General features: G+C 50.1%; 1 protein-coding gene and 1 long non-coding RNA gene across 2 annotated transcripts; both read left to right on the plus strand.

Annotated features, from left to right (window-relative positions):
• Window positions 1-16,074: 16,074 nt before the first annotated feature.
• KAZALD1 (Kazal type serine peptidase inhibitor domain 1) lies at window positions 16,075-18,694 on the plus strand. The gene is given in 5 exon segments (XM_065920076.1): window positions 16,075-16,101; window positions 16,103-16,619; window positions 17,747-17,907; window positions 17,988-18,135; window positions 18,318-18,694. Coding segments are annotated over 5 exon segments (948 nt in total). The 3' UTR covers window positions 18,413-18,694.
• Window positions 18,695-20,990: 2,296 nt separating this feature from the next.
• LOC136160067 (uncharacterized) lies at window positions 20,991-33,170 on the plus strand. The gene is made up of 3 exons (XR_010661554.1): window positions 20,991-21,303; window positions 21,661-21,747; window positions 32,739-33,170. It is a non-coding gene; the product is annotated as an uncharacterized lncRNA (long non-coding RNA).
• The last annotated feature ends 37,993 nt before the right edge of the window (window positions 33,171-71,163 follow it).

Genomic DNA, 71,163 nt, shown 5'->3' on the forward strand with positions numbered 1-71,163 from the left:
GACTACGCCAAAGCCTTCGACTGTGTGGATCACAATAAACTGTGGAAAATTCTGAAGGAGATGGGAATACCAGACCACCTGACCTGCCTCTTGAGAAACCTGTATGCAGGTCAGGAAGCAACAGTTAGAACTGGACATGGAACAACAGACTGGTTCCAAATAGGAAAAGGAGTACATCAAGGCTGTAAATTGTCACCCTGCTTATTTAACTTGTATGCAGAGTACATCATGAGAAATGCTGGGCTGGAAGAAGCACAAGCTGGAATCAAGATTGCCAGGAGAAATATCAATAACCTGAGATATGCAGATGACACCACACTTATGGAAGAAAGTGAAGAGGAACTAAAAAGCCTCTTGATGAAAGTAAAAGAGGAGAGTGAAAAAGTTGGCTTAAAGCTTAACATTCAGAAAACTAAGATCATGTCATCTGGTCCCATCACCTCATGGGAAATAGATGGGGAGACAGTGGAAACAGTGTCAGACTTTATTTTTTTGGGCTCCAAAATCACTGCAGATGGTGATTGCAGCCTTGAAATTAAAAGACGCTTACCCCTTGGAAGGAAAGTTATGACCAACCTAGATACATATTAAAAAGCAGAGATATTACTTTGCCAACAAAGGTCCATCTGGTCAAGGCTATGGTTTTTCCAGTGGTTTTGTATGGATGTGAGAGTTGGACTGTGAAGAAAGCTGAGCACCGAAAAATTGATGCTTTTGAACTGTGGTGCTGGAGAAGACTCTTGAGAGTCCCTTGGACTGCAAGGAGATCCAACCAGTCCATCCTAAAAGAGATCAGTCCTGGGTGTTCATTGGAAGGATGCTGAAGCTGAAACTTCAATGCTTTGGCCACCTCATGCGAAGAATTGACTCATTGGAAAAGACCCTGATGCTGGGAGGGATTGAGGGCAGGAGGAGGAGGGGACGACAGAGGATGAGATGGCTGGATGGCATCACCGACTTGATGGGCATGAGTTTGAGCAAACTTCGGGAGTTGGTGATGGACAGGGAGGCCTGGCGTGCTGCGATTCGTGGGGTCGCAAAGAGTTGGACATGACTGAGCGACTGAACTGAACCTTACTTTCAAAGATGTCTTTGCAAAACTGGGTTTTTGATGGTTGCTATGACAAAAAACAAGAACTACACAAAAGTCATTGTGGAACAGGAAATGATGGCAGTATCCAAACTGATTCCAAGGTTTGAGAAGGTATGCAGAGCCCAACAGGCACACACTTTCCATTCATTGGTAAATAATCAGACTTAAGAATAATGTAAAACCATTCTATTTTTCTTCCAGTTTATGTGTGTTAGGTTTTCAAACAGCTGCACAAAGAAGTTAGGATGTAAATATTAAGTTGTTGTGGAACTAAGTATTTAAAGGGAATTGTTAGATATTTCTTTTGGCCTAGAGTACTGTGAAAAAAATTCCTGAAAAACTAAGGGCTCTATTAACATAGAAAATTTGGTAACTCCTGCCCTAGTTGAATGAAGGAAGAAATGAAGGAATATCACTGGGTTGCATTTGGGTCTCAGACTTGCCCTCTCTAAGCTCCCTACGTACTGTGCCTTTGTGGGAAAATTTTCTCTTATTGAATTCCTTTTTAAAAATTAATTTAATTTTTTAAATTTATTTTTTAATAGTAAAGCTTTTTTTTTTTTTTTTTTTTTTTAAGTCTTGTGTGGACTTTCTCTGGTCGTGGCAAGTGGTGGCTACTCTCTAGTGGCAGTGCACGGGCATCTCATTGCAGTGGCTTCTCTTGTTGCAGAGCACAGATTCTAGGCCTGCAGGCTTTAGTAGCTGGTGTGGAGCTTAGCTGACCAAGACATGTAGAATCTTCCCAGACCAAGGATCGAACCCATGTCCCCTGAACTAGCAAGCCGACTCCCAACCACTGGACCACTAGGGAAGTCCTCTTACTAAATTCTTAATAATTCCTTCTGGGGAGTTCTAACCTTGTTTCAGTGATCCAGTGGTTCACACTGATCAGAGGGTTGTAGAGTGTCCCTAGGGACTGGGGATGGTGCTGCTAAAGTTGGAAGCCAGAGTGTGTTGATGGGGTCAGCTCAGATCAGAAGCAAAGGAGAGAAGGGAGGCTGAAGACAGCAGGGAGCCCTCCTTGCCTGGCTCTGCTCTGTACCTTCAGCTGAGCTGCATCAGGTAGCCCAGCCTCCTTGGTAAAATCCCCAGAGACCTGCCCCACACTAAGCCCCCTGGAGGCCACGCTGGGTCTGTTGGAAGAATGGACGCGCTATCTCGCGGTCACTCGAAATCTGCTGGCCTTTAATCCGCCACTATCCCTGGGGAGGGGGCGGGTGGATGCTGGTGAGGCCCAGTGCTGGATTACTCTTCTTTCTCCTCCCCTGCCCGCGTCCTTAGGTGACTGGTGGGCGCCTTTCCGGCGCGAAGACTGCAGAACCCGCGGGTCCCTAACTCCCGGCTCATACATTAAAGATGCGGAGGCACCGGGACTGCGGTGCCACAAACATGAAGACAAATTTTTAATCCCGAGCAAGAAGATGCCGGGAGATGGGGGGCGCAGGAGAAAAATGAATTAGGTTTTTATTATGTGTTTTATTATGCTGTAATTGAACAGGATTAGGTGAGAATACAATATATTTCTGATGCGGCTGGAAGAGGGAGGGGGCGGGAAAGAGGCTGACGGCGAGTGAGAGACAGCGAATCCCGCGGAGAAGCGCGGCAGGCCCCTGCGGAGGGCGGAGGAGAGGCGCCCACCCGGTTGCGTGGGGGACACCTCCCCCTCCACCCCGCCCCGCTTCTCTTCCTCGGGCAGTTTGGACCAGGATGGGGGCGGGGGTGAGGAGGGCTGCATTGGAAGGATTGGGTTAGAGACAGATCCCGCTAGCAGGTGCTGGTGGAAGAGAGGGGCTTGAGAGCTGGAGGACTGAGAGCTTACCAACCCTCCCCAGAAGGGAAAGTGAGTCTCCGAGGGGGAAGGAACACAACTATGAAAAGACCAGGAGCTCCAGAGTCATGGAGTCCCAGAGGCCCGCGAATTCACACTTGCTCCTAACATCTACTTACCCGCACACGTAGGGCCCAGGCCTCCTAGGTCAACACACATCAGAGTGCCCACTTCGTGCCCAGCCGTTGCTTATGGTAGAGGGGCTTGGGCTTTCAGACACTCCTCCTCCCCGTGTATATCCTACCCAACTCCTGTCACCTCTGAAAAGATTCCTATCTGCGCAAGGCTAACCCAGCACCTTCACCCCCAACACTGAGCCCCCAGGAGGTCTCCTCAGACAATGTGTGCCCAGGTGAGCCTCGGAGCTGGGTTGCCGGGCGGGAATGGGCGACCTCTTCTCTCACCCCCGGAACCACCTCCCTCCCCGGCTCCCTCGCGGTCCCGCCGCCGCTCCCGCAGCTTCATTAAGGGTCGCTGCCAGCCCCGCGTCTCACCTGCTGAAGCGCCCTTCGCTCTCCACCAGGGACTCGCTCCTGGCGGTGATGAAGAGGCCCATTAGCTGCTTCTACCTTTAGGGCGGACTGGGCCGCTCTCCCCACCTACCAATTAGGACATTAGAAACCGTCAACCAAGATTAATAGTTGCCGGGCTCCGGGGCAGGGAGATGAGCCCAGACATCGCTGCAGCGCCGCTCGCTCTGCGCTGGCCAACCTGGTGCCTGCCGCACCACCCGCCGCCATCCCTCTTCACCTCCTTTCCATCAGGTGAGCCCCACAAGAGGGTAAGGAGTGCCAGAGACCGCAATTCTATTCCCTTCTCCATCTCCGACCTGGGCAAAGGTCTGAGGCTAGGCCAATAGGGGAGGAAGGTGAGCCCTCTCCCTTCCTCCCGTGGGTTTGATTGAAGGGCTTTTGATTTTAAATTATGGACTGATCTTTGCTTCCTCAGAGAGGTTCCCTTGACCCCCCTCTTCCAAGTAAATTCCTTTTCTTATTCTCACTCATATCCCCATGTCATATTTTTCAGTATAGGGACCATGTGTGTACTTTTACCTTTATCTGTTTATTATGTCATTGTCTCCTTCTCCTACTTGAAGCTGGCCTCCAGGTGGAAGGGACCACCGCTTTACTCACCATGGGCTCTGGAGCCTCAGCCTTTTGGCTAAGATCAAGTGTGGAGCACTTCAGTAATTTTGTGGTCAGTGGATGAGTGGGCAACAGGCTTGTTCCCTCTGTGTGTGTGTGTGTGTGTGTGTGTGTGTAATGGAAATGTGTTTCCTATGTAAATTCCACCACCCTCTTCTTAAACACCCTCACAGCATCTGTACTCTTCTAATTCATAATTGTGAATTACAATTTCTGTGATTATCAGTTTGATATCTTCTCTCCATTGAGGTCATAGCTTGTGGAGTGAGGGCAGAAGCTGGGCACTCAGCTGCCTCCCTAGTGTCTACCTGTGAGTTCTTGTTGTTTAGTCACTGTCATGTCCAACTCTACTGTGACCGCATGAACTGTAGCCCACCAGGCTTCTCGGTCCATGGGATTTCCAAGGCAAGAATACTGGAGTGGTTGCCATGTCTTCTAGGGGGGATCTTCCCCACTCAGGGATTGAACCTGAATCTCCTGCATTGGCAAGTAGATTATTTACCACTGAGTCACCTGGGAAGCCCCTACCAGGCAGGAGCTCAGCAGTTCGTTGGTCAGATTATGGTGTCTGAGGACTCAAGAGCCATAGAGCTCTTTCGATTCCATTCTTTAGAGGATTCTGTGGCCTGAAGAGGCAAAGTGACTTGTCCAAGATCACACAACCAAACTAGAAGCAAAGCTAGGATGAAAAAAATTCTTGTCTCCAAAACACTGTGATTTTTCTCCAAATGTCACATCATCTGGGATCCTAAGGAAATGTCTTCTGAATTCTGAGGTTTCTAAGCATTGGAAAATCTGTGGGGTGGTCCCAGGTGTCTCTGCCTTTGGCGATGGTGGTCAACCAGAACGAAGCCTTTCCCCCTCCCTCCAGGGGCTTGGGGCCTGGAGGTGCCCTGTACGCTGTGTCAGCTGGGGCAAATTCTTTCCATGAAGTCTCAACTCTAGTTTCTCTTCCTTAGATGTAAAACTAGGGGAGTCTCATCTCTCCAGGCCTGGAGGGTTGTGACTTACCTCTGACCTTCCTCTCCCATCCCCACACCTACAGCCACGCCCTGGCCAGCACCAGGGTGTGAAATTATTTGGGAGCAGGAAAGGAAGGCAACTACAGAGAACGAGCTAGGACAGAGAGAGTTGGGGGCCGAGTTCTTCCTCCACCTTTTCACACCCCTAGTGTCACCTTTTAGAACCCTCATTCTAGGGGAAAGGGGTGGGACTGGGTTTGGGACCAGATCGATACTTCACTAGGTGTTGATGACCGCAGGCTTTCACCTTGCAGATAATGGGGTGAGCCGCTGTAAACTCTCGCCCGACAGACAGGGCTCCCCCGGCCTTAATGAGATAATCAATACTTGTTCTCGGCTTAATTTCCATCTAATTGCTCTTTAACGACGCCGGATAATGGGCCGCCTCCTGTGAGGAGAGAGCTGGCTGGGAATCCGACCCGCTCGGACTCCCGCGCCTCCTCCCGCGGGCTAGGTGCCCTTACACAGGTGGGACGCGGACGCACCCGGCTCCTCAGCGGGGCTGGAGAGCTGCCTCCGTCGGCCTCCTCGCCCGGCGCTGCCACCTGCCTGCGGCGTTCTCGGCTCTCGCAGGGGCCGCTCCGGGTCTCGCATGTGGGACCTCAGCCAAGCCGCGGGGCTCAGGGCTCCGGGTCACCCGCGGAACCGCTTGGTGCCCTCACCCCCAGACAGCGCCTCTTCCTGCCTGCTCCCCGCCAGGTGTGTGGCGTCCCAGCCCCCGGGCCGAGCCAGGCGCCTCCGGACGTGACCTTTCCTCCCTTCCCCTCCCACTTCCATGTATTATTGCACCTGGCCGTGGTCTGGAGGCCTTGGGTAAATTGCTGTGCTTCTGCACCTAAGGAGGGCTCCAATGCTATTTTTTCTCTTGTGAGGTAGCTGGGCTGCCTCCTGCAAAGGAGCCTCCTGGTCACCACAGACCAACCACTCAAGCAAGGAGGGTAGAGAGGCCCTGAAGCCCCATGGCTCTGAGGCTCACACTGCCCCCCAGCTCAGGAAACCACCTCATTCCCACTCACCAGGACCTCCAGCCCAACCACATATACCCAGGATGGTTCCTGCCAACACCAGCAGCTCAGGTATCAGCCATCTGTAAATGCTCTCATCTCCCACTGCCTTTCCCAGCACTAGGAGCAGCTGGGGGTTCTCTCCAAGGCCTCTAACAGGGGACTAGCCTGCCTTCCCCCTATTGCCTCCCCAGAAACCCAAGCTCATCTCTCTTGTCTTCTCTCTTTTGAAAAAAAATATTTTATTTGACTGTGCTGAGTTTTAGTTGCAACATGTGGGACCTTAATTTGCTGCATATGGGATCTAGTTGCCTGACCAGGGATTGAACCTGGCCCCCAGCACTGGGAGCAGGGAGTCCAAAACACTGCCCCCGGGAAGTTCCCCCTCTTGATGCCAGCTCTGAAGCACTTTGGTCTCAGGTGACCAGATGCTGTGACCAACGAGGTTCCCCATCATCTCCCCATCTCCTGACCTGCTGTCTGGGCACACACTCACCTGCATTTCTACAGCTTGGCTCCTGAATATGGGGTATTTAAACGATAAGACACCAGCTGCAGTTCCAGCTCCAGCTGCACTGGAGTGAGGCTGACAAAGATGTAGTGATAATGTCAGGATAATGTGGTGGTTAGAATCAGGCCTTGGATGTTGTTAGCCCTAGGTTCTAATCTTGGCTCTGTTGCTTACTGGTCAGTGTGATAGTGGGCAAATTTACTTCCAGGTCTGTACCTCAGTCCTCTCATTTAAAAAGTAAGGTTAATAATACCACCTTTGTAAGTCTGAAACTAGCCGATGTATGTATATTGCTTGCCACAGTGCCTGAAACACTGGAATGGTGTGATAAGCGGTAACTATTGCCATTGTTATTACCGCATGTTAGAGCTGAAGGAACCATTTAGTTCGAGGATCATAAACTCAAAAGCCAGATGGACCAGCAGGAATCTTAAGTGAGGGAGGTAAGCCTGGTCAGGACTGTGGTGAGCTGGGTAGGGCCAGCCCCACTGCAGCAGCAGCCAATGCTCATCTTCAGTGGTTGCAGGGTGGACCAGATTCCCTGGGTTTTCTTCTCTTTCCAAAAAATCTGGCAGCATTCAGAGCTTAGACACTAGGTCCAACTTTTCTCACTTCCTAATCTCAGCATTAGGAACAGCACTAGGAACTCTCCCTTAGGCCTCTCTGAACATCCTGGCCCCTAAATTTATACAAAATTTCTCATTATTTAAATATTGGCAATTAAGAAGAAAACCCACTATGCCAAATACAACATGTTTGAAGGCTGAATTCCTTGTTTCTTAGAATAAACTGAGGTTCAGATGGGTCACAGCTGCTGGCCAAGCTGACTGAAAGCCTGAATTCTATGGTAAAATAAGAACTTCTCAGAGGCCCTTCCTAGATTATGGAGCCTTTTAAGCTGCCTCCCACTGCAGCTGCTGCCTGCTTTGCAGACAGCACCCAGCAGCTGGGAGCTTGACAGTTCCCAAAGCACAAGACTGATATACAGCAGCCTTCTCTCTTGTGATAAATCTAGACTCTAGATTCTTTTAAAATGTTGTAGAAGGGGCTTCCCTGGTGATTCAGTGGTAAAGAATCTGCTTGTCAATGCAGGGGGACATGGGTTCGATCTGTGGTCAGGTAAGATCTCACATGCCGCAGAGCAACTCAGCCCATGCACCACAGCTAGAGCCCACGAGCCTACAGCCCGTGCCCTGCAGCAAGAGACCACTGCAATGAGAAGCCTGGCCACGGCAACTAGAAAGTAGTCCTGGCTTGCCACAACTCGAAGGCCCTCGCACAGCAACGAAGACCCTACATAACCATTAAAAAATAAATAAATCTTTAAAAAAAAATGTTGTAGAGGGCAGTGTGGCAGCAAATCAAGTCCCAGGGCCCCTAAGATCTCAGTTCCTTAATTTAAAGCGCCGTATTTCTACACAATTCTTGAGCTCAACTTCAGTGTGAATCTACTCAACAAATTCCCCCTGAGGTGTCCCCCAGTTAGGGCACAGAATCAGCAGAAGGTTTGTGAGGCAGAGTTTGCCTGATTGTCATCTTTAGGTGCCACTCTTCCTGTATTTTATGCCTGGGGAGAATGGTGGAAAATACACTAAGGGATTGGGGATTTGTAGGGCTGTTTCACATTGACATGTAAGGTTTATGGAACTTTTTTTTTTATGGTTTATGGACTCATGAACATGCTCTAAGGTTTATGCTGACCCTCATGTTTTGTCTTTCTAGCCCATGTTCTAACATGTTTGTTCTGTTAGTAGCAAACTGTCCACACTGAACAGAGGTGGCAATTGTTCTCTGCTCAGCATTATATATACCATATTGTGATGCTCTCTGAGCCCAGGATTCTCTGTGATTTGGTTACCTAAAAGCCAAGTAGTTCCTGGCTTACTGTTAGGTCCTCTCCATTTTCCATCAGCCCGTGAAAAAGCCTCCCACCAGTTTTTCCTTGGAGTTCTAGCATACATTTCTCAGCTTCTTCCTTGGCTTCAGGGAAACAACCAGCTCAGGAGAATCTTGGATACTAACCTATTGTCTAACTTGCCACAGAAGCCAATGCTAAGGTCTATTTGAAAGTGGGACAGAAGCAAGGCTATTGCCACTAACAGATGTAGTTTGGAGTCCAAGAACCTTTCCTGGCCCATATGGTCTTGATGGGACTGTTCAGTTGGCCTCCTCCCTCTACAGAACCTATCTTAATTTTGATTCCTCAGAAAGCAGAACCTGACCTAAGAGGTTATCCACAAAAACAATGAGGGAAAGAGGAAGTGAGAGAAGTGAGGGAAAGCAAATAAAGGGTGCATCAGTGAGGGAGAACCCTTCTACATGCCTGGACAGAATACAGCACAGAATTATCCCACTGAAAGGAAAGGAAGCAGGGGTATTTATCCTCCAACTCTTGGCTTCACTGGCTACAGCTTGCTCCTGAGTTAACTCTGGCATTTTTAGCTTGCCCTGCTAGCTGAGCTCAGTCTAAGGGCCAGAGGACTCAACAGGTAGAGAAACCCATGAGATGGTACAGGAACCATCTCCAGGTAATCTCTGGGGTGGTCAGTGGTAAATGAGTGGGGCATCGACTGCCCCTGATGCAGGGGAAACAAGCTCCAGGCTGGTCAGGCCTTGGCCATGTGATTAATTCCTTTTGAGCACATCACTCCAGCAGAGTCAAGAACATAGTTCCCTGCAATTTGATGTTGTTGTCGTTCAGTCTCTCAGTCGTGTCTGACTCTTTGCGACCCCATGGACCACAGCACGCCAGGCTTCCCTGTCCTTCACCATCTCCCGGAGCTTGCTCAAACTCATGTCCATTGAGTCTGTGATGCCATCCAACCATCTTGTCCTCTGTCGTCCCCATCTCTTCCTGCCTCAATCTTTTCCAGCACCAGGGCCTTTTCTAATGAGCCAGCTCTTCACATCGGGTGGCCAAAGTATTAGAGCAATTTGATGTACTAATGCTTTTTCTGGGGGCCATAAGTATAATGTAGGCTGGCACTGCTTATGGCCTTCTTCCTTGGCTGCTTGAAAGAAAATATGAGAAATAGATTCATCAGTTTGGATATACTGGTGTGACTTTCAGTATAAAGGTATGTACTAGAGATCATTTGGTAATCATTTGGATGTTATATAAAATAAAGGTGGGAGAAATGAGGGATCACTGTAGAGGTGTCAGCAGGAAGGTGTCTCACTGGCCTCACACAAAATCAAGTAAAAAGTCAGGCAGGACTGAAGAGCCTGCTACTTTGGAGAACATCATTTTGTCATCACCAGATCTTCTGTTCTGAGTGTGCCATAACAACAAGTAGTCTTCAGTTAGTGAACCTGGGACTCATCCCAGCAGGTAGATGTGGACTGTGAAATGTGTGAGTGTCTAGCTTTCCTGACAATTAGCCTCCCTTCCCTTCAATGACTCTGGGTAATAATTGGAAAAGCAACTTACATATTAAAGGACATTTTGTCTGGTATTGCAGATTCTACTGGCTTTTCCCTTAGCATGAACTTTACCTCTCAAACACCAGAAGGCCCATTAACTCACCTTAAATTTTTAATTATATACACACACACCTACATGAATATATGTAAAAACAGGTAAAATCTGAATTAAGGCCCATAGTTTATAGTATTGTAGCAATGTCAATGTCCTGGTTCTGATAATTATATCATGGTCATATAAGATTTATCATTGGGACAGGGTGAGTGAAAGGTACATGGATGGGAACCTTTTGTGCTATTTTTGTAATTTCTATGCAAATCTAAACATTTCTCAAAATAAAGGGAAGGAAATCCTTGTGAACTGGCCATCTTAGAATCATAATCTCTAATTTATTTAATGGCTAAAATGAAAAAGACTGATGACACCAAGTATTGGCAAGGATGTGGCACAATGGGAAGAAATTTTGGAAAAATAGTTTGGTAGTTAACTACAGTTGAATGTAAGCATATCACATGAAGCAGTGATTCTATTCCTAGGTGTGTCCTGGTTTATATAAAAGTCGAAACCAGGTAAAATTGAAATATAGAGTTTAGAAGTGGTTATCTAGGAGGAAAAGGGGGGACTAATCATGATGGGAGCTTCTGGGCATGTAAACAATGTTGTATTTCTTGACCTGGAAGATGATCATGTGAGTGTTCATTTTGTATTAATTGAACTCTACTTTGTGCACTTTTCCTCTTGTATGTTATACTTTGAAGTAAAATAAAAAGGTTAAAAACAAAGTGAACAGAAATGTAGAAAGATTCAATGATTTTAACATCTTTTCTAAGTTTACTAATACAAAAACATGGCCAAATTATTAGGTTAGATGGAACTATGATTTCCATCTCAACGGTGCATGGGAAAATGGGAACCTGGAGGGAGGAGTTGCCTCCCCTGACATAAGAAAAGTAAACTGAAGAAAAATTTCACCTGATTTCTTTCTGCATGTCTTAAAGCTCATTCAACTTGCCTTAATGCTTCTGTTTTCCAGATAGCTAGTCTCCTGGATAGCAGCTTTCATTTGGTACCATTTTTTGCAGCTAACTTATAATGCCTACCTTCTTATCTGGTTATCCCAACGTTTTACACTTATCTTACCATCCTAATTTACCTATAAAAACAGTTTCTACTTTATTATAAAAAATAATTTTACAAAATAAAGGATTGTAAGCATTACACTCAACCATATGCCTCATTCTGAATTCCCTTAGGGTGTTCGTTGATGATATGTGTAATAAATATTTATACAGCTGTAATCAGTATTCATACACTTCTTCTTTTCACTTAACCCTATTTTCCTACACAAATTTTTTATTTTGACTGAGTTCACCTATTCGTCATAGTAGGTAGCTACAAGGTGTATGCATGCGTGCTAAGTCACTTCAGTCATGTCCGACTCTTTGCGACCCTATGAACTGTAGCCCACCACGCTCTTCTGTCCAAGAGATTCTCCATGCGAGAATACTGAAGTGGGCTGCCATGCCCTCCTCCAAGGAATCTTCCCAACCCAGGGACTGAACCCATGTCTCTACATCTCCTGCATTAGCAGGCAGGTTCTTTACCACTAGGTGCCACCTGGGAAGACCCAGCTAGCTACAAGGTATTCTATCTTAATTATCTATGCTGAGCCTTTTTTGACTTAACTGATTCTAATGTTCAGGGGAAGCACAATTCCTCTGTATCCATCTCTAATGGGTCAGTCTGGACCAATTGTTTCACTTCTGCTTTTTCCTCAAAGTTGCAACCCTATTATTTTCACCAGTCATATCAAAACAGGGTTCAAGAAGTGACAGGTTAGAATGTGTGAGTCCTCCCAAGTATCTTATCAAGAAATTTTTTACCTCATTGATCCTTTATGCCTTGCTTCATCTTATGTTGCTCATCGGTCTAGGACCCATTTCATACTGTCATTATATTTAAAAATTATCTCATGGGTCAGGGACTGAAAGAAAGTAAAGGTATGATAACCTGTGAACTCCAGGCTATGATTCACAGTGGAAAGCCCACTATATTCTATACCTCATTTCTTCTTCAGTACAAGCATCTACAGGAAAAAGTGAGGAGGGGTAAGAGGCGGGATTATCTGTACTTCAACAAATTTTAACTTAACCCTCCTCTTCTGAACTAGTCTCCCTCATGCTGATGCAAAAGGATGCTGTCACCCAGCATCCTTTGCTGTAGCTACATCATCTGAATTAAGACAATCCTTCCAGAAAGACAAACATCACATAATAACACATATATATGGAATCTAGAAAGATGGTACTGATCATCCTACTTGCAGGGCAGCAAAAGAGATGCAGGCATAAAGAACAGACTTTTGGTCACAGTGGGGGAGGGAGAGAGTGAGACGACTTGAGAGAGTAGTATGGAAACATATACACTATCATACGTAAAATAGATAGCCAGTGGGAATTTGCTGTATGATGCCCGGAACCCAAAGCTCTGTGACAACCTAGAGGGGTGGGATGGGGAGGGAGGTTTAAGAAGGAGGGGACAGTTGTATGCCTGTGGCTGATTCATGCTGATGTATGGCAGAAACCATCACAATATTGTAAAATAATTATCTTCCAGTTAAAAAAAAAAAGAACCCTTTTCTTGTGGCTCAGCAGTTTTGCATGGTCTGGTCAAACTGAGTCAACATTTTCAAAGTATGAGTATGCACATTTTTTTTTTTTGCTATTTCTTTACTATTTATGATGCAAATAAATGTTACTGAATGTGTTTTGGAGCCTTAGTGGACAAAGTGTCAGATGATAAGGAAATGGAGAAGAATCTAAACTTTCAAATTGTGTCTTAAGCAAAAAATTTCCTTCTGAAAGGACTTTTACAATATGTGGAGTTTTCCTGGAACAAATCTCTCCTTAATAAAATCAGATCTCCTGGGAATTCCCTGGTAGTCCAGTAGTTAGTACTCAGCGCTTTGGGGGCAGGGGGCGGGGTTCCATCCCTGGTCACCTGGTCCCATAACTAGGATCCCACAGGTTGTGCGGTGTGGAGGCCAAAAAGAAAAAAGAAATAATGAAGTTGTCCACTTTGACCCCTCTTCCGATTTAAATCAGGTCCCCTTTATAACCTTAAAAAAAATAGATAAAAGCAGATCTGTAGAGTCAACACTCTTGCCTGGAAAATCCCATGGACGGAGAAGCCTGGTAGGCTGCAGTCCATGGGGTCGCGAAGAGTCGGCCATGACTGAGCGACTTCACTTTCACTTTTCACTTTTATGCATTGGAGAAGGAAATGGCAACCCACTCCAGTGTTCTTGCCTGGAGAATCCCAGGGATGGGGTCGTACAGAGTCGGACACGACTGAAGTGACTTAGCAGCAGAGTCAACATTTTTGATGCTTACTGTATTCACGGTCATGTTCTAGTCACCAACCACAAGACCACCAGAGGGCGCTCCTTCCCTGTCGATCCAGCCTTTGTCAGCAACTGAAAATTCACGGTAAACTTGACTTTTACACTCTGGAAAATTTTTACATTTAATCCATAAATATTTACCTCGAATTTATTGTGCTGCCAGGAGAAGGGCTAGGTTCCCAAGATCAGAATTGTGTTAGTCACAATTCCTAAAACCAGACGCTAAGAGCATAGCAAAGGCTGAAAGTAAATAGCCGGCAACAAGGTGGGATAAGTGAAGTTTCTAGATCTGTGGAGTTTGCTATTTAAATACTGGCTCCTGGTTTTAGAAGCCAGGGGCTTCCCAGGTGGCTCAGTCGTAAAGAATCCGCTTGCCAAAGCAGGAGACGCGGCTTCCACTCCTGGGTCCGGAAAATCCCCCGGAGAAGGAAATGGTAATCCACACCAGTATTCTTGCCTAGAAAATCCCATGGGCAGAGGAGCCTGGCGGCTACAATTCATTGGTTTGCAAGAGTAAGACACGACTTAACAGACAACAACAATTCATTAAGAGATCCCAGATTGCTCGCGCTCTGTAACCAAGACATCGATCTCCGCCCTCAAGGTACTTTGTAAACCACAGCCAGAGACCTGTCCTTAGGTGGCTCCAACAGTTGGCCCCGCAATTTCAAGTCCCCCATCCTCTCCTTTTTTTCAGGGCTTCCCGCAGTTCTCTTACAGTTCGCTTCTGCTCCAGATCAACACTTCAGTTGCCCCCAGGCCCAAGGACAAAGAATTACCCTGCCAGCCACACCTGGCTCCGCCCATTCTTTTCCAATTTAAAACCCGCGGGCTTTTCCTGTTCGGCATTCCTAGACTTCCTGTTTTGATTCTCGCGACAGTTAGGAGGCATCGCGTGAAGTTTGCTTCGCGACCCCTTCTGCGTTTTATAGACCTGCATGACTGTGTGTCTGCCTACCCCCACCTCATGAGAGTTCCTCTAGTCAGGCGTGGCGTCTACGCGGCTAAGGAACCCCTGAATGAAAGGGCTTGGCTGCGTTGAGAGTTACCGACCGCTTCCGAGAACTCGACTTCACAAGCCCTCGGTGCGCATGCGGATCCTGTTCCTCTGGGCGGTCCAGAGGCCCAGGCGGAGGCCCGGCCCCCAACCTCGGGGTTGATGAAGAGGCCAGCCCAAGCCGCTCTATCTCGGGCCAGCTCCTTCTGGACCGAGCCTGACTGAACAACGTCCCCTCCCTGGCTGAAGAGCTCAGTTTCCGACTCTACACACTGTACTGCCGCGCAGCTTCTGTAGGCTGCTGGGGGCAGGCCGGGGCGGGGTCTGGCAGACCCCGGGTACCGCGGGCAAGCCTCCAGGAATGTTCTCTCCCCCGCCCCCAGCCCAAAGTGCCACGTTGGCGCTAGTGGCGGCTTCGAGACCGAATGCCTCCGGCGCTGCCTGCCTCGCAAGCATAACCTGTAATTCCGACCCGGAGCACTGCCCATTGGGGTGTTGCCCCGCCCACCTCTCCCTGCGGCCGCTAGTCAGCTGGGACTTCTAATCACCCGGCTCCTGGGGTTGAAGCACCTGCCGGATGTGGGGAGGGAGGAGGCGGCCACATGTGAGGAGGCAGAATTAAGCGCCGAGTCTCTTGGCGACTTGGCAGAAAAGTGGAGTGGACAGGCCTGCAATTGCCCCTGGGCAGCGGGGAGACGTTAGTTGGTTTTGCCCTGCAGAAGCGCTCGACTTGGCACCAGAATTCCTACTGCTTTGCCATTATGCAGCTCTTCTAGCGGATGGGACTGTAAAGTCAGATGCTACAGGGCCTAGCTTTTCAACCAACTCTAGCTTCTCAACTACCCTCCTCTCCCATCCTACCCCCTAGCCCCTACGTCCATCCCAGCCCACCCCACCCCAACTCTAGTCCTTTCCAGCTTGGGTGTCCGGTTACTGCTCTTCTGTTCTGTGACTTTGGCCCAGGCTAGGGGGAAGTGGCCCAGGAGGGTCCCGTGCGGCTGCATAAAATTGGCAGCTTCAGAACTAGGGGAGGGGGTGGGGTGTGCGACGTCGAGGGGGCGGGGAGAGGGGGCGGAGGAGCTGATCTCCGAGTGCAAGTCCGTGGGCTCTGTCCCAGATTCTCAAGTCGGAGCAGAGGTGGCTGACGGGCCCTTTCCACTGCCTGCTTTTTTGGACAGGAGTCACGGCTGCTCTGAGGGGCATAGTCCCGGACACTAGGTGAGCTGCTCATCACCCCCCGCAACACACACGCACGCGCGAGCACACACACACACACTCCTCCGCCCTACTCCCTTTCCACCCTTGTTAGCAACTCCTTTTCCTGGGACCATCCGTCCGCATCCACCTCTGGGGCAGGAAGCTTCAGAGTTAGATGGGTGGTGGTGGTGATTTCTGTGTGTGCTTGAGCTTTACCACTCCCCTCCTCTCATCTCTCCCCAACCCTTAAGAACAGCCCAATCAATTCCCACCCAGCATAACTGATGACCCCTTCAGGGTCACTCTGCCTCCGTGTCCAGGGTCTGCTTGATTCCGTGGTAGCAGGGGAGGGGGCAGTGCTAGGGTTCAAGTTCGTAAGAGGAACAGGGAGGTTGCTTCTGACCTTCCTGACTTGGCTTTCCTTCCCGGCAGGGTGCCACTCACGCGCTGATGCCCCAAGTGCTCTCAGGGCTTCCAGCTAATCATGCCACAGCCTCCCGCCGCTGCCTTGGCGCTGCCCCTGCTACTGCTGCTGTTACTGCTGGTGGTGCGGACACCGCCTCCGACTGGCGCGCGGCCACCCCCAGGTCCTGATTACCTGCGGCGCGGCTGGCTGCGGCTGCTGGCGGAGGGCGAGGGCTGCGCTCCCTGCCGGCAAGAAGAGTGCGCCGCGCCGCGGGGCTGCCTGGCCGGCCGGGTGCGCGACGCGTGCGGCTGTTGTTGGGAATGCGCCAACCTCGAGGGCCAGCTCTGCGACCTGGACCCCAGCGCCCATTTCTACGGGCGCTGCGGCGAGCAGCTTGAGTGCCGGTTGGACGCAGGTGGCGACCTGAGTCGCGGAGAGGTGCCGGAGCCGTTGTGTGTCTGCCGCTCGCAGCGCCCGCTCTGCGGTTCCGACGGCCGCACCTACGCCCAGATTTGCCGCCTACACGAGGCGGCCCGTGCTCGCCCGGACTCCAACCTCACTGTGGCGCACCCCGGGCCCTGCGAATCCGGTACGCACGGCCCAGGGCCCCGACCCCCGGCACTTGGGGCTTCTTCTGGCGTTGCCCCTGGGTCCCAGACGGCATGGATGTCTGGCCAGTGGAGTGAAAAAGATGAGGCCAGGGAGGCCTCGAGTCCATTATGAGCTTACTCTCGGGGTTGGTCCGCGGAGGCCGCCGCCTGAAGGTGGGGGTCCGGAGCTTGTCAGCAAGCGGCGTGCGCTGGGGTGCGTGCAAGCTCCAGAGCCGCCTGGCAGAGACCAACCCTCTGAGAGAGCAGGCACATAGTTAATGCTTGGCCTCAACTTTGAGCGAGTGAAGGGATACTGTCAGACTGCCCAGTCCTCTGGAATCCAGGCAGGGAGATGGGTTCCTGTGAGATGCAATCAAGTTTCCTTTGAGCAGCTTCCTAAAGACAGTGCTTAGTTAACCTAGGCGCCGAGCCTCTCGTTTAGGGATTAGTGAGGGAGGGGGGCTCTCCCAGCTTCTCCTCCCCCATCCCAGGGGGCTGAGGGCCATTCAAGCCTCAAGTTTTCTTTGGCTGCTTTAGTAACCTTCACTTCCTGAGCCCCCCTGAGGGGTCTGGTTTGGCTGGGGCTGCTGGGAAAACAAACGCTCTGCGGGAGCTTCCCCCCACAACTCTAGGCTTTCTGCCTGCTGCCCAGTTTGGTTTCAGTGTCTTTGCCTTTGCCATGTGGCTGCCCCACCTCCCCAGGGTGGGGTGGGGAAAGAGCTGCTTCTCTGGCCTTTGGCAGCTGGCACCTGGTAGGAGAAGCGGGAGGATGTAGGGGAGGGAGGTGTTGGTTATGAACACATTAGGATAGGGGCCTGGAGGGTAGAATGAGGACAGGGGAGCAATCAGGGGCAGCCTGTGGCGGCCAAGCTGAGGTGTGGGTCTCTGTGCTTGTTCATGCATCCTGTCTGCCTGTCCATTTCCATCTCTGCATTCCTACCCTTGTGTGTATCTGCAGCTACATTTGTATGTACTACTTGTGTGTACTTGTCGTGTTTATGCATGTGTATTTACCTCAGCATATATTGTGTTCCTTCACAAACACATTCAAAATGGTTTGTTATATGGGGTCCTTGCTGGGCTGGGTGTGCCATTCTATTCTCAGGCCTCCCATCTCTACCTCCAGCACCCCAGATCCTGTTGCACCCATATGACGTTTGGAATGTGACAGGGCAGGATGTGATCTTTGGCTGTGAAGTGTTTGCCTACCCCATGGCTTCCATAGAGTGGAGAAAGGACGGCTTGGACATTCAGCTGCCAGGGGACGACCCCCACATCTCGGTGCAGGTAGGGGCAGGGAGCAGAGGCCTCCCCAGGGCAGCCCAGAGTCCTCCTAGAAGAATACTGCTGACTCCTCCTGGCTCCAGTTTAGGGGTGGACCGCAGAGGTTTGAGGTGACGGGCTGGCTACAGATCCAGGCTGTGCGTCCCAGTGATGAGGGCACCTACCGCTGCCTGGCCCGCAATGCCCTAGGCCAGGTTGAGGCCCCAGCTAGCCTGACAGTCCTCACACCAGGTAAGGGAAAGCCCTGAGCTCTGGGGGCTGGGAGAAGGTGGTAGATTCAGGCCCTTGACTGTGTCCAGGTGTGATGTGCATGTGGGTACACACACAGGCATGGCTTTCGCACAGACTGGGATACGTGGGCACTGACAGCACCTCTCTCCTGTTCTCTCCCCTTTGTCCATATGTGTTTGCAGACCAGCTGAACTCCACAGGCATCCCCCAGCTCTCATCTCTGCACCTGGCTCCTGAGGAGGAGGCTGAGAGTGAAGAGGGTGAAGATTACTACTAGGTGCAGAGCTGTGGCACGTGGGGGTGGGTGAGTGGGGGTAGTTTTCATTCCTGCTCTTGAAAAGATCTGGAAAGGCAGAGCAGGGCCCCTTCACAGATTGATTTAATGCCTTTAGTGGGAGAGATGTGATGGTGATGGGAGAGACAAAGATTGGAGGAGAGTAAGAAGAGAGCCAGAGTCTAAGGGAGGTGGGATGCAAAGGGGCCCATTCAGGAGATGCTCTGGCCAGAACAGTCTCTTCTGTGAACTGACTAGGCAGAATGTAACAGTTACCTGCTGATTTGTAGGCTAGGTGAGTGGGTGGGTGGGTGGGTGGCTGGCTGGCTGGCTGGCTGGGGAGGAGCAGAGCTGAGACAAAGGCTTGCAAACACCAGGATCCTCCACTTCTTTTTAGCAGCCCTCCCTCCAACCCTGCTCAATCAGTCTTCTGACTGCTCTTCTGCATAGATCCTGCTCTTATTCTAGAGCTCAGTCTTTGCCTAACCTGTTTACCCTTCCTCAAAACTCACCTTCTACAAAATTTCCCTCTCATAAATCCCAGTTCACTTACTAAGTGTTTGGTGTTTGCCATCTGCTGTCCAGGAGAGCCTGATAGAGCATAGTTTATTTAGCTCAGTGCAGTAAGATGGGCATTTGGTCATGTCTAATTTTTCTGTCATTCTAGAAACTCTGTGAAGGCAGCACTATATCTTATACCACTTTGTACTGGACAGTGCCTAGCACAGAACTAGGCACAGTAGGCATAAAATAAAGACTTATGAAACAAACTGAGCCACATAGATGGTTCATGCAGATTTGCACACAGAGACCACATTTCTTTAGGAGGCCTTCCAGGGTACTAGGAATCTGGCTTCCAGAAGTTGTAGGTCCTGCTCTCTAAGCACGTGCCTGCCAGATGTAGAGGAAGTCTGAGCTGCACACCCCCTCACCCTCCTCCATGGGCAGGACTGCTGGAGCCATCAGATTGGGAGGGAGGGTATCCTCCCAGTCTGCTCTCCACTGGGGCTGACCTAGAGACAGATTGCCTGTGCCTCTGTCTTCTCCCCAGGCAGTGTGGGGAACCAGATCTATGTGGGTAGGACCGAATATGAAAGCATAAATTGGATGGAGGAGGGGAGAAGTTTGGTCACTTGTATGAGCCGCACCCTAGGTTTTCCCTACGAATCCGCCCATTTTCCAGCTGAACGCAGACAAAGTCATGTTAAGTCTGTATTCTCATCTGCCCCAACTGACATGTCCCCTCTCTGGAGGTCCCTCACAAAGCCGTACTCTTTCGCTCCCGAAAGCTCTCTCCACCCTTTCTTACCTAGCCCAGGGACACTGGTGAGGCGCAGTGTTTATTGACTGGTTGAAGGAGAAAATGAAAGCTTAAGTTCGAGAGGCCGAGACCCTGTGTGTGGATGTCAAGGGCCTCCTACGCGCCTGGGCTCCGCCCGAAGCCTGGCGCCACAACGGAAGAAGTCGTGGTTGGCTCGGTGTCTGAGCTTGTCCTCTGAGGCCCAAAGCAGGGAGCCCGGCCTTTTGGGACGGGTGTGGCCCAGACCCCAACCCAAGGGCTTGGCCTCACCTCCCGTGGAAGCTCACTGCCGAGTCCTGGCTGGAGTCCGGCGTTTCGTGGAGCTGTGCTCAGCAGCTCGAGCGGGTTGAATGCATACTTGGGGCAAATTCTAACTCGACAGCGAAATCAGGAATAGGGATGTGAGCGGTGTGGCGGCGATTGGGGGGAGGAGCAGACCATTAAGAGTCTGGACCAGAAGGAGGTCTGCTCTGCGCTGGAAGAGGGGACGGAGGTCTGGGTCCCCGGAATCCGCCTGGGAATCCGCCCCTGACTTGTTCTTCGCCACGACTCCAGGCCAGTTGGGCACAAAGACGCCCCCTGGCGGGCCCATCTATCCTACTGCGCTCTCTTGGAGAGCAGAGGCTCTACTAGATTCTAGAGGGTCACACGCGTCCCCAGAACCTGTACTCCCTGACCGGTTTTGCAGACTTTACAGGACGTTCAGGTGCAGCCTCCTTCTAGCCTCAGTTTTTCCCTCCGCGGCGCTGCAGGTTCAGGCCCCACAGCCTTGACTAGGAGTAACCCCTCCTGCCTCCCCCTCCCCCAAACTCCTTCCCCCGCCTCTGCTCCAGCGGACCGGCTTTAATAACGTCGCTGGAAAGTGACACGCGATTTATTATTAAAGTAATGCGGGGACGGGAAAGGTTTAATAAACGCGCTGCAATGCCGAGGATTATTTTCCGCAAATAAATGAGAGCGCGCGAGGCGTTTTAATAAATAATTTCCCGCCGCTCCCAGGGGAGAAGAGAGAAGGGGGAGGGGGAAGGGGAAGCCGAGTTGCTGCCAGAACTCCCGGCTTCGCTTCCCCCACGGGTTTCCAAGCTTTTCTCGCGGCTTTCGTCCTAGGTTGCTCACACCCGACATGTGAGGTTCCAGGAGAGCTGACTCTTAGTGGTCTGGGACTGAGGCGGGAGAGGCTCTGTCCGCCCCCCCCCCCCCCCCCCGCCCCCGGGATTTTAATTAGTTTGCCTGAGGTGTGGAATGCCCTTGTATCCAGCCCTCAGCCAGAGGTCTGGAGTCAAGACTGGACCAGAGCAGGAAGGGTTAAACCGAGACCCGCCCCTCCCTCGCGGAGGGTACTAAGTCTCAGGGCCTGGCCACTCCCCTCCCGGCTTTCGGCTGACCCGGCTGGGCGTCCACGCAGGATTTGGCAGTAACCTGTGGAAGGGAGTTGTGTGTACAGGTGTGTAGGTGCTACACGTGTTCAAATGACCCTGGCTCACTCCTCAGACCATTTGGGGAATAGAGCCACTGAAACTAGTTGCTGTTTGTTAGCTCAGAGGCTTCAAGGAAATGTCCTTGAGCTGATCTGGTCTGAACAGAGGGAGTCCAGGTAAAGCCCAACTCTTAGCTCTTTGGTGAACTCGTGTGTGTGTGTGTGTGTGTGTGTGTGTGTGTGTGTGTGTGTGTGTGTGTGTATGAGGGAGTCCAGGTAAAGCCCAACTCTTAGCTCTTTGGTGAACTCGTGTGTGTGTGTGTGTGTGTGTGTGTGTGTGTGTGTGTGTGTGTACTCGAGGGTTGAGCACAATTGGAGCCCCAAGGGGGAATCCACTTCTCCAACAGTCCAACTCTTAGCTCTTTGGTGAACTCGTGTGTGTGTGTGTGTGTGTGTGTGTGTGTGTGTGTGTGTGTGTGTACTCGAGGGTTGAGCACAATTGGAGCCCCAAGGGGGAATCCACTTCTCCAACAGAAGCCTGGAGGCCCGAGAGGATGAATCTGATTTCAAAAAGGACCAAGACTGCAGACCTTGGAGACCAAGGACAAGTCCTTGGCGTTGGTAGGTAGGGGACAACTGCTCGGCAAGTTCTGTGCCTCTTGGAGAGACTTCTCTGGCGACACCTCTGGCAACCCCGGCGGGGGCGGGGGAGGGGGGAGGGGGCGGGGAGGTGGGGGGGACGATGGGTACAGGAAGTAGTGAAAGAGTGCCATCTGGTGGTTATTTCTGGTTGCGGCAGCCAAACCTGGGTATAGGGTCTTGAGAGTTAATTTGGAAAAATTTGAGTAAAAAGGTGCTTGGATTTGTGTTTATATATATATGTGAAGGTACACAGGTATATGTTCTATATATATGATATATATATAATATGTTTGTAGTAGTTATGTGTGTATATGTGTCTACATGCACTGTATACATTTTATATACACATGTATGTATGTACGGGCTTCCTTTCGTGGCTCAGCTGGTAAAGAATCCACCTGCAGTGTGGGAGACCTGGTTTTGATCCCCGGGTTGGGAAGATCCCCTGGAGAAGGGAAAGGCTACCCACTCCAGTATTCTGGCCTGGAGAATTCCATGGACTGTATAGTCCATGGGGTTGCAAAGAGTCGGGCACGACAGAGCAAGTTTCACTTTCATACTTTCATATGTGTGTATATCACAGTATGTTATGTATTTAGATTATATAAAGACATATGTATGTATGTAGATAACCATGTAGGTGCATATATGTATATCTGTATATAAGCACTGTGTATATGGATGTGCTATTATTTGTGTTTTTGTTGTTTTTTAGTTGCTAAGTCATGTCTGACTCTTTTTGTGACCCCATAGACTGTAGCCTGCCAGGCTCCTCTGTCCATGGAGTTTCCTAGGAAAGAATACTGGAGTGGATTGCCATTTTGTCCTCCAGGGGACCTTCCCAACCCAGGAATCAAACTTCTGCATTGGCAGGCAGATTCTTTACCACTGAGCCACCTGAGAAACCTCTTGTTATGTGTATATAGCTGTATACATATATGTGTTTGCAAATACATATTCCATTATATGCCATTCTTTCACCAAATATTTATGTGCCAACACTGTTCTTGGGGCTGGAGATACACCACAAAAAAGCACATTGTCTTTGCCCTCATGGAACTTAACATTCTATTCTAAGATGTTCATGTAAATTAATTACATACATGTATGTTTACAGGATTGCATGTGCATGTTGTGTAGCTCTGGTTACATATATATGTGTGAGGAATAGACGGGCTTAAATACTCTGGTGGTCTTGGAGATTCGCTGTTTTTTTGCTTAAACATTCAGGTCCCATTGCCTAGGATTCTTAAGTATGTAGGCAGTTGAAGGCAAAGGGAAAGAGGCTGGAGACATAGGATGATAACCTTCTAGGATAAGTTTTGGATATTTCCTCTGAATGACTAGGTTCTTTTAAACAGGGAACAGCTATGTAAGTTAACTTAGAGTGATGGAGTGTCAATGAAGATCAAGTCTCACCTTTACTCAAAGCAGAGCAACTTAGGAGGAAGGATGATGGGTTGGGGGAGTAGGGGTGGGAATGGAGTCTGGGAGACTGGAGGTAGGAATAGGATCTTGGAGGACAGTGGTAGGGGCATTTAGAGCTGGAAGGGATCTGATCTGGGAGGTAGTGATGGGAGCTCTGGGACTCAGTTGTAGATAATGGGGGTGGTTTGAGAACCCTTGAGGAGGGATGAGCTGGGGGACAGAGATGGGGTCTGAGGGGAGTAATGAGGTCAGGATAAGGGATGGGCTTGGGGAAGGGTACAGAATCAGAGGCTCTGGTGGCAGGGAAAACCATTCTTGGGGTGGAATTTGGAGGCCAGCTCTGATGGAGTCATCCTTTCCTTTCTGCCACTCCTTCCTTTTCTATGCAGGATCCCCTAATATTCTTCTGTAGTCCTCTCCTCTCAAGCTGGGTCCCAGACATGCTATAGACAGAGGAGAAGAGCTCAGGCTCCAGGACTCTGTCTGCCTTAGGTAACTCCTTGGTGGCTGAAGGAGGCGGAACTCACAGCACCCCTGTCCCACGAAGCTCCATCCCAGCCCTCTGGGCCATTGCCTGCCCCGCTGCCATTACCAGCTTCCAGACTGGGCTCAGCCCAGGAGTTTCAAACAACTGTGACCTGGAAAGGTCACAGAACATCCCCTCACCACGCACACATTTCCAAGACTGAACTAGGAAAGGTGCTTCCGAATTATTCCTTCCTTCCCTCCTTTCGCTGGATGTTCTCCAGACACGGTCGAGGCCAGAAGTCTTCAGGTGCCATCCTCACTCTTGCTCTGTGATAACACCTCATGCCTGACCCTTACTTCTCAGCCTCCTATGCTGGGCTACTTCATCCTAAAGTCAGAGTTTATGTCACTTCATTGACTCGCCTCCCTTCTTCAGTCCTTTTCTCCCCAGAGTTGAGACCTTAGGTCCCCAGATTGTGACCCCAGGGACTAAGACACAGGTTGGCTCCTGGCCTGGCTTTATTTTCAGTATTTTCTCTGCCATCTGGGCAACTGAGAGCTCTCAGAACAGGGTGAACAGTTATGAAAATCAGTTTTAGTAACAAGTGCTACCCCACAATCAAGGTTCGCCCTGTCTTGATGGGCAGCACCGAGGGAAGCAGGATGGACTTGAGGGTACTGAAATGGGGTCATGAGAAGTGAGGGGGTCTTCCAGGATGAGAGTTGAGGGCTCTAGGGAAAATTACTTCCTGCTTCCCCTCGGTTCCGCCTTTCCAACCCCAGATCATTAGGGCAGGGCTGGAGAAGGCCCCCTAGTTCTTCTGGATGCACCTGGCTCTCACAGGGGCCCGGTTCTAACTCTGGCTTCCCAGCTTCCCATGCCCCTCTCCTAGTACCAGAAGGGGTTACTTAAATTCTGGGGGCAGTAGTGGGGATCTCTAGTGGAAGTGGTCTCTGAAGGGTAATGATGATATCGTTTCCTAGCCTTTGGGCTAAGATCGTGTGAAGGGTAATTTTAGGTCTTTGGAACAGAACTGGGGCTCTGTGGGCAAGGACAGGCTGGCAAGGAAACATGAGGTGTGTGGTACTGCTTTTTAAGTGCGTACCTTGGGCAAGTTTCTAAGCTTCCCTTCTTCCCAGTCCTCAGCAAAATACTGATAAAATGCCCTCTATAAGTGCTGTGATGAGATTAGAGATCTTCCAAGTAGTATCTGAAACACAATAAGTATTCAACAAATGGTCAATTTTACTATCACTTTTTCTGGGTGGGGGAGTTGCATGGAGATGGGGCAAAGTACCTAGTACAGAGATCCCTGCTGAGGTGTGTGGGTAATCACAGTCCCATGCCTGCCCATAGGAGGCCTGAGGAATTCTGTCTTAGGAGGAGGGGAAGGGCTCTGACAAGGTGGGGATGGGTAGGGACTAGGCTTCCAGAGAGCTTGGCAGCCTTCACCCTCACCCCCGCCCCCTCAGGGACCCCCTGTCAGAACCCAGGACTCTAGCTCTGTACTTGGAGGGAGGGGCGCCCTGGAAACTCACTTCCATCCATCTCTTTTATCTGGGTTGCTGAAGGGCTGGAGCTCCAATGGGGCCTCTGATGGGGAACAGATACAGACCAGGCGGAAGCAGCCGGAACAGTGCTGAGTTGGAGCTGAGGACCAGGCCAGGGGGTCAGTGAAGACAGATAAAGCTCAGAGCAGCTGGGGACTCAGGAGACTCGTGGGGAGGGGCAGCAGGGGCTGAGGGCAGGCTATGTCCTGTCCTAGGAGGAGGCGAGGTCTGGAAGCTTCTGATGGGGGCGATGTCCATCAAGGACTTCAAATGGCCAGCGGAGGCCTTTAATGACTCTTTGGGAGGAGGGAAGGGACCGAGCCCCGTGCCCTAGATGTGGCTGCAGGAAAGCCAGTGTGCCTGTCCAGGATGAGGGTCGGTCCCGGAAGAAACAGCCTGGGAACAGGGTCCAGGCCAGAGGCAGGGCTTCTGGGGCCTGTCTTCCCCTTAAGGCGAAGATGGTGAAAAGGTTAGTAAGCAATCCTGCGATTTTAGTTCCTGTTTTAATTAACTTTGAAGGGCTTGGGGCCTCCCTGAACACCAGGGAAAGGAGCAGAGTAGACGTTTATTTTCCTCCTTTCCTTTTTAAAGACAATTTTATTAAATCACTTTGTTTTCATTCTGGCTTGAACATGGGGCATTTAAATGGAAAAGTAATTATTTTACCTCATTTGCTTATGGTGAGAGGAGAGTCAGGAAAGGGAGGGATGCCGGTAAGAGGAAGAGGTTGGCAGCTTTGAGCTGGCACACGTGTACATGCACACACAAATGCCCTACAGACAGGCCCGCACAATCAGGCTCACACTCACAGCAGCCTCAATCACCACACGAAGCCCCTCACACTGACACACATTGTGTACCCACAGAAAGACACACCCTCCTAAATGTAGGCACCTCAGCACTTGCAAGCTTGGAGCATCCACCCTCCTGAAGATAAACTCCTTTACCACCACCATAGCTACAGGCGAACGCTCTCTCTCCACAAACACTCCGGACACATCAGGCTCACAGCACAGGCCCCCCTCACCCCTCACAGGTACCCTCATATACCCCTTCCAAGCATCAGGGGGTATGCACGCATGTGCACATACACACACCTCCAACATATTTAGACCTTTTCAAGACAGTTGAGTTGTATCATCATCAGTACATACAGATTGAGACAAACAATTCTCCTCAAACACACAAGCCCGGGATTTCCCTGGTGGCCTAGTCCTGCCAGCCTTGTGAGGCCAAAACAAGTGAACAGAAATCAAAGAGTCAAGCGCACCTCGACAAGGACACCTGGCAACAAAAGTGGGGGTGAGATGCGATTCTGTCGTGGAGAAAGAGGGCCCCCAAATCGACCTACCCGCTAGGCGCCTCCATGTGCCCCTTTCTCTGTGCCTGTAACATTCTTAGACCAGTCTCTCCATCTCTCCTGACCCTGCTTCTGCAGCCTCTGGGACAGTCCCCCCTGCCTCTCACCCGTTCCCCACCCCAGGCGTGGGAGAAGGCCAACAGGTTTCTTGGGCTCAGCTGCCCTGGCCAGAACTGGGTTCTAACTCAGGCTTCCGCACCTCCTGCCTCCCTCCCCCGCTGTGTGGACTGGCGTCAGAGGGGTTAAAACTTGGGTAGCGCACCCCCTCCTCCACTCCCACCCCTGGCTGATACTTCGAGGGCCGGGTTCGCGGGAGGGAGCCGTACCTGTACTTTGTCTTCATCTGTCACCGCTTCTGACAGTCAGATACATCTTGTGGGGGGGCGTGGGGGGCGGGGGAGCAATAATTAACCTCTCCTGCCTCATAGCCTCATACCCTAACGCGGCTGCCTGCCTGCCTGCCTGCCTTCCTGCCTGCCTGGCCGGCCAGCAGAGATGACTGCAGGGTCTGCAGAGTGAAGAAAGGGGGAGCGGGGAGGAGAGGGAGGGGGCGAAGGGAGAGCGCGGGAGAAGCTGGAGAAGCGCGCTGAGAGGAGGGACCCTGATGTTTTTATTGCCCTGCCAGCCTCTTTTCTGCACCCTTCTCTCCACTCTCTTCCTGGGGAACTGTGGGAAGTTGGGAGAAGTGATCAGAGGGAGGGGAGAGGGAGAAAGCCACGTGCACTCACCTCTTCCCGCTGGGAGTTCAGGCCTCTCTTGAAGGCCTGGGGGCTGATTTGGAAGCACAGTGGTGTGAGGGGGAGTCCTTCATACACTAGTGTTGCACAGGGACAAGGAGGAGGAAGAGAGTGTTGGGTGGCAGAGAGGGGGCAGAGGATGCCATGCTGGCTCTTCTCATTTGTGGCAGGTGACTCATGCTTGTGTTAAGGTTGAATTATTCTTCCAATCAGTGAACAGGGATCAGTCTCATAGGGGCTACCATTGAAAAGGACTCCAGATTTGGAGTGGGAGATAGAGGATGCTTCTAAAAAGTCAAGTAAGGTCGGGGTGGGGTTGGGGGTGGCTGAACTCAGAGTTTGTGCAGGAAGAAGACAAATTTGGGCTGAGTCCTGGGACAAAGCAGGTGGGACTCAGGGTCAGGCAAGAATCACCTGCAGCCAAAGAGGGATGTGACTACAGCATTCCCAGCAGCCAGATTGCCAAGCGCTGGGGTTTGTCGAGGGAGTAGAGAGGAGACAGGAAGGAGAGGTGTTGTCACTGCTAGTCCCCCCAGGGGTGAGGTGCAGAGGGGAAGGGCCCTGCCTGTCCCCTGGGCAGCCTGAAGGCCAAGAGATTCTAGCTTTCTCTATCTCTTTGAGAAGGTGTTACTCAAATCTGTCATCTGCAGTGTCTGAGAAACAGGACCTTTGCTCTAAGGTCCCTGATTGAGTCGCAGGCACAGCGTTGTTCATGAGTCAGCATCCCTGGTTCTCACCCTGGTTCTGCCACTAGCTAGCTGTGTGACAGAAGATAAGTCATTTAATCTCTCTGGACCTCAGCTTTCTCATTTGTAAAGTAGCAGGGGTGGGGAGTTGAGGGAGGACTGACAAGAGAAACTCTATAGACATTGTCAAGACTCACGTCCTGTAATCCAGCAAGATCTGAGGAACAAGGCTCAGCTGTGCCCCCACCACCCCTCACATGTGCTGTGGACCCCTCCCACCCCGGAGCAGCGCAGACACAGCCCCAGAGTGCATTTCTCTCTCTCTCTCACACACACTCACACACACACACACACACACACACACACACACACACACAGCCTCCTTGCCCCTTGTACTGTGCATCCCTGGACTTCCAATCATCTATGAAATGTGCTGTGGTTGGGAAGGAGCCCAGGGCCAGGGCACCCCAACAGAAAAGCTGATTGTATACATTTCTGTTAAAAGAAAAACGGAAATGCCTTAGCAGAGAGCGGAGTGTGGAGCACTGCAGCAGAAGGCTAGCTCGGAAAGGACTTGCAAGTGGGGAGAGGGATCATTGGGAGAGGGAGGAGAGCCCTGGAGAGGTGAGGAGAGAGAAAGCAGCAGAAGCCTCGGCTCAGCTGCAGGGGACTCACGCTGAGAGTGTGGAGTGAGACGCTGACAGCCCTGTCAGGAAATCACCTCAAAGCGTCCCACACCCTGGTCTGCCAGGCTCCATCTCCCCAGGGGAGGAAGCCCAGTGAGTCACGCTGCTGTCTGTCCCCTTGATTCTCCTCCCCTCCCCCCTGAACACACAGCCCTGCTCTAAAAGAGGGAATTCATTTCTGGCTATTATTTTCTTCACCTGAAGAAACGCTGTGCATTTTGACAGCACCAGGGGAGAGGTGAGAAGCAAGAAGAAGTCAAGACTGCCCGGGTTGGGGTCACCTAGGATGGCTCTGTGTTACCCAGAGGCATGTGGTGCCTAGGATGGAGCTGGTCTCCTAGGCAAGTGTGGTATTTAAGAAAGAAGTGGACTTTTCTCTAACAGCATGGAGTCCAGAGCAGCAGTGGGTCAGCTGGGACCCATTAGGGGCCCTGGAACAAATCTAGGCTCTTGCATAGGCTCAGCCCTGGTGAAGGAGAGGCTTGGAGTTTGGAGAGAATGGTTCAAGCAGCCTTATTTGTGGAATGGAGAGTCTATCTCAGCCTTGGAGGTCAGAAATGAGTTTCAGTCATTTGGGGAATATTCCGGGCTTTCTTCTCTAGCCCTGCCTCCTTTCTCCCAGCTCCCCTTCTGTGGGAATAGGTCTCAAATTCCAACCCCAACCCCCGCTTCCCCCACTCATCACCTTCATAACTCCCTAGTCTGTTTTTCAAGAATTTTTTGTATTGTTCTTCACTTTTAAAATATAGTACATGAATATATGCTTATGAAAATTTCAAACAATCCAGAAATGTGTAGAGCAAGAAGCAAAAGCCCCTCTTTCCTCCTTCCCACTAATTCTCTCTTCTCCATGAGTTACTGGGGTTAACAATATGGTATGTATTCTTCTAGGTCTTTTACATATTCACTACACACAAACACACACGAACTAGATTTTAAAACAATTATTGTATTGATTTATGTCATACTACTATTTTACTATTTGCTCATTTCACTTTAAAAATGTCAGACATATTAGCCAGGTCAGCACATAAGGATATATCTTGATCCATATAGGTATATTTCACATAGTACTCCATAATAGATTTAACCAATTCCTTAGTGCTGGGCTTTTATGCTGTTTTGAAGTTTTTGCTCTTACAAACAATTCCACAGTAAACCTCCATAAACCTATGTCATTTTGCACAAGAATGAGCATACCTGAGATTCAGATTTCTTAAAGTGGCACTGTTGGGTCAAGAGATATGTAGTGTATGTATATCTAACACTGAATTTCTCTTTGAAGCTTGAAACCCACATTTCCAAGCAAGAATCCACAGATGCTTGAAAGACAGGCCTACTGAGTATTTACAGGCGAATGTCTCCCAACACTTCAAATGCAGAAAGTCCAATCCCAAGGTCCTGATCCCCTCCTCTTCCATCCTGCTCCCTGCCTCCCAGCCTCCTTGCTTTGGTCAGCATCACCCTACACATGCTATTGCCCAAGCCCCACACCTTGGATCATCTTTACCAAGGTGTCTGTGTGTCCAGATTTGCCCATAATTATCCAGTATATGTGTACTGCCCTGGTAAAATGATTGATAGTACCTCTTTGTACACAAAACTGTTCTGGATTGGGCAATAAATTAAATCACCACTCTATTCCTCTTTGGGCTTTCCTTGTGGCTCAGCTGGTAAAGAATCCACCTGCAATGCGGGAGACCTGGGTTCAGTCCCTGGGTTGGGAAGATCCCCTGGAGAAGGGAAAGGCTACCCACTCCAGTATTCTGGCCTGGAGAATTCCATGAACTCTATAGTCCATGGGGTCTCAAAGAGTTGGACATGACTGAGTGACTTTCACTTTCATTCCTCTTCATCTCTGATTCCTAGTCAATCCGTCACCAACTCCCACCAACTCTCCCTTCATTCTTCTTTCTGTTGCATGGCTCTAGATCCCATCATCAGGCTTGAATAAAAACAGCCTCCTAACTAGCTTCCCCACTCTTCATCTCTCCTCCCTTCAACCCATCCTTTCACTCCATTGACCATCATGTCTTTTTAGGCCACTTCCTGTATCACAGAACTCTCTTGCTTCCCATTGCCTACAAGACTGAGTCCACTCAAGATCCATCATCACACTATAGTTCACCAGAACAGGTATCTCCCATCTCCATAGTTCAGGAATCTGTATCACCTTAGCTAGAGGAGGAGCAGGAGTCAGGCACTGGAAAAACTGTTCCATACCCCCACAAAATGATGAAGAGAAAGACTTCTTGGGATGGAGTGGGATGGAGTGGGATGGAGTGGTTGGGACGAAGCCTAGAAGGTGACTTGGTGTCTCTCTGAATTCAGATCTTTGGTTGTCCAAAGAGAGAAGCCCCCTTGGGCATTCTGTCTCTTCCTGCTCACCTGCTTTGTCCCCTGGTGCCTCAAAAACTCCAGCCAGTTTCTCCTCCATCTTTTGTTCCAGGGCTGGAGACTTCAGGAACATCTTTTCATGTTTGGCTCTTATCCAGCTGCCACCTGCTTACTGCACTCCATGCCACCTCTGAGCAGTGTCTTATGTGATCAGAGATCATGGGAACTTCCAGTCCTTGAGTGAGAGTGAGGGTGGTGATGTATATATGTAGTGTTGTTAGAATGCACCCTCAAGCCACTTTAAACCCCACCCTGGAGAGAGGACTCTCAGGAACCTTGAGGGCACACCCAATTGGAACTCCCTATCCCTCCCCCATGATGTTAACTCCCTCCCACCCGAGCCTTTGGGATAAACCTCTGGGGTGCCTAACCAAACTTCAGGGCACCTGCAGCCTCCCCACTCCCTTTCCTGGCATCCCTCCCCTCACTCAGATGTTGCCAAATGGATGGTGAGTTTGGATGGGTCCTGGTGGCCGAACTCCAAGCAGAGGGGGAGGCATCCTGGCCCCCTGCCAGCATTCCGTCTGCAGTAATTTGGCAGGAAAGCACCAGCTGCATATATCTGCACATCTGTTTATGCCTCTGGCTTGTTATTTATTCTCTGCCTTTCATGGGCAGCGGAGCCAGAGCACACCTCAACTCTTCCCAAGTTAGATTAACCAAGAAAGAAGGCTGGGACACTCAGTCACAACAATTGCTGATGTTCATTGAAGGGTATGCCTTCTCCGGCAGCTGCTGCCACTATTCGTAGAGACACAGAGGAGAGGAGCAGAGAGAAAGGGAGAGGGAGGGAAAGGGTGGAAGGAGAAGGGAGGGGAAAGCTGTGGAGTTAGAGCCTTAGTCATACTGGAGTACTTAAATCAGGTAGGCTGATCCCTGACTGCATTGTGGAGAGGGATAGTTGGCCATTCTTTCAAACACAATCTCTGCTCTTCCTTCCTGCTAGACACAAGACCTCAGCGTGTGTGTGTGTGTTCTTGGATGGTATAGCTGACAGTAAATCATGGGGATAAGGTCTTTAATAGAGGTTAGGTAGGATGGTCTTCTTTGAGGTACTTAAATAACTCTTCTTGAGGGATTTCTAGGGCACAGACCTGGTGGTGGAGAACCACAAGCCAGGCTCTGTCCCTGGGATTAATAAGGAGAAGGAGTGAGAAGAGGAGGAGGAGGAGAAGGATGAATAAGAGAAAGAGGAGGAGAAGGAGAAGAAAAGAGAATGTTAAAGAATGGAGAATGGAGAAAGAAATGGCAACCCACTCCAGTGTTCTTGCCTGGAGAATCCCAGGGATGGCGGAGCCTGGTGGGCTGCCATCTATGGGGTCGCACAGAGTCGGACACGACTGAAGTGACTTAGCAGCAGCAGCAGCAGCAGCAGTAGACAATTCTTAAATTGAAAAGAGATTTTCACAGGGGAAAAAAAACAATCCAGGCACACCTCATTTTATTGCCCTTCACTTTAATGCACTTCACAGACACTGTGTTTTATACAAACTGAAGGTTTGAGGCAACCCTATGTGGGCCAAGTCCATTTTTCCAATAGCATTTCCTCACTTAATGTCTGTGTCACATTTTGGTAATTCTCCCAGTATTTCAAACCTTCTCATTATTATGTTTCTTTCAGTGATCTGTGATCTTTGATGTTACTGTTTGTTTTCAGGCACCACAAACTGTGCCCATAGAAGATGATGAATTTAATCCATTAAAAAAAACAAAACAAACAAAAAAAAAAAAAAAAAAAAAAAAAAAACCACAGAGAAACATGATTGGCAAGGAAGAAAGAGAAGTGAGTGGAAGGACCTGGAACTTTGGAGATCCTTGAAATGGCTGGGCTGCTATCCTTGGTCCTGACCAATAAAGGACCCAGGAATTGCCCAGAGTCTGTGTCCTGGATGGGGCTCCAAACTCCCTACACTTTCTTTTGAAGGTAACTGGATAATTCTGGAGTAAGGACAAAGAGCTGGAACCTCACGTGGTGGTGAGAACTGAATCCTTAAGTCCGACTTCTCCCCCTCTAACCCCTTCTCCCTCTCCTGCCTTTACCCAAAACAACGCCCTGTGCAGTCAGTGCTCCTTGCAGGGGACAGATAGATGTGGGCTCAGAGACTCCTGGGCAGGGTTCATGGGTAAGGGTACAGGCACCTGAGCCCCTGGCATAAGTGGGGGAAAGTGTGTGTGCCCTGGGGGAAGGGAGTGCTGGCTTGGTCAGATTAAAAGCAACTAGACCTTGCCAAAGCTCTAGACAGACACTTTGCTTTCACTTTCTTTCCTGCTCCTTTGCAGAACTCAAACACCAACATCATTCCCAACCCCCTTTTAAAAATTATATGTAACGAGCTGTTCATAATCAGGCGTTGCACAGATGGGGGTTTAATCAGTTAGAGTCTAAGCACATGGGCATTCCAACCTAATCCAATTCCCACCAGTTCATTAGGGGACATATTCATCACCCAGAGATTACAGTGGGGCCAAAACTGTGAAAGGATTCTAAAGAGCTGTCAGTGGAGCAGTAACCGAACCAGCCAAGACAGCAGGCCAGGTTGCGTGGAGGGTGCCTGTCAGCCCCTGACTGTGTTCTGAGACCCCTGGTCCTTACCTGACTATGTCATAATTGTTGTTGTTGTTGTTTTAAGAATCACTGTTTATTAACCTTGGGGCAAGACTCTGGAGGGGAAAATAGGAGAGAAATGTCAACTGCCCTTGGGAGTCCCTATTTAGAGGGGAGATACATGGTACCCTGTGTCTAGGGAACCTCCAGTCTGATGGGAGGAACATGGCTCCCACCCATGTGGACTGCTTTCTGAGCTCTCTGAAGAGTGCTAACTTGTAAGTGATCATGCATTTTTGTCCTAAAATCTCTAGCAAGAGGCAAGAAATTTCCACCTCATGAAGGCACAGGTAGGAACACAACTTCTACCAGTTCCTGCAACAAATCAGAAACAGAAGTTGTGAATCCAAGGCAGGGTACAGACTCCAGACCAATGGACACCATTGCTTTTCTTCTGTCATGGGGGCGCTAGGCAGAGTGAAACAAGGGATAAGGGCCTTCTCCAAGGTTGACTTCTCCCAAATAGATAAGACCCTCACTGATATTAAGGGATCTTCACCTCCTGTATTGAGAATCTTGAGCATTTCCCTGTAGTTCCTGCCCACATCCCCATGTGAAATTTGGGAAGCATGTTTGTTTACCACCTCTGGCTTTCCTGATGCCACCCTCTGCCTACCATTTTTCTCTTATCCTCCCTGGTGGTGGTGGAGGAGGTCTGTCTTAGGTGGTTCACACTCATCCCAGGGTGTTTCTGACCCAAGGGCAAGGCATTTACAGGGCTAGACTTTGGTCTCAAAGCCTGTAGTGCTTCCTACCACCTTTAGTCCTAGATACAGTCCTGTGGGCTGACAAGAGCTGGTCCTTTGCAAAGTCCATCTCCTCTGCCTGGGTCCTCTGCCTTCCTGCTCATCTGGCCCAGAACAGAAGTATAGCAGAGGGAGAATGTGGGGCATGAGGCCAGCCCTCTTCTAGGGACAAGGAAGCACTTCTTTGAGGAAGTACACTGAAGCTGAGACCTGAAGGGAAGAGGGGTACCCAAGTGTGGAGGGTAAGGATTCTCACCCTTGTTGGTCCTTTCTGCTCCCTTCACCTTTTATTTCCCAGGCTCTTGGGACCCATTCTTGGATCATTGCCCTTCAGTTCAGTCTCCCAAAGTCATCCTCCCTTACTTACCATCTGTCCAGCATCCAGCCTTTGGAGGTGAAGTCTCAACTCTGGGACCATCAGGACACTATCCTCCAGGGATTCAGTTGAAAGATTTCAGACCTGGAGGAGGAGGGCTCAGAGGCAGTGGAGTCTAGATGTTTCTCAAAAAGAATGACCAAAGCCTCAAAGACACATAGGTACTACCACTGTCAGACTCATGTGCTTAGGAAGGAATCAGACAGCATCAAGAATCTGGGACAAAGGGCCTGGAGCTGAGGTAGAAAATAAGATTCAGATAAAACATAAAAACTTAGCTTAACCACAGTGATACCTGTGAGTTATGAAGTGGGGGATCCATGAATACCTTCCCACTTGCGCACAGGTATAAGCTAATTGAGACTTAGGACCTCGGGCCAGGTCCATGGGGGTGTCTAACTTCAAACATTGTTTTCCCGTTTAACAGTTATAACATCTTTGGTCAGCCACTGTTTTGTGTCTGATTCCAGTTTTCCAACCTCTGAAAAGGGATATATCACTCAGGTTGAGGATGGATTGTCTGGTGTGATTATGGGGGTTGACATCCTGGGTTCTTATTACTCTGACTCTTTCCTAAGGAGGTGGGCCTGAGAGGGGCAAGTCCAATATCTGTAGGTCAATCAGGAAGGAAAGATCAGGAACAAGTTGGACGCCCCCTGCCCCCCGCCCTCCCAAGCACTGACAAGTCTGTTGTCCCCAGACAGTAGGGAAGGGAAGATATACTGATTGTACAGAGCAGGTGTCAGCCCAGCTGCTGTTTGCAGTCTCCTCCATCAAGAATAGCTCAGTCCCTTCTAAGGGCTCACTTGATTAGGTCAGGCCCACAAAAGACCTCTCTAGTTTAAAGGCAACTGCTTAGGGACTTTAATTACATCTTCACAATCCCTTTTCAGAAGGACCTAGGTTACTCTTTGGTTGAATAACTGGGGGAAGCTGTGTGTTTGCTATGAAATGACAGCAGCCTTCTCTTCCATTCTCATAGCCTAGTTGACACATCAAAAATCCATCACACGGTGAAAATTATTTTTATGAAGATTAACTCTTAGATACTCTTTGGGAAAGTCCCCAACATCTAGGAATCTCAGTATAGGTTAGTCAAACCCACCTAACAAGAATTTATACACCCAGAGGCTGGGGCTCCTCTTCCTAAGCAAAGGGAAGCTAAAGAGTTTCTGTCCGTAATTGTTCTTCGTCAGAAGGAAGGGCAGTTCTTTCAGGGTCTTGGGGTTTGTGGATGTGGTGCAGGGTGGAAAGATGTCAAGATCAACAAGCACTCTGGGGATGCCCTGCCCTGGCTGTTTGGGCCACCAGAGCCAGAGTCACAGCAGCAGGTGATGGGAATGTTCTCAGTGACCGGTGGGGCTTCAGCAGGTAATTACCCGGCAGAAGTGAGGAACTGACAGGGTAATTATTAGCTTCTAATTGCAGGGCAAACCCAGGCTGAGATCCTCCTCTCCAAAGCAGAGGGCATTACTATTTGCATAGCAATTAATTACTTTGGGAGCTACGGAATTTAATTACCCACTAGTCCATGGGAGCCAATAATTAAATTACTCTCAGAAACAGGGTATTTATTTCCCAGTTAGGCCAAGCAGGTAGCTTCTACCTTGTGGAGTGAGCCTGGGTGGTGACCCCTGAACTAATGGTTGGCCCTTGGCCTGAGCAGACGTGAGTGGCAAGATCAGCATCCCAAGGAGGGAGTGTCCACGCTACAAGGCAGACAGATACCTGACACTCACAGAAGCAAGCCCTTGCAGAACACTCAGACTCATGGCATGCTCAGACCCAGGGCTGGCGGGTAGATGTGGGGTAGCCCACGGAGCTAGGCACACTTGCCCACATAGACTCGTAAACGCAGTAAAGAGCAGTGTCAAGAGACCATTTAAGGCATTTGGAGCTCATTTTGCCATAACTGTTAGGCCTAACGTGTCAAAATATGGGGTTCCCAGGGTGGCTCTGGGGTAAAAAACCCTCCTGCCAATGTAGGACCCGCAGGAGATTCGAGTTCAATCCCTGGGTCGGGAAGATCCCCTGAAAGAGGAAATGCAACCCACTCCAGTGTCCTTGCCTGGAAAATCCCATGGACGGAGGAGCCTGGCAGGCTACAATCCATGGGGTCATGAAGAGTCAGACATGACTGAATGACTGAGCAGGCACGCAAGTGTCAAAATATTTTTTAGTACCATGTATTTTGGTCAACAGAATATTTGGGTTCTGAGCCCATCCTGGGGTCTCTTTTCATCCCTGGTTCTTCTCATGGATAGGGTCGGGTTGGTAGAGGCTCAGGACAGAGTGGGGCTTAGGGAGGGGCTGTGGAGGGGCTGTTTTGAACACTGTTTGATAATAATTAGTGAAATTTTAATGTTCCTGAATCAAAATGGCCATGTTGAAGTGTCATATACTTCAACATGAAGAGATCCTTCAGTAGAAAGGGGTCCCTTGGAGCAGAGCTGTGCCACATCCAGGCTTCTCCCTCTTCAGAGAAAGCAAGGTGGGGATTGGGACATGGAGGTAAGAAGTTGCTGAGAGTAGGAAGCCACCTGAGAAACCAAGAGGTGGGATAGTGTTGGCCTCGAAGCCCCCACTGCTCTCCCCGAAGTCCTCCCCCCGCCACTCTCACTGCTCCCCACTGGCTGCCTGGGAGGTCAGCAGCTGCCAGGTAATTGAGGGAGTGTGGCTTTCTCCTCCACTCTGTCTTCAGAGTGTGGGGTGCTATCTGGCTCCAGCACTGAGGATTCTAGAGTTAGAGAAGAATGCAGTCAGCCAGTGTTGGTGGGCCAGTCCTTGGGGCTGGCGAACCAGGGGTCTTTGGACATGTCCCACTCTGAGGGAGGATGGAAGGAATAGCGCTCACTTTGCTTGCTCTTCCCTCCCTTCATCTTGGGCAGATCAAGTGGATCCTGGTTATTCTGTTCTCTTAGCTTCCTCCCTCCCTTTCCTCCAGGTGACATTAAGGAGCCCTGATGTGTATAGATCTGGAGTCAGGCTACCTCCCTACCCTGTTGCCTTTGGAGTTCCCAGCTGATAAGAGCTTCCAGCTCCCCAGCCCTTGGAATTATCTCCCAAAGCCTAGAGCTGAGCCCCTGCCCTCACCCCTCCAGGCTCACCTCAGGCCTCCCTAAGTGGGACCCCATAGGCTCTTCTAATGAAGTTCTCTCTGACTCTGTTCAGGGCACCCACCACCCGAGGAAGGAGCGGCCGGCCCTCAGCCCAGGCTGCTGACAGCAGCAATCCATCTCCATCACAGTAATGGCGTCCCCATTAATCGGCCATAAACTAATAAAGCAAGCACTTTCCACCCCTCACCACCGCCCCCCCCCCCCCCCGCAACTTCATTAAGTCTTTAGTACATTAATATGTCTTACTTAGTGTCAGCTAAGCCTCTTTCTCCATTTGGGGTGGAGCATGGTGGGGTGGGCGTATTGCCCAGTGGGTGGGTGAACATGACCCCTCCCCTGGCCTGGGTAGAGGGGCTGCTGACTCAGGGCCACCCACTCCTGTCTCCCTCCTCCACCACTGCCCCCTCGAGGGGCCTGAGAGGCAGAGAGGGAAGCAGAGGCAGGAGAACAGGAAATGGTGGAAAAGTGGAAGAAAGAAGAGAAGAGGAGGCTGGAAGGAAGGAGGAGATAGGATGGGGGAGGAGCTGTACACCTCCAAATTAAATTTGTGATTCAGGCATCAGATGGGCCGACAGCCAGAGATTAATTCAACTGATCGAGTTATAAAGAGCGAGAGGCCTGAGTAATCAATCTTGCAGCTGTCAGGCCGACAGGCAGGAGTATTAACCTGGCTAGACGGCACATACCGAGGACTTTTTCATTTCATTCACCCCAACCACGTCCCTGACCACCTCTGGCCTGTCTCTCCAAATAATAATAATTGTGACTGTTAACGATGACAGAGACAGGTTGAGGGGACTGCCGGGCCCTTCTCTCCCAGACTTCCCACCCCTCGCTCGGTTTGACCACTTCTAGAAAGCAGAGCAAGTAACAGCTCTTGGCCCTCTAAGAGGTGGGGAAATAGAGGCAGGGACTGCAATGAGAGCTTCAGACAGGCCAGCGGTGGGGCTGGGATCATGGAGATCATCGTCCTAGATCCCTCCTGCCTCCTGGAAAAGAATTGCTCCCCAACCAGCTGGCTCAGCCCCTGGCACTTCTGGCTCTGGTCAAGGAAGCTATGATCCAGAAGGTCATACTTAGCTGTCCTCTGGCCTCTTCTGATCCTGGCCAGAAATCTGAGTCCTGGGGGGATTGTGTGGGGGCCCTAGCTCTGGCTCGAGCCCCTGGGCTGGGTATCTGCTCTTCCTGGCAAGCCACCTCCTCTCCTGCTCACTCTCCTCCTCGCCTGACAGTGTCAGTCCACACCTGGGGGTGGGGTTGGGGGTCTCCCTGCAGAGACTTGTGGAAACACCCTCCCTTGGGCAGAGAAGGGGTGGGGGAGGGGGTGCTACCTTGAGGTTGACACCTCTCTCAGCTAATTTTCATCCTTCAAACCTTTATATCTCTTTCTTCCTCCTTGCTTCAGGGGAAGGAAGGAACATTATGTGTGTGTGTGTATGTGTGTGTGTGAGAGCACGGGAGCATGCATAAGAAGATATGATGGAGGCGGGGGCACCTTTAGGGCTTACTGGAAGTGAGCCAGGACGAAGTCAGCCCTCTGAGGTTGTCATGCCAGGATGGCCTCTAGGAAGCAGAGACCTTGGGGGGCCGAGGTGAGGAGACACAAGCTGGATCCTCCTTTTTCAGTAAGGATCAGGCATGGGGTGGGCAGGGGTGGTCCCTGTAATGCTCTGACATCACCGGTTATTATTGTTATTGTTACCACTCTAGGTACCACCTCATCCCTGGCAGCAACACAGCTCTCATTCATTGGATTTGAAGTATCTAAGCATTCTATATGTTACAACTTTAATGCTTACCAAAAAAGCACTGTGAAGTAGGTTCTATTTTCAGCTCCATTTTACAGATCAAAAACTGAGGTTCAGAGAGGTTGGGAGACTTGCTGAAGCTCACATAGCCAGGAAACTATAAAGCCATTTCCTGCACCCTACCCAGAGTCTCAGCACAAGCTGATGTCCCCCAAGGCCCCCAGACTTCACATGGCCTCCACCAAGGTTCCCTAGAGCCCCTATCAGCTGGTTCTGGATGTTTCCAGCTGAGGCTCCCTGGGAAGCAGATCCCTCTGGGTATGAGGAGGGCGGGAAGGGTGGTGCTGTTTGTTCAGAGGGTGGGGATGGGGGCTTGGTGTCAAAGAACACTCATCCCGGGCCAAGGGAAGAATAGGGGCCCCACCCAGGGCCCTACCCTGCAATAACCCCAGGGAGGAGGATTTGCCCCCTTCACCAGTTCCCAGAGCCTCTTGGGAAAGGAGAGGGCTGACTTGCCTGCATCACCCGCCCTCCCCAGGGATGAACCAGTTGGAGGGGTGCCATGCTGAGTGTGTGGTGGTGGTTGGGGGTTGTAGATCCTGACTTGGTTGAGAGAGAGGGAGAACGCTTTCCCTCTCACCTCCTGACCCCATTTGGGGCTGGACCTGAGGGGGGCTGGGGAAGGGGGACTGGCTGAGGCGTTGGGAGTTGGAGGCTGGAGCCAGGCCAGCCCCTCTCCCAGGCTCCCTGGGACCCATTTCAAGTGGCTGCTTCCAGGCTGGGCCAGCTAGGGGGAGGGAGGGGAGGGAAGAGGGAGTCTGTTTCCAAGCAAAGGTTCAAGGGTCTCCCTTCCTAAACCCCCGCCCCCTTGCTCAGGGCAGCCATTGATTCCACCCTGTCAGTCTTGACAGTGTTTACTCCCTACCCGTTTTCCGGGGCCAAGGCCAGTGGAGGGATCTAAGGCCACAGGACTTTATGTGCCACCCCCACCCCATCTTGAGGTCATTCTTGTGCTTGGGGTGGGGGGTGGATAGAGACCCCTGGCATAGACTCAGGACCAGAATCCCCACGTCTTAAGGTCTTGATCACTGGGGTGGCTGAGGACTTATCTGCTGTGGCTGCTTTCATGTACTCTTTACTTCCCACCCCAACCAGTCTTTACATTCATGCCAGACCCTGGATCTGCAACCTGGGATCTAGTAATTCAGGGACCTTTTTTTTTTTTTTTAATTTATTTGTTTATTTATGGCTGCACTGGGTCTTCCTTGTTGTGTACGGGCTTTCTCAAGTTGGGGCCAGCAGAGACTGCTCTCTCACTTCGGTGCAAGGGCTTTTCATTGTGGTAGCCTCTCTTGTTGCAGAGCACGGGCTCTGGAGGATACAGGCTTCAGTAGTTGCAGCTCAGGGGCTCTGGAGCACAGGCTCGGTCGTTGTGGTGCACAGACTTAGTTTCCCTGAGGCACGCGGAATATTCCTGGGCCAAGGAATCCAAGTCGTGTCCCCTGCATTGCCAGGTGGATTCTCAACCACTGGGCCACCAGGGAAATCCAATTCAGGGGCCTTTTGTGTCAGAATGGGGATGTTCTCTGATTGCTAATTCTCTCACCCTATCAAGGTGAATGCGGGATCAGATCCCCAAGGGCTGTCTTGCCGTGATTACCACAATGGTCCTTCAAACATTCTCTGTGCCATAGTTTTCCATCCAAAGGTAACAGAATTATCTCCATGATCTCTGCTCCTTCTGCCCTAGGCTGGGGAAAGGTGGGGTGCTGTGCAAGGAGAGGAGAGATCTTTTAAGGCAAATCATGTAGAAGATCTGTTTCAAAAACTGGCTGTCTTTCTGGGCCTCCATTTCCTCATCTATAAAATGGGAGAAATAATGCCTACTTCCTTGGTTTGGGGTGATGCTCAAGAGAGATGGCAGAGAGGGCCTCAGACTGTGTCTGGCACATTGTAGGTGCTGAACAAACATTTGAAACCATCAACCAAAGCAGAGGAAGGGCTGGGGGTGTGGCAAAGGTGTGGCTTCATTGGGGAGATGTTGTCTTCCCTGATTCCTGGCTCTCCCATCCCTCATTCTGTGACAAGCTTGGGCAGAGGCCCTTGACTTGGACATCCCGCTCTGAGGAGCTCTTGGACAGGCTGGGAGAATGTCTGTGTCCTGGACAGGGCTGTGTTTGAGGGCTGTGTGTGTTTCCACATCCCTGCTTTGAGAAAGGAGTTGTTTGGACATCAGCCAGGCTGTGTGTATATGTGAGTGTGTGTGTGCATGCATGTGTGTGGACTCAATGGCTGGCATCAGAATACTTACTGATTACTCTCTGTCTTCCCACACCCAGCCCTGATCCCTGGGAAGCTCTGGGCCTGAGCTGGTGTCCAATGGGCCTGAGGGGGCAGGATCAGGCCCAGGAAGATGGATTTCCCTGTCCCCTCAGCCCCCACCCCTCAGGGGTGGGGGGGATGGCTGCTTCATTATGTTTAATGGGATTATTGGGGGGGACAGTAGTCATGGGGCATTAACTGCTAATTGGGTCCGTAATAAAGTTAATAAAGCTCTTATGGTCTTTGCCATTAAGTGTAATTACGGGGGTGCTCTATGGGGGGTGTTGTTGGCGGAGAAAGAGTACTGAGCTCTCCCTGGTAGAAGGAGCCAGGACAGGAGCAGGTGATGGGGAAGCTGGCAGCCACGAAAAGGCAGGGAGCTGCACCCACTTCTGGAACCCGTGCCCAGCTGGGCTCACCAGCGGGTTCTCAGGGGGCTGGAGGGAGTGAGGTGGACAGGAGGGAAAGAGGGTTCACTATGTGCAAAAGGCAAGAGTCCAGGGGATGTTATTAAGCCAGGTTCAATGTGCACACACTCTTGAAGAGGCTCAGAACGTGGACGAAACATCACCTCTGGGGAGTGATGGTATGGACAAGCCATGAGTTTTGGGGCCTGATTGTGCTGGTGTCTGCTATGTGGCCTCGGGGGAGCTGTGTGATCTCTCTCAGCCTCAGGTGTCCCTTTGTAACATGAGAATTGTAGTGTCATGGTCATGAGGGTACTGAAAGCTGACATGGGAGGAAACTAAAAGAGTGACTGTGGTGCTGTTTTTATTTTTAGAAGCTTTTACCTTATTTTGTAATTATACAAGAAATGCTTGAAGTCTTGTTGTGTTGATATATACAGAGATGTACAGAGGGAACCTCCTCATCTCATTTTCTCTCTGTCATCAACTGGTGTTTATCTTGGGGGATAGGGTTTTCGGGGATACATTTATGTAATATATATTTACACGAAGAAACAGTCTTGTTTTCTTGGTTTCTTTTACTTTTTATATAAGTTGAATGACATTTTTATGTTGTTTTGCCGGTTTGCTTTTTTCCCTAACATTTGTCTTTGTAGTGTTTCCCTGCCAGTATTCGGAGGTCTGCTTCATTTTTGTATGGCCCCTCAGTGATTATAATTTGGATATACCTTCATTTCTTTAAACATTTGCCTATTTTTAATAATTTTTTATTTTTATTTATTTTAGCTGGATCAGGTCTTAGTTGTAGCATGAGGGATCTTCAATTTTCACTGTGGCAGGTGGGATCTAGTTCCCTGGCCCGAGATTGAACCCAGGCCCTCTGCACTGGGAGCACAGAATCTTAGCTACTGGACCACCAGAGAAGTCCCCCTAAAAGATATTTTCAAAGATATGTGAATGCTTATTTTTGTTTTTCCCTTATTCCCTGTCCCCCTCCAATGATGGCATCTTCTATATTCTGTTCTACACCTTGTTATCTGTTTACCTTGAAGATGATTCTCAATGGGAACATGCAGATTATTCTCTTGAATGGCTGCATACTATCCCCCCTTATGGCCATGGCTTCATTATTATAGCTTGTCCTCTAGGTGGACACTGAGAATGTCCCTAGTCTTTAGCTCTTACAATGCCTCTGAGTACAACTGAGGACATACATAGACAAATTCCTAGAAGTAGAATTGCTGGGTCAAATGAGATTTCCAGCCAAAGTTTTTTACAAATGTTGCCAGATTTCACATCAAGATGATTATATATCTAGTCTCACTCCCAAACAGGTGTAGGTGCTGCCTCCCAGGCCTTAGCTGCAGCCACATCAGTGGTATTCAGGCACACTTATAGACGATGGGTTCTGCTAGCAGCTGCTGGATCAGGGAGTCGGAGGAGAGTGCCGCTTTCCCCAGGAGAGGTGGGCAGGAGAGGAAAGGCATAAGTCCTCTCTTTGCTCCCAAGAAAGTCACGGGGTAAACACAGTTGTCAGAGAGGAGGAAGAGTTACAGTCAGGGTCAGGGGTTAATGCGGATGGAGCTACTGGACACGCTGCGCAGAGCAAACAAAACAAGTTAGGGTGAGGGAGGGGCTGGCCCTGGTAGTGGGCGCCAGCCAGCCTGGACTCGGCTCTTCCCTGGGCAGCTGCTGTCATGGGCATGGGTTCTGGGCAGCTAAGGACCTGATGGCCAACTGCTGGGCTCTGAGACCATGGAGCAGTCCTCACCTTCCATAGGGCCTCTCAGCCCAGAGCTGGCAGGGTGGGCCTGCTTCACAGTCCTGCTGGACTTCAGGGCCCCTCCATGGGGTAATCCCTCTGGAGCCCCGTCTGGGAGGCTTTGTGAGGTATTAGAGGTGAGCCAGGCGGCGGGCCCTGGAGCCAAGCACAGCTTTTAGAGCATTCCTGGGCATTAGGCTCCCTGTCCCAGCCCAACCTTGCCCTCATCCCACTGAGCCCCAGGGCCTTCTCTGCCTCAGCCACTCCTGGCCTAATTACAGGTGTCCGTGTCGGGGTCAGCAGTGGGGTTAATTTGGAGCTTGTCCTGGGGCGTCCAGGGCTCATTAATGGAGTCCCAAGGAGTCCGGGGGATGAGCCAGGCAAACAGGGGATTAGGGGCCAAGGAAGGCTGTTGTTGAGGAACGATGGGTTGGTTAAACAGGGCTGTGAGTGGGGCCCCAGGTGGGGATCAGCATCAAGTATGTGTGTGTGTGTTCACCACACAGATGCTCAGGGACAGAGCAGGTGCTCAGACGTACAGACACACGCCACCTTGGAGCCAGATATTCACCAGACACGCAGATTTCATACTCATGCAGGCTCACACACAGGCTCACGCTGTCCTGACTCAGAACTGCTTCCCTGGAAGCTGCAGGCTCTGCAAGGCTGGGGACTTGGGGGAGATGAACCAGAGACTCTCTCCAGCCAGAAACCCTGGTCTGCCCCTGCCAGCCTCCCTTGATGCCCATCTACCTCGACCAGGGTGATGATGTTCTTTTCCCTTTTCTTTGAGCAACTCCTCCTGCCCCAGGACTGAGATTCAGAAGGAAGCATCGGCCTGTGGGTAGAATGACTTAGAGCAGGCTCCCAGCCAGGCTGGGGGAGAGAGGGGAGTTCTTACTCCACAGCCCCTAGTCCCCCAGAGGGTCCCTGTACCCAGCCGTCAGTTCAGCTCCCCGAAGAACCCCCACCCCCAACCCTGGGCCTCCTGACAAGCCCTTGGGTTCTGAGGGGAGGCATGTCCACATGCACAGAGGTCACTGAAGACGAGGAGGAGGAGGAAAGGGAGGAAGGAGCTGATAGGAGCCAGGGCTGGGAGGGGCAGGGCAGGGCGAAATCACTTAACCCCGGAGCCGCCACTGGTCCTTGGAACCCCCGGTACTGATGGGGGCCAGCTGGAGCTGGCTGAGGACGAGAGGCCCCAGTGTGGGAATCCAGGGAGGGGGTGTCCCAGGGCTTCCTGGGGTCAGCTGGGAGGGGGACACCCCGAGCCTTCGTCCCCCGCCTGCCTGGCTGCCACCATCACTGCAGAGGATCTGGAGCCAGAATCTGGCTCCCCAGCTCTGTTGCTGACAGGGAACTTTTTCTAGTCTTCACCACTGCCCACCTGCCCCAGGCTGGCTGACTGGATGTTACTTGACTCCTAGCATGGTGGTGGTGGCAACAGGGGTGGGAGTGGGGAGGGCAGATGGGGGCTCAGAAACCCAACATTTGATGCCAAAAGAGTCTGATTTTCCCAAGGATGCCACCTTCCATCTGTGTCCCCTTCCCAGGGCATCCCCTTGATGAAGTATTTAGAGGTGACCCCAGAGGCATTGTGACTTCCATTACAGAAATAGCCACTCTTTCATCCCACTAACTGAAACTTCTCATCAGTAAGGGTGCCCACAGGGCTAGGCTGCCACCTGTTGTCATCTCACTTTGGTCCTAGGAATCTACGGTTCCCTCCCTGGGCTCCCTGTCTGCCCCATGCCATCCCCGGGACCCTCCACATGCTCCAAGACCCCCCACATACTCTAGGACCATAATTGAATATAAAGGCCCAGAAGCCAGCTCAAACAGCAGCATTAATCACCAGCCTCCTGCCATAGATCTTTCTCACACATAAAATAGCTCATGTTAATCATTGCAGCTGATTTATTGTCTTCTCCGCCTTGTACATAAATTATTCACCATTGCCAGCCTCGTGGAGGAATCCTGTAATGAGGGCTTCCATCCTTCCTTCTTCAATGTGGATCCTCAGACCTCTGGGTCTGCATGGCAGCCGTGCCATTCGCTAGTTTGGGCTAGACATGGAGCCCCAGGCAAGGGGATCAAGGGGGATTGATCCCCTTGAGAAAGGGGCTGCATTCACGAGTATCTGTCCTACCCAAGAGCACTCAGAGGAAATTTTCAGCTCCAGGAAATAGAGCTAAGCCCTCAGGCACTTCTGCAGTTTTGGACAGAAGAAACGGGGTTTAGAATGGGGCCTGTTGGTGGCCCCTGGGCTTCCTAAGACTGGGCTGGGTAGAGCAGTGAGACTTTACTTGGAGGATCCTGCTCAACACCCGAGTCTCTGCTGCCAATCAAGACCAGCCCTTAGGAGTTCCCAGTCCCAGGAAGCAGTTTGTGGGCGTGTCCATGGGACTTAAAGTCCTGCCTGCCCCAGCCCTCTGTCCTATCCTGGGGTCTGTGCTGCTGCCTCTGGCCTCAGCCTCAGAAGGTGGTGGCAGTAGTTATGGCAATGTCCACCAGATGGCAGACCTAAAACCCAGGATGGCAGCTCCCGGAGGCGGGGAAACAGCACTCTGGTGAGGAAGCGCCTTTGGAAAGGCAGCTTGCCCCAGGAGAAGAGTGAGCGGAGATAGGGGAATTTCACTTAGGGAAAGGGCCATGAACCTTGGCGGGACCAAAAGACAGGGCCCATCTCACATCAAAACCATTTGGTGGCATCCCCAAGTGAGATGCTCTCAGGAGAAGAATTGGGAGCCCAGGAGGTGCATGTGGGCAGTGGGACCCCTGCAGGGATGCAAGTAGCCAGTCCTGGCTTCACTGGCCCTGGCCCAGCTCCCCTGAAATGACCAGCCTTCCTACACCCAAGTCCATCAGTTCTCACTCCTTCTCTCTTGGCTAGGAGACCCTTGGTAGCATCCAAGACAGGAGTTACTGGTATAATATGGTCAGCAGGTGTCCAGCAAAGCCCAGCTCTCAGCATCTGGAGCAAACCCATCACAGGCCTGTGAACTGCTTGGACTCATTCCTCTCAAGGACCTCTGTTCCCCCACAGACCCACTCCTCTTTCTTCCTCCGAGTAGAGTGGTCAGCTGCTCAAAGAGGCAAATGCTTCCTAAGATACAAGAGACTTGTGGCTTAAACACTGGGCTTTCCAGAGACCCCCAGTCTAACCCTTCCCAAGTCACTCAGCCCCCACATGTGCCTTGAGCGTATAGTCATAGGCCGTCTACTGAGGCTGGGCTGATACTGCAAAATGATGGTGTGCACAGCATGCATGGCACTGCGTGGCTCCCTAGCCAATGAGATACCTCCACTGGACATAGTGGGCTCTGGCCCTCTAGACTTTTCAGGTGGCTCAGGGGTTAAGAATCCACCTGTCAATGCAGGAGATGCAGGAGACTCAAGTTCAGTCCCCTGAGTCAGGAAGATCCTCTGGAGGGGGAAATGGCAAACCACTCGAATATTCTTGCCTGGGAAATCCCATGGTCAGAGGAACCTGGAGGGCTGCAGCCCATGGGGTCACAAAGAGTCGGACACTACTGAGCACACATACCCGCAACATAGGTCCTTTAAACGTCCTGAGCCCTGAGAGTGGAGCTGACAGAAGGACAGCCAGGCCTCCTTCAAGCCCAGCTGCCTTAACTGGAGTCCTAGGAAAACAACTGGAATGACTGTCCCCTCTGCAGTTCTCCTGCTGTAAACCCCTCCCCCCTGTCTCTCAGTAGACGTTAGCTGGGATCCCAGGGTGCCCCTCCTGGCTCCTACCAGGGCCTTTGTGTCCTGATGGAATCTCCCAACCCAGGCAGGACCCTATTTCCTGCTCTTAGGCTCCTTGAAGACAAGGTCAGGAAGTCCCCATCAAAGAACACATGTTTCTCCAGATGTGACTCCTGGGCCTACTGACCAAGCTGTGGGGATGGAGTCCAGGGAATGGAACTGTCTCCAAGCTTCCTAACATCTGCACCAGAGACCATCCTGGAGCCAAAGGAAAGCCCTCTTAAAACCAAAGCTTCCTGAAGGCAGCCACGGGCCAGGGCAGCTGGGGCGCTGGCCTCCAGGGCTGACTTCCCTGCAGCAGCTGCCCTGGCAGCAGGCACACTGCAGGCCTCTTCACCGCCCCCTCCCTTCCCAGCCAGCCTGCCACACCTGGCTCGCCTGGCTTCCTCAGACCACTGTCTTCATGTCTGTCTTCACACTGGTTCCAGGGCTGCCCCAGCCCAGCTTGTTTATCCTTCAGGGGGTCCGAGTGGGCATTTCAATCCCAATTGTGCTCTGACCACAGTCACCACAGATTCCAAAACAAACGTCCCAGGTGACAGAGATGCGGGAGGCTCAGACAGGCTGGTGCCAGGGGGGTTGATAAAGAAGGATCCACTTGGGCTTAGAGGCGATGAGAGCCGCTTCTAGTGATGGGGCCCTGGGGAGCCGGGACTCGTGGGTAACTGACCTCCTCAGCCAGGCCCAGACTGCCAAGAGAGGGCAGTCTTGGTCTCTGGGCCCTGCCCTCCCACCTCTAGCTTCCCTTCATTCTCATTGAATAGAGCCCTGGGAGTGGTTTGGAAATTCTTGTCTTGCCCCAGTTCAGTTCAGTTCAGTTCAGTTCAGTCGCTCAGTCGTGTCCGACTCTTTTCGACCCCATGGACTGCAGCATGCCAGGCTCCCCTATCCATCACCAACTCCCGGAGTTTACTCAAACTCATGTCCGTTGAGTCAGTGATGCCATCCAACCATCTCATCTTCTGTCATCCCCTTCTCCTCCTGCCTTCAATCTTTCCCAGCATCAGGGTCTTTTCCAATGAGTCAGTTCTTTGCATCAGGTGGCTAAAGTCTCACCCCAGTCACTGGTTAAGTAAGTCTGTCCTTCCTCTCCAGAAGGGGCAGGCTGGACTCCTCAGCCCAGGCTGGCTCGCACAGACCTGGTGCTCAGTGTCTGAGGATGGAGGTCGCAGCCGGGCTTCTGGGTCCAGCTCTGCTGGATGCGTTCTCTGGATTGGATTGCGGTCCCGAACCTCATTTTCCCATCTCAGGGTCAATTAGCAGAAAATGCTTCCCAGTCTGGCTGTCCATGAGGAAGAAAGTCCCGATCCTTCAAACCTTCCTGGGGTGCCTGGAGAATGCAGCAAAGCTTCTGGGGGAGCAACAGTGAGAAGGCTGTGGCTCCGGCTGGGGCTCTGGGGCCAGAAATAAAGAGGATGATGGCAGGTACTGCTGAGGGGCGGGCCTTGATTTCTATCTATTGCTTCGGAGGGATGGGATGCCAGGCAGCCAAGACTAGGGAAAGGCCCCCAGCTCTCATGGGCCTCCGTGATGGGGCAGGAACTGCCTTCCAAACCAGCTGTGCCTGCCCCCAGGTGGGAGGAGCCCCTGACTCACTGCTCTCTGGTTTCTCACCCCAGTGCCTGCTTTTACCCCTACCTTTGCCCTTCTGCTTTGCCCAGGAAAAGTCACCTTGGCACAAATGCCCACTGGGTGATCGCTACAATAGGCCACAGCTGGGACATGTTCAATAACAATCATATAATATCAAGGATTCTGAACACTGAAGAATTGTTTCCTTCCAATTGTGGTGCTGGAGAAGACTCGAGAGTCTCTCGGACAGCAAGGAGATTATTTAATCCTAAAAGAAATCAACCCTGAATATTCATTGAAAGGACTGATGCTGAAGCTCCAATACTTTGGCCACCTAATGCGAAGAGCCGACTTGTTGGAAAAGACCCTGATGCTGGAATAGATTGAGGGCAGGAGGAGAATGGGACAACAGAGGATGAGATGGTTAGATGGCATAACTGACTCAGTGGACATGAGTTTGAGCAAGCTCTGGGGGATAATGAAGGACAGGGGAGCCTGGAGTGCTGCAGTCCTTGGGGTCGCAGAGAGTCAGACTTGACTTAGCAACTGAGCAACGACAATAGCAAGGGTAACAAAACCAGCTCCTATTTATTGAGTATTTTCTATGTGTTGTGCGAAATGCTTTTGTAATTTGACATTCATGTCAGTCCTTTCAGGCAGGCAGACATAGCAGCCCTGATTTACAGATGAGTAAGTTATGATTAGAGACTTGGCCTCTGGGAAGGAAAGTGAGCCACCAGGGCCTTATGAGGGTGAGTGTGGGTGCACTTGTGCCTGTGCAAGTATGTAAGCGGGCCACTGGGAGTGTGTGTGTCTGTGAGGCTGTGCATTCATCAGTGTGAGAGTGTGAATGTGTGTGTCTCAGAGCAAGTGTGACTAGGCATGTGCACAGGTAATTGTGTGGGGTATGGGTGCTTCTGAGTGTAAATGGCTGTGCAGGGGTGTGTGAGCACTAACCTGAGTGGGAAAGACAGTTCCTGTCAGTATATCTTAGAGGTAAAAATTCCCAGAAGTCCAGGATGCGATCACTGCTATGCTATTGACCAGCTCTGTGGCTTGGACGTATCCCTTCTCTAAGTTTCCATACCTACAAATGTGGAGAAAACCTCTCACAGGGTAACCGTGAGCACCAAATGCAGTTATAGGGCAGAGAGCATTTTGTAATTCGTTAGCTGTATGTTCTTGGGAAGTCAGTGAACTCTCTCCACATTCTGCCTCCCTTCCCTGACTCCCACCTCCAAGACAGGCTCATACCCCAGCCAGGTTCCAAACTGGGGTGGGGTAGCATGCCAGAGTCACAGCCCACCTGATGAGGCTCCAGGCCCAGGTTCAGGAGGGTTGGTTAGATGAGAGAGTGAGCAGGCAGAGCTGCAAAGTCTGTCCATCTTGGCTCTGCATGCTGAACTCACGTTCCCATCTGCACCATCCTCCTCTGCTCTGCTCCAGGGAACCCCCATCTTGCCACAGCCCATCACACTCTGGAAACTACTGCTGCCTCCCTCTATGGAGGTGAAGGCCCCAGGGTAGAGGCTCTCTCCCTGGGTCTCTCACTTAACTTTCTGCAGACCATTCCCCACTAAGACCCCAGGGTTCTAGGTCTGTGGCAGCCCTGGTCCCAGCCCTCATTGAGCTTCTCAGGTGATTCTGGTGCTACTAGTCCATGCACCTGCCTTTGGAAACCATCTACTGAGTGTGGTGGTTCTCAACTCTACCTCTACATCTCACATGGATCACCTAGGGATGATCTGAACCAGCCTGGTGCCTGGCTGCATGCGGACCAGCCTCTCTAATCATGGAAATAGTTTTACAATCACCCGCCCCCCCCCCAACCAGGGGATTCTAATGTGCAGTTGAAATTGAGAAGCACTGATAATGATTCCCAAACTTTCCTGGTGAAAAAGAATCACTTGTGTATTGGTAAATGCACAGCTTCCCAGGCCCCTGCCCTGGAAATTCTGACTTGGTGTAGCTAGGATGGGGCCCAGGAATGAGCATTTGCAATTCTAACTCTCAGGGAATTTTGGAGAATTAGCCTAGAGTTGTGCTTCTCAAACTCTAATGTGCAGGCGACTCATCTAGGGATCAGGTTAAAATGAAGATTCTGGTTCAGGAGTTCTGAGGAGAGAGTCTGAGGAACTTTAAGTAGTTCTGTCCAGTCAGAGCATAAATTACGAGATGGTGAATGATCAGAGATGAGACTAGAGAGGAAAACAGGGACCTTGAAAACCTGACAAAGAGTTTGAACTTGAATTTCACTTCCAAGGCAATAAGGAACCTCAGAGGGTATTTAACAGAAGGGTAGCTTGTTCAGACACATAGTTTAGAAAGATTGTTCTTGTGGCCATGTGGGCGGTGGGTCAGAGAATTAGATTCCAGCCAGGAGGTTGTTGGGCTTCCCTGGTGGCTCAGACGGTGAAGAATCCACCTGCAATGTGGGAGACCTGCGTTTGATCTCTGGGTTGGGAAGATCCCCTGGAAAAGGGACTGACAACCCACTCCAGTATGCTTGCCTGGAGAATCCCATGGACAGAGGAGCCTGGTGGGCTGCAGTCCATGGGGTTGCAAAGAGTCGGACACGGCTGAGCGCCTAAGCACAGCACAGGAGGTAGTTGCCTTGGTCCGGGAGGAAGGTGCTGGCCTAGGCGAAGGAGGTGGTGAAGAGGGAGAGAGAAGTTAGTAATCCTGGGGAGGGCTTGGTGATCACTTGGATGTGGGGTGAGGTGGAGGGTAAGGAGGCTTAAGAGTGGCCCCTGGGTCAGCTGCTGACTTGGCAACTAGTGAAGAGGAGTGCCCCATGCCTTGGCAAGATGGACATTTCCTTCCACACCTGCTGCCCCATGATCCAGTAGCTGTTAGGCCTTAGGCTCCTGCAGGACTAGGTTGAAGAGAGGCAACAGAAGCAGCCTTGTGGAAGTGATGTTGTGGAATTGATGTCTTAGAGAGCTCCTCTCCTCGACCTTGGGAAGCTCTGGATGCTCCCTGTCAGCAGTTGCCAAGACTTGGAGGCTGCTTTGGGGATGAAGTCTTCTGAATACCTTGTTCTCTTTATCCCTCTCTGGCTTCCTTCCAGACACAGACGCCCAGATGAAGAGAAATCCGGATCCACGAAGCACCTGGGCCCATGGTTCCTATCTGGCAGAGTCTCATTTTGGACCCGAAGTATCACAAGACCTCTCCAGTCCATACCTCCTGGCAACTCTGCTTGGCATACTGGCCCATCCTGCTTTTGACCACAGCCCTCCCCCATCGCCCCACAGTGAGTGCAGACTGCCTCTTGGGCTGTCCACTCCAAGGACCTGTTTTCTTGTGTGGGGACTCATCTTTGTGAGGACTCACTTCCTGTTTGCAACTGGATGCCTACTCAGCATCTCCTAGAGCCAGGCGCTCCTCTACAGTTTCCAAGCTGCTCCATCACATCTTTCTCTATACCCCTTCTTCTATGGTACAAGCGTGCAGTAAAGCTGAAATCCAGGGCTTTCCTGGTGATTCAGTGGTAAAGAATCCACCTGCCAATGCAGGAGACACGGGTTCAATCCCAGGGCCAGGAGGATCCTATATGCCACAGAGCAACCAAGCCCATGTGCGACAACTACTGAGGCTGTGCTCTAGAGTCTGTGCTCCACAACAAGAGAAGCCACTGAAATGAGAAGCCTGAGCCCCACAACTAGAGAAAAGCCTACTTGAAGCAACGAAGACCTAGCACAGCCAAATAAATAAATAAAATCATTTTTAGAAAAGAAATTAAAAAAAAAACCCTGAAATTCAAGTTATGCTGACCAGAGTGGTTGGGCCATCCACCATGAATATTTGTCATAGCATCTTCAGCATACTAGTGAGAACTAATATTCTGGACTTGACATGTGTTATCTCTGTGCATGTTCAATACAACCCTGAGAGATTCTCATATTGTTCCTATTTTCTGGATGAGGAAATAGGCAAAGATGTTAATTAACTTTCTCAAGGTCACCAGGCTAGAAACTGTGACTGGAGCCCTGTTGCATCTAATGCCGAGTGCCTGCTCTTAACCGCCACTCAGTACTGCCTCTCGTGGTCTTCATCAGCATCCCAAGGCCTCAGTTAAGTCCTCTGCCTGGGATCAGCCTCAGAGTCTGGGTTATTCCCAGAGCAAATATCAGGCCAGGACTAAATCTTGGGCCCAGTAAAACTAGGCAGGGAACAGATGAGAACCCTGGAAGGGATTTTGCTGCAGCCGAAGGAGTTGGGGATTAGGATTCAAAGGGACTGAGGTTGTCTTGCTCGGCCCCTTGTTGTCTGAGTGGACCTGGTCAAATCTTGAATCTCTCTGAGCATCAGTTTCTTCATCGGTGACATGAGGGTAGCAGCAGAAGCTACCTCTCAGAGTTGGACTGAGGAACAAGTGGGGAAATGCACCAACATAAGGCAGGATCCTATTGGCTACAGAGGGCTGTCTGATGAAATGACTGTTAGCGCCAGCCACTGCTCAGTATTTGTTATGGGACTTGTCTGGCAGTCCAGTGGTTAAGACTCTGCTTCCAATGCAGGGGGCGTGGGTTCCATCCTTGGTCAGGGAACTAAGATCCCACATGCTGCAAGGCACAGCCAATAAATAAATAAATATATAACATAAAAAGAATTTTAAAAAATTTGTCATGATTGCTGGGGCGGAATTCAGAGGCTGTGGGTACAACCAGGAGCCCTTGGGCCTGGACTTATATCTAAGATGACAAGTGTGAAGTGAAAGTCACTCAGTCATGTACAGCTCTTTGGGAGTCCATGGATTATACAGTCCATGGAATTCTCCAGGCAAGAATACTAGAGTGGGTAGCCTTTCCCTTCTCCAGGGGACCTTCCCAACCCAGGGATCGAACCCAAGCCTCCCATATCTAAGGTGACAAATTTCAGGTCAACTTGCCACTCTCCCCCTTCCATTAACCTTTTGTGATCTTTCGGCAGCTGTGTTTTGAGCCCTGGTCATCTTTCCTTACTTCTGTAAAATGAGGAATCCATGCCAGTTCGTCTGGACAGCTCCCTAATTTTCACTTTCCAGGAGTGGAATAGAAGGCGAATCTTTGTGACATTTGCCAAAGCAGGATTGTTGCCAAAGAGGGCCTCCCTCTGCAGTCAGTGGCCAAGACTCTTGGTGTCTCATGTGTATGTCAAGTCTCGCTGCTGATCCTGTTATTAATTCATTCAGTAAACTTTTATTCAAATTTAAATTTCAAAATTCTTGCTATAAGAAATATAGATGAAGCACCCTTTCCAATTCCAGAATCTCCCCCCAGAGTTCACAGCTGTGGTCAGTTTACTGGTTATCCTTCCAGACCATTTCTTATGCATTTATCTCTATGTTATATATACAAAGAAACACACCAATTTAGGGTGTGTTTTTATCTCTGCAGACAAGTATTCTTATTCTTATGCAACTTGTTTTTCTAATTAAAAATATGGGTTGGAAAAAATATGTCTTTGAGATTTTCCTGAATCAATATCTAGAGATCTACTTCCTGATTTTTAACTGTGACATGTTAAATATTCTATAGCATGGGGTTTATTTGCCACCCCTCACCAGTGGACTGTTAGGTTGCCTCTAATTTTTCATTGTTATAAACAATGCTCAGTAAATTCTCTGGTATATGGTTCTGTGGGCAGACATGAATATTTCATTAGGATAATGAGTATCTAGAAATAAAGTTGCTAAGACAAAGATGGCCATTGTTGATTTTAATAGAAACTGCCATAGTACCCTCTAAGAAGACTGGATCTGTTTACAGTGCTTCCAATTACCAATGAGACCACCCAGTTATGGATGCTTTCTCCAATGCTGGATACCATCAGTTTTCTGAATTTTTGCTAATCTATTGGATTAAGCAAAAATGAATCTGGTGTTTGTTTTAATTTGTGTTTCTATAATTAGAATTGTATGTGTGTAATGTTGAGTATGTTTTCCTAAGTTTATTGGACATTTTGTATTTCTGTTTCTATAAATTGCCTATTCCTATACTTTGCCCATCTTTCTAGAGCATTTTTTTTTGGCGGCACCATGCTGCTTGCTTCGGTCCCCCTGACCAGGGATTGAACTCAGGCCATGGCAGTGAAGGCACCAAATCCTAACCATTACACCACCAAGGAATTCCCACCTAATGTGCTTTTAAAAATCTCTTTCTTAGTGTGTTAGCATTCTTTATTCTGGATGTTAACATTTGTTATGCTCCAGTTGCCTGTCTTTCTATGCAATTTCTGACCATTTGTCACATAGCAGTTTTAAATTTAGTTGTAGTATATTTGTCAGTGTTCTTCTTTATGGCTTTTATAGCTTGTATCTTGCTTTAAAACAGCCTTCTTTAATCCAAAATTATTTAATTTTAACGTGTCTTCTAGCATTTTTGGGTCTAACAGTTATTTCCTCTGGAGGTTACTTTGTGAGTGGTACAAAATAGAAAGAAATACGTAAAGTTTGGAGACCTCCTCCACCATCACTGGGGTCCCTGGACTAGGAATCTGATTTGCCAAAATCAGGGCTTACCCTGTAGTGTTTTCACAATTGGAAGTGAGAGACAGTAATCAATGGCAGGTATATGGTGTGGGGAAGGAGGTGTGGTGGTGGAGATGGGTGGGTGGGACGTGAAGGGTCCCTTCACAGGACTCAGCTGAGTGAAGAGAAGTATGGGCTGCAGGCCTCAGTTCTCGCTCCCCGATCCTCAGTCTGAACATGGCTCCAGGCAAGAAAAACTGCTGGTGATCCCCTCATGGTCTTTACAGGTGCATCTACGGTACAGCATGTGTCACACACACCACATGAAAGGTCTATTTCCTTAGCACTGTCCCCACTAAATGTCAGCTTCTGGAGCAGGGACTCTTCATTTTTATCTCCCTTGCACCAGACACAGAGCCGTCATCCTTGGGTGAACACACACATATTTTCTCGTGGGCACAGATACCCTAGGGGCATGTCCCAGGATGAGCATATGGCCCCCTACATGCATGGATGCATATTGAGGGTGTGTGATATGCAGTGTGTGTCCTCGTGTCTCTATGACTGTGAGTGCAGGCTGGTCTACCTGTGTCTGGGGCAGGAACCCATGAGGCCTCCTTTCCCTCCGGGTTCTTTCCCACTGGTTCTTCATCTCCACTTCTCTGGTCAAAGAGCTTTTTCTCCTCGCAGGTGAGAGGGTTCATTAATGGGGACAGCGTTGGAGACATGTCAAGTCTTCTAGTTTCTTCTGGGAAAGCGTTACTCTTCCCCCTTCCTTATCCCATCATTTTTGCTCCCCTTTCCCCTCCTCCTCCTAGTTCACATCTCTCCCCCTCCCCCTCCGGGAGGCAGCTCATCTGAGCTCAGCCTTTGCTGACATGGCCATTTGGGCCCATTAGCTGCCTTCTAATGAGCGACTGCCTTCTTGGCCCTCCCCCCACCCCAACTGGGAGGGAGGGATCAATTAGCTGCACACACACACACACACACACACACACACACACACACACACACACACACTTACACATAAGTCCGTGTCCCTGTGTACACATTTGTGCATCACATATACATTCGTAAAAACACTCATAACAAATATACATGCTTCCTTTCTCCTTGACCAATGATGTCTTTTTAGGGGCCCCTGCCTTCCACAGTATTCCCCCTGGAGAGAGATCCTGCTCACTTCCACAAGCAGAACCCCCACTGCCAACTTCATTCACCCCAGCTCATTCCCAGATTCCCATGATTCTAAATTTAGTCCAAATCATATTTTACTGATGGGCAAACTGAGGCTCAGGGTGGGAAACTGACTAGTCCAGAGTCAAGCCAAGCTGGAAAGACTTGTGTCCTTGGATTTCAGGTCCAGCACTAGTGCTATCAACAGACAGAAATGGGGTGTCCCACAAACACCCATCCTGTACACAACAGAGCTGTGGGCTTTCAAAAACAGTCCCTGTTCAGGTGTGTGGTGGTGATCCTGGGAGTGACAGGGACCTGGGGAGGCCCTGCCATGCGCAGAGGAGGGAGAGGCTGGTCCCATCCCGGCCCGGCCCATTCTCCAGATTATGTATAAGGACAGGAAACGTGGGTACTAGGTGGTAACTCCAACGCACAAAGGACCGTCAGGGACCGCCTGGGCCAACTGTGTCAGAACACCTACTGGGAGTCAGAACAGCCCCTTGGGAGTCTTAAAAGTCTCAGCAGTTGGGTTGCAGCCAAACCCTGGCAACTCACACCTGCCCAGGTCCCACCCTTGCAGGCTCTGTAGGAAAAGAAGTTGAGGACATGTTGGGGGGAGGTCCTTCTGAAGGCTGACCCAGGAGCGGTCACAGAAAGTTTACCCAGAGAGCAGGGTGCTTCCAGAGCCTCTTGCACCCAGGAGCTAGGAATAGTCCTTGCTGTGTCCATGATCAGCCTCTCCTGGAGGCAGAGCCGAGGGTTGAAGTTTGTATCTAAAAACTGACATTATATCTAACATCCCTCTCCTTCCTGGGAGCCCTGGACTCACCCTGCTCCCTGCTCCTGTGAACCTGCTTGGGAGTACCGTGAAGACAGGCCTGTCTCCCACAGCACTCCCTAATCCTCAAGGCCTTGGGGAGCCTAATGTGGACTCGAGAGGGGCACCCTGGGATGCGTCCCTCTGGTGACGTGGACCGTGCAGGGATCTCAGTCAGTTCCCAGGCCTGCTCCCTACCCTCCTCTTAGCAGGGATTGGCCCAGCTACTTGTCCCCCGGATTGAGTTGCTGGAGGGAATGACCTTCTCCCGCTGAGCTCCCCACCCTGCTCAGAGCAGCAGGGGCCAGACCTGCTTATGGAGGCGATGGAGCCTCTCACCTAGACTGGGCCATCAGTTCGAGCATGTGAAAGAGATGCAATGGGCCTGGGGAGCAGAGGGAATGAGAACACAGATTTCAGGCCAGGTAGGTGAATTCGCAACCAAACTTGCTCGATGCAATGGGCCTGGGGAGCAGAGGGAATGAGAACACAGATTTCAGGCCAGGTAGGTGAATTCGCAACCAAACTTGCTCGACGCCATAGCTGAGCAACATTGGAGAGCTGCCCCACCTTTAAGAAATTTTCATCTGTAAAAGAGAAGCAAAGCTTCTTCCCAAGGATTAGATCCTCATATAATCTCTAATACTATTTGCTTCTGTGTGCATTGACAATTTCTGAAATGATATACAGAGAAACTGTTAACAGTGGTTACCGCTGAAAGTGGGACTATCAGGAGGAAGAAGGTGGACTTTTACTTTTCACTTTATTCTCATTTGTACAGTTTTAATTTTACTGCTAAAATTAATTTAGTAAAATCATATTTTACCTTTATTTAAAGAGAGAAAGGAAAGAGAAGATGAACCATTTCCAGCAAATAGTTGAACTTCAGTTGATTCAGTAACTGGCAGCTTTAATTACTGTCTGTTTATGGGATAACAATCCCTCCTTCAGTAAGTATTGTGTCCAGGCGTGAAAGTGATTTGTAAATGAATTGCTGTATGAATGTTAGGTATGATTATCATCTGGGTAATTGTGTATTTCTCATGCTTGTCCTAAGTATGAGTAGGTGTGTGTATCTTTAAGGGTAATTATGCAAATATCATAGGGTGGCAGTTAAGAGTACAATTTGTGTTGCTTGGGTTTGAACCCACCATTTACTGGAGATATGATCTTGACCAAGTTACTTAACCTCTCTCTGCCTCAGTCTTCCTATCTTTAAAATGGGGATTAATGAATGTACCTTTGCCATAGGATTGCTGTAAAGTGAAAAGAGCTAGCAAAAGTGAAAGTGAAAGTTGCCCAGTCATGTCCAACTCTTTGAGACGCCAAGGACTATATAGAATTCTCCATGAAATTCTCCAGGCCAGAATACTGGAGTGGGTAGCTTTTCCCTTCTCCAGGGGATCTTCCCAATTCAGGTATCGAACCCAGGTCTCCCGCATTGCAGGGGGATTCTTTACCAACTGAGCTATCAGGGAAGCCCAAAAAGAGCTAAGTTGTGTAAAACTCTTAGATCAGTCCCTGGCACATAATGAGCACTCAACAAATTGTTCTTTATTTTGAGTATCTGTGTATACATGTTAATGTTTCTCATCCCCTCAAAGGGAGGAACACTATCTTATCCTGTCTTCCAGCGAGGACGGGGCGATGACTGGGTGGGTCTGTCCGCCCTTTGTAGAGTCCTACTGACCTTCAGTGCTTCAGGAAATTGGGGTCACTATTCCAAGAGTCCAGAGCCAGGGCCCCATCCTCAAAGGGAGCCCTGGGAAGGGGTGTGGTGACTCACAGTTGTCTCTCACCCCTTCCATGCTTCCAGGACACTCCTGGGTGTGGCAAGTCCCAGTGGCCCCTCTGGGTCACTTAGATAGAATGTCAGCTGAGCCCGCAGGGTGGACTGAGCTGCTGAGGGTGGGGGTGGGAAGAAGGAGGTTACTATCAGAGTCCTGACTGGCAGGAGAGACCTGGGCAATGGGGGAGGGGGCGCCATATAGCTAAGTTCTGCGAGAAGCATCAGGACAGCTCTGGAAGCCGTAAGCCCAATCTCCCCACCCCTTCTGAAGGGGTCAGCCCGCCCGCCACCTACCCCACTCCCAGCTCTTATTGTCTCTCCTGGTTCTGTATGATGGCTGTTCCCCTGAAGAGGGGTGCAGGAGACACCTCTGGGAGATGCTGGGCCGCCAGGCGGGTTGAACAGGTTTGGGAGAGGGTGGGAGGGGCCCTGATTCAGGGAGGGCCAGGGGGCTGGGTGGGGGGGTGCCTGGGATGGAGCTGACAGAGCCGGGTTCCTCAGGGTGCCAGGGCAGGCACCAGCCTGCGGAAGGGAGTGAATGAGTCTGCCTGGAGGAGGTTGAGAGGACTGAGCCAAGCTGACCCTCCTGCCTCAGAGGCACAGCCTCCTGCCTCAGAGGCACAGCCCCCTTCCCAGTGTAGACCCCAGGTCCTGGAGACCTGCAGAAATCTGAGGGTCTGAACCCCCAACTGGGATGTGTGGCAGGCCAGTGTTTGTGGGACTCACAAGGCAAAGTAATTTGAAAGGAAATGTACTTACTCTGTCCCCCTTATGGAGCACAAGCACTCTTGTTCCCCTTGGAATCACAGGGGCTCATGTGCGTGTCCTAACATACAAGCACACGCATGGTCACACATCACCCACGGGCACGTGCACACAATCACGTACACACATAATCACAGGGACGGCGCGGGAGCCCGGAATGCTTTCTTTCACTTTAAGAAACCAGATCCCAAGCTTAAATAGTGTGGCCAAGTCTGTCTTTGGGAGTTTCCAAAGAGAGACCCTCTTGAGACTTTTCTCTCCTAAAAACCCACACTGAACTCATGCCCTGCAGTACCCACTCCCTCCCATGTGCATTCTGTCCCTCTTAAGAGTGACTGGACTTCTAACACTGTCACATCAGTGTATACACCTGAGGTCTGGCCCATTGCAGAATTTCATCGTGAGGGCTCCTACAGGGTGGACCCAAATCTCTCCTCATCTGAGCTCTACCCCCAGGACGCTGTCTCAAATGGGGTCACTGAGTTTTAAGGAGAGGCCAAGGAAGGGGAGATGGAGGTAGGGAGGAGGGCCATGAAACTGGGGAGGACCCCAGACTCAGCGACCCTGATACATATACCTCTTAAACACCCTGGTGCCCCCACCTTCAGGGGGTATGAGGAGGGGAAGGAAAAGAATGCAGGGCAAGTGGCCAGAAGGGATGATGGGGGCATGTGTGAGGCATGTGGGTGGAGATTCAGGAGACAGTCTTCACGTACATTTTGGGGGTAAATGTTTTATTGAATTACCACATATATTCAGACAATATCTAAATTATGCACCTTATGGTTTATTATTGTATATGTGACTAGAACTCAGTGAGTTTCCACAAGGTAGACACACCCATGTAGACAGTATCCTAATCAAAATGAAGAATATTATCAGTACCCCAGCAACTCCCTCATGCCCCCTTTCCAGGCACAATATCCTAGTCTGACTTCTTATACATGGATTAGTTTTGCCTATTTTTATCCTTCATATAAGGGCTTCCCATGTGGCGCTAGTAGTAAAGAACCTGCCTGCCAATGCAGGAGACAAAAGAGATGCAGGTTCGATCCCTGGGTTGGGAAGATCCCTTAGAGAAGGGCATGGCAATCCACTCCAGTATTCTTGCCTGGAGAATCCCATGGACAGAGAAGCCTGGTGGGCTACAGACCATAGGGTTGCAGAGAGTCGGACACAACTGAAGTGACTTGGCATGCATGCACACATGCTTCATACATACGGCATCATAGAGCACATTAACTTCTGTGTCTGTCTTTGCTTTAACATTAGTTCTGAGACCTTTCTAGGTTATGCTGACACAGCCTTAAACACTACTCATAAAAAAAAACAAAGAGCACTACTCATACCTGGAGATGCACACAAACTTACATGTGTGCTCACACACAGGCAGGCAGGCGCATGTGTACATGGTTCTGCGACAAGCATGCACACAAACTCACACATAGGCACATGCACACACACCCACCTTCTCATGCACATGTGCACATTCTCTTCCACTCACAGATGTGACTATCATGCACACATATAAATACTCACACACAGATACTCATGCTTATACACACTCACAGGGGTTCTCACACACACAAACATGTTTTCAAGACAGATGTGTTATACTTACCTTGGTTTTCCCACACAAACGCACCCTCACACCATGCACCCCCAGGTTCATGGTGTTCATGACACCCGTTTCTCACACCCCCGTGCCCACTCTCACAGGCTGAGGCCAACCCCCAGCCTCTCTGGTTCAGGCTCTAAACAGACGGAGGAATGTGATCAAATCGACAGCTGAGAACTGTCCTGAGAGCAAAGCTGTACTTTGTTGAGAAATCTGAGCCCTTATTGGAGGGATACAAGTGTCTGTGTGTCTGGAGGCTGCGGGGAGAAGGGAGGTAGTGGGGTGGTCTCCCAGGGCGCCTGTGGCCACTGGGCTGTTTCCATTATAAAAAAATGATGAAAGGACTGGAGCAGTGAGAGCATGGCTGTGAGTAAATAAAGCTGCCACCTTTGACCCTTGGAGGCCAGGGCTCATCCCAGAACGAATGCTCATTAGCTGGGGAGGGGGTGCTCAGGCCCAGCCCAAGTTCTCCAGCACCCCAGGCTCAAGGCCAGACTCCCACGGGGGAGTGGGAGGGGACCTGAGCCCCTGTGTGATGCTAGGGTACATGTCAGGGAGCAGGGGGAGGAGAAAGGAATAGAGGATGTGAGGTGGAGGTTGGGGACATTCATGGGGGAGTAGTGGGGACAGGGAGGAGGCTCTGACTTCTCTCTCTCTCTACCTCTCCAGGTCTCCTGCTCCTGAGCTCTGAAACAAGCATATGTCCCCCTTCTTGTGTTTAAGGCTTGCTTTGCTTGTTTTTCTAATCATCAGGAACTACAGGCAAACAGGGGTTAGCAAAAATAACAAACACAGACGAACTACAAAGTCACCAGGAATTCCAGAAAGGTTGAGAAGTGGTTGTTTCCGGCTTTGACAGAAATGAGAGTGTTTCTGGTCCTGCCTGCTGTGAACTCCCCCCCAGGAGGTCTGTCCAACTCAGTAACTGGTTTGGAGAAAATGTTGTTTGGGTCAGTGGCGCTGAAATGGTCGTCAGTGGTGGTCATCCCAGCTGCTGTCCTTATATGTGTTCGTCTGCACAGAGCACAGAGTTGGCTGCATGGATAAATAAGTGAATGGATGAATGAAAGAAGGTTTCATTCCGTGGGTCTGGATTTAAAAGTCTTTCAACACGTTTGTGGGATTAGCCTCACTATGGAGTTAGGAAGGACCCTCAGCCGTTTTCAGGCTTCTTCCTTCTCTTCTTTCTGCAGCTGACCCTCTGGATGCCCCTCCTCAGGGCTGACATTCACTTTATTCTATAATCACATTTGTTCCTAGAGAGTCCCCTGGTCCGGTCCCCAGGAGAAGAAAGTGCTTTGTAATCTGGTTCTCAAAGAGCCCTGCCCTGTATGTCTCTCACTCCTGAATGAACCCAGTAGTCACTCTCTTTGCCCCTCCTGGAGGACACTAAGTAGGCCTTGGGAAGTCCTGCCTTGGCTAATGATAATAAAGGTAATAATGACAATGCCATATAGCAATAAACGCAGAAGTGTTCATCAAAAGATAAGGGTACTCCCAGGTTTATGTGCGAGGAGTATACAGAGAAAAAGACCATTGTACCCCTACCCTTACCACCCATCTATGCCTGATTTAGCAAGAGGAGCAGGGGAAAACAGTACAAGAAAAGCATCTCCATTTTCCTGTAAGCCTGAAGACTTGTGGCTGGAATTGAACAGGAGGGAGGGATTGATGAAGGACACAAACATACTCCAAGTGGGACAGAGCTCGCTGGGGTGGGGGGTAGTGCCCAGTTCTTGGCTGGGAGAGCTGCCTCTGGCCAGTGAGACATGGCCTGCAGCCAAGCTCCCAGAACCTGGCCCCTTTTTATCCCCCAGGAATAAAGCCTATTTCCCCCAACCCCCTGATGGTGACTTGGCTTGGTCTTTGTCCCTGGGTGGGGAGGGGAGGCCGAACCCCCATGGAGGGAGGAGGAATCTGAGGCAGCTGAGCCCTGTGTGTCAGCACTGGATTCTTAGTCTGCACTGGAGGGCCCCTCTTGGCCCAGTCTCTCTTGCCTCATCAGTCGAGATGAGGGAGAGAGCCAGGTGGGCTCAGCTTCACAACCAGCTGGAGACCCAGAAGACATAGGTATCACAGAAATCGAATGCTGTTTTCTGACTTCTCCCTTAGAATTCCATCAACTTCAATTCCCCCAAATCATGACTGACTTTTACTGAGAAGTTACTCTGGGCCACACACTTTTATGTGGAATTACATGAATTAAATGATTTAATCCTCACAATGATTCTAAGAATAGATGCTACTACTATCCCCATTTTATAGATGAGAAAATTGAGATCCTGAGAGGTTGAGTTACTAGTCTAAGGTCACACAGTTTTGAGATGAATGACTGAAATTGGAACCCAGCAATCTAGCCTCTAGGGAGCTGGTGAGTATAACCAGCTGGTAGGAGCTGGCTTGGGGACACGGAAGCCCAAGTTCAGGAGTCAGATTTGGAAGGCACTGAGTATCCTGTTAGCTGTCCTGAATCTCTGCTGCCAGGGTCCCCTCATCTGACCTAGGGCAGACATAGTCCTAGCCCTTCTACAAGCAGCACCAACTTCTCTGTGTTAATGGGAAGGTGGGATGACTCACGCCCTCTCCTTTCCCTATTTTATCGAACTCCTATCTTCTCAACAACAAAAAATTCCATCAGTTTGAAACATCAACTATGACAGCAATTGTAATGTTCCATCCCTTGATCCTTATCAAGGTTGTGACCTGTACTTTTTCAGCACTGTAGTCAGTGAGTGTGTGTGTTAGTCACTCAGTCAAGTCCCACCAGGTTCCTTTGTCCATAGGATTTTCCAGGCAAGAATACTGGAGTGGGTAGCCTATCCCTTCCCTAGGGGATCTTCTCAACCTGGGATTGAACCTGGGTCTCCTGCTTTGCAGGCAGATTCTCTACTGTCTGAGCGACCAGGGAAGCCCCTGTAGTCAGCAAGAACATACAATCTTCTGTGAATTTTTTTGTTTGTTTGTTTGTGAATTTTTAAAATTTAACATTACATTGTACTTCATTTCCCTGCATCCTCTTAGTCATCATTTTAATTATTTAGTCCCTCTTGTGTTAAATTTTATGATATAAAATAACTTATTGTTCAAGCGGTAACCCTTTCCCCAACTCTGTTTATTGAGTTACACTCCCTTCTCCCTTGTGCTCAAACATCTATATTAAATCCTTATGTGTGATTGGGTCTGTTTCTGGACTCTCTTCTGTCCCACTGATTTCAATGTCTATTTTGGTGCCACACCACACTGTTTCCGTTTAGTTGCTCTATAACAAAAAGTTTGAACATCTAGTCAAAATTGCTCTTGTTTAGAAAGTTATCTGATATATTCACCTATTTACTCTTTCATGTGAAACTTGAAATAATTTTTTTCTGAGGTCAAGAAAATTTCTAGGGTGATTTTGATTAGTAAATCCAGTCTGTAAATTTTCTTGGGGAATATTGATATTTTTACACTGCTCAGCATCTTCACCAAGGAAGATGTTATGTTCTGCTGCTTGTCTGTGTCATAGTCAGCAATTTGAATTTGTTATTGTTCTGCTGCTAAGTCATGTCTGACTCTTTGTGAACCCATGGACTGCAGCGTGTCAGGCTTCTCTGTCTTCTACTATCTCCTGGAATTTGCACAAACTCATGTCTATTGAATCGATGATGCTATCTAACCATCTCATCCTCTGCCACCCCCATCTCCTTTTCCCTTCAATCTTTCCCAATGAGTTGGCTCTTTTCATCAGGTGGCCCAAGTATTGGAGTTGCAGCATCAGTGCTTCCAATGAAAATTCAGGGTTGATTTCATTGAGGATTGACTGGCTGTATACTATTCCTTTGTGCTGATGTTCCCTGGCTGGTTTAATCATTTCCCTAGTGTAGGGCATTTGGGTTGTTTCCAAGGCTGAGCCACTGTGAATAGTGATGTTATAAACATCTGTGTACAAATCGCTTTTTTATTTTCTTGGGCATGTGATCCCCAAAGTGGGATTATCTGATCAAAGGATAAACGGTATCATGGTTTTTGTTACATAACCCAGGGAGGACAGGACCAATTTACAGCGCCACCAGCAACATATAAAGAAATGTCTACTTTTCCCTTAAAAAAACCTCGAGCAGCTTGAACACTTAAAAGGGTAACTTGTTCCTAAGGTAAACAAACCACAGACAAAAGAGGGAGTCTGAGCGCAGGGTTCTGAAGAGAGCCGATCCTGCAGCCAAAGAGGCAGGTTGTGCCTGGCCCATGGCTGCCATGCCGCCTATGATTCCTTCTCAGACCCTCATGCCGCCTATGATTCCTTCTCAGATTCCCCATCAGCATGTGAGCCTGGCTTTATTTACTTAGCTTATGTTTGTATAGTACTTGTTATGTGTCAGATCGTACTCTAAGCGCTTTACAAATATTAAGTCATTTACTTCTCATAATAAGCTCATAAGGGAGATTCTATTATTATTATCATGTCCATTTTACAGAGGAGGAAACCAAGTCATAGAGAAGTTAGCTGTAGGTGACATAGTTAGTAGGATTTGAACTCAGGCCATCTGGCATTAGATTCTTAAACTGTGCACTGCATCCTTGATGAGAAACAGGCATTTCAGCTTGTAGCTGCCCTTCTTTTTCTGGGTCCTGCAGGAAAGGAAGACCCTGAATCTTCCTGTCCTGGGTTTCAGGCCATTTTACACTGGCCTTGTAATTACTTCCTTCTCATGTACAGCCATCATCTGTTGGATCTTGCATGCGCCAGCCACTGGGCTTAGTACTTTAATGTCTTTTCGTCTCTTTTAATCTTCACTACAATCACACAAGGAAAGCAGCATACCTTTATTTAATAGAGGAGGAAACTAAGGATCAGAGAGGTTAAGTATGTCTCTCAGGACCACACAGCTACTAGAGTGAACTACTAGAGCAGGAGAATTTGAATCAATGCCTTTGATCTTTCCATTATACTTGACTCCTTGAAACCCCACTCTTTACCCTAGTCCATTTCTTTTTGCCCTGATTGGTGTTCTTGAAACACACCGAAGTGGAAACCAACCCCATTGGTGTAGCCTTGCTGCTCTTCCTGGCCACAGTCAGTCCTGGCACCACCAAAGCCCAAGCAGCCACCCCCAAGGGAAATGCCATTTTTACCTTGTGCTTTTTGGAACTTAGAGGCCCCAATAGCTCCTTTCCTTTCCTGTTTTGAAGTCCACGCCCCTTTGGCTTTACCCACTGGCTCCTACTTCCTGCTTCAGGATCTTCTGCTGGTTTACAGAGCACAGGTGATGGGCAGGTTCTGATTCCAAGGAGCAGACCACACCCCTCCCCTCAGATCCTGCTCCTCCTCCAAGTTCTCTAGGATGACTCAGAGCCCAGGGACCTTCCGGGGAGTGGTTTTCGTCCATCCGGTCGCACAACTGTTCCAGCCCCAAACATGCTGCGCACACATTACACAGGTGTATATGGAATTCCCAACAGGAATAAAATATGGCAATTCCCTGGCAAACTCTGGAAGATTCGGTGGCAGCATAAACTGCGATAACCACGCTTGGCATGTTGAGTGGATGTATATTTGTGTGTGTGTCCTTTGCTGTGAACAGACCAATGTGTGTGGTTGGATACATCTCTGAGTGCATGCTTTTTGGGTGGGAGATAGCAGGGATGCATGTGTGCATAGGTGAACCCAGGGCTTTCATGACAGCCTGAACCCAGGGCTTCCATGACAGCCTGATGTCTTAAACTCAAAGGTTTGTGTTTGTGTTTTTGAGAGTGAACATCTATACATACCCCTGAATTTGTGTGTGCATTTGTACACACAGGTGTACAAAGTGGGCAAAAGGTCTGGTGAGGAAGATTTCCTGTACCAAGAACACTAAGAAAAGAAGCAGCGGGGAGGCGGTACAGGAGGGGTAGGGTGGACAGAAAGGGAAAAGAGGAAAGACAATCAAGCCTGATGCTTTGTAACCAAATGAGGGGATGCTGTGGGAAGTCCGAAGTGCTCCAGATTCAGGCCGATTTGCAGAATTCAGGGAAGTCACTTGTAGCCCAGGGCAGGAATGGCAGGTCAGAGTTGGTGATAAGTGTGTGCTGGTCTGGCCAGGAGTAACCCTAGTTTTAAGGGGACTGGAGAATACAGTTAAGCATGACTACACTCCCTCATCCTTCAGACCCCGGGCCCACAGACCTAATGGCCTTTTGAGGTAAAGACTATTAGGCCTTGGTGGAGAGGTTGGGGGAGAGAAGAGAGGCTCCAGGAGGCCTAGGAGGAGGTCTTGCCAGCTCCCCTCACCCTTCTACCTTCTCCAAAGGCAAAGGAACCGCCTTCTTCCAGAAGCTGCTCAATGGTTTCGGTTTCGGTTTCGGTTTCGCTGACTTCAGAGGGATGGTGGAGGAGGGAGAAAGGAGAGGAGGCCTCTGAGGTGGGGAAACTTATGCTGAGCCTGCAGGCTGCCCAGCCCCTCCCTGGTTCCTCATTACTGAGGTCCTCAGGCATGAAATGTCTTTTTAGTTGAAGGCCAAGAAGAATCCAGGGCTGTGTTAATGACCAGCCTGTACCAGGACAAGGCCTGAAGCAACGGGCTGCCTCTCTGTTCTATTTTATCTATCTATTTATTGGCTGTGTTGGGCCTTAGCTGCCACATGTGGAGTCTTCATTGAGGTGCACAGGCTTCTCTCTAGTTGTGGCACACAGGCTCCAGAGCATGTGTGCTCACTAGTTGCAGCACACTGACTCAGTTGTCCTGTGGCCGGTGGGATCCTAGTTCCCTGACCAGGGATCAAACCCCTGCCCTGGAAGGCAGATTCTTAACCACTGGACCACCAGGGAAGCCCCAGGTTTGCCTCACCTGAAATCCTGTCCACACTTTTCTGCTGTGTTGATGTTCTATTTTTCCAGAACTTAACTCTAATGCCTTGGTCGTGCCCTCTCAGTTGGACTCTGAAGAAGCCTCAAGAGTAGGGGAGTTAGGGAGGCAAGGAAAAGGCATCTAGTATGTCTGAGGAGTTCACCTGCTGGGTCCAGGAAACTGAGGAGGGCTTGACAAATATTCAGTTTCAATGACTCCCAGACCCATAGAGATGACAAACATTTCACGTAAGTGTCAATGCAATAAGAAAGATGGTAAGGCAGAGATACACTGGATGAATCAGGACACTTACAGTGTTTCATCTTTATACTGACTTTGACAGTAGCTTGTTGAAATTGAAGGCAGAGTCCACTGTGCCTAAAAAAAAAGCATGGGCCAGAGAAGTTCATGAATCTGTTCCAATTCACATTTGTAAAGCAGTGCAGATGAGACTTCAATCCACGCCTCCGTGACTCCAAGTGAATAACAACAACGGAAAAGGTAATTTTTAAAATACACATACTATCCATCCCACGAGGGCCTCATGAATTATACCTGGAGAACGTCATGGGAGCCAGAACTTCAAAGTAGGACTGGAAATTTCCTTTCCTTTTACTATTATTATTTTCAGTGGGGGAGATGGGTGTTGTCAGAGCGTAGCACCCAACAGTTGGGCGCAAGCAGGAAGGTGAGAGGATATTTATCTCTTTTAACATTTATTAAAAAGGCTAACAGTAGCTAGCAACTGGGGGAGTTGATGGAGTGGAAAGTAAATTAAGGGCCTTGAATGGTGGGGATGAGGGGTTTTGACTTCCCCATAGACAACAGTAAGAGGTTCCTAAGCCAGGGAAGAACATGCCCTGGACACCCTTTGTGTATTCTGTCACTCAGTTGTATCCGACTCTTTGCGACCCCATGCACCTGCCAGGCCCCTCTGTCCATGGGATTCTTCAGGCAAGAATACTGGAGTAGATTGCCATTTCCTCCTCCAGGGGATTTTCCTGATCCAGGGATCGAACCTGTGTCTCCTGCATTGGCAGGAAGGTTCTTTACCATTAATGCCACCTGGAAAATTTTGAACACCCTTTATGGGGAGAGAATTGGGCTCTTCCAACAGTGTGGAGTCAGAGGAGAGGGGTGGGGTGCCAGCTGGGACCAAACTTGCTGATAAAGAAATTAAGTGGAAGAAATGAGGGTGTCAAATGAGGTTCCTGGCTTGTGGGTAGATGTGAGACTGCCTCCAGACAAGGAGAGCTCCAAGCCAGGAGGCCTGGAGAGCAGGATGGTCTTGGTATCCCAGGGAGAGGGGCAGACTGGCAGAGCCCCCAAGCGCGGGCAACCAGGCTGCGGCCATTCTTACCAAGCATGGCAGGCAGCCCCCGCGCTCTGAGCCTCAAGCCTCATTGAGAGGTTATTAATAGGGAGTTTGTCTAGTGTCAGAGCGTAGACATAAATGGCATTAGCATTACCCCATAATCTTATTTAGTAAATGCTCATGCCGCTCCGTCTTCTGTAATTGCATTGGGAAGATGCAATATTTATGAAAGGGGAGAAGGGGACGTCACTGCTCATCTTGGTGCTGCAGTAAAAGTCCCGGGAAACGGCGTGGGCTGCTGAGGCCTGGCCTCGGGCTGTGGGAGTGGGCAGTGTGGGTGCCTAGGTCTCTCAAGGTGGCCCACCCTGGGCCCCCACCTCCACCATCTCTCCCTAGCCTCAGGCAGCAGGGCAGGGGGCTGTGAACAGAGGCGACAGTCACCAACCCCCTTAGGGGCACTCCTGTGAAAGGTCCTGGTCGCTGCCCTGCTGGACACACTGAAACTTCTGCTGGGCCCAAGGCTCCCAGATTTGGCTCCCCCCACCCCTAGTTGAATACCCAGGAACTCTACCTTCACTGCATAGCCTCAGGGAATGTCAAAGCTCAGCGGGCAGCAGTGGAAGGCAGCAGTAGGTGGGAGTCCTGGCTGGGGTGGGGGTCCTGGCTGCAACAGTCTCAGGGGCAGTGTTGGCCACTGGATGATCCCCAACACCAGCTGCAGACCTAGGTTCCCAGGGCAGTGGCTCTCCTCTGCTTTCCTTGGGTCCCATGGCTCAATTCCTAGGATACACACACCCCCAACATTTGGGGCAAACCCCAGATCTCCTATTTCTGGGTGGAGGAGGCAAGGGTGCAAACTTGTCCCAGAGGGACTTGGAAGCATGGCCATTGCCCCCACCCCTGAACATCCA

The sequence above is a fragment of the Muntiacus reevesi genome, chromosome 2, assembly GCF_963930625.1.
Source record: "Muntiacus reevesi chromosome 2, mMunRee1.1, whole genome shotgun sequence".
In the NCBI taxonomy this organism is placed as follows: Eukaryota; Metazoa; Chordata; class Mammalia; order Artiodactyla; family Cervidae; genus Muntiacus; species Muntiacus reevesi.